We start from the raw sequence: 72,089 nt of genomic DNA, 5'->3' as shown, positions 1-72,089 counted from the left end.
ACTCAAAGATTTTTGCCCTACACCAACTCTACTAGCAATTTGTCGTTGTGTATATCTTCCTTCCGCCAGAAGCGTTTTGATAATTTCCACTTTACGTGGAGAAAGATCTCTGGTTTTCACATTATGCAGCGATTACAGGACTTCACAGACTAAAATTTTAATACACAAAACACGTCACGATCACTTTAAACTGGCCCATTCGAACTGTTGAACGCTTTGAATGTTGTGACTGCTTACGACTGCAACCACAACACTTCAGACTGTAACTTGTTGATAGAAACCACAATCGCTGTATTAGAGACCTGCACGGGCCGGGCTCGGACTCTGTTATTTCTTTGGGCCGGGCCGGGCTGGGGCCGATTATTGCATTTCTTTAATAGTTATTGACTTTCGTTAAACAATAATTAGAATAAAGGCAAACGCTGAAGAAGTGTGCCCGTGAAAAATGTTACAAAAATAAAACTTTTAAAATTTATCGGGCCCGGGCCGAAAAATTCGGTTCGTGCAGGTCTCTGCGCTGTATACAACTGAAACACCACTTTCAGAACTTTCTCCTCCACTAATGTCATCTGCTGTTCAACGGTGATATCATCACTTCAACTGTACAGTAAACAAATGAAGGATCCTCTATTGGTGGTTTAACCCTTAACTCACATGTTTTAGAACTCCTAAATTAGGGCTGCTACATCAGCTTTGCATTTTACGGGCGTGAGTCTAATAATTTGAACACGTCTGTACACATTTGATTGATTAATGACAGTAGGAAATTACTTTTGCAGTAGTGGTTGATACTATTTGTTAAATAATTATCTACCATTAATATAAATAATGGAAAATATATTAAACTCTTTATTGTAACTTCTTGCGTTTATATATTTTTCAAAATTTTTGGGTGGGTCCGTGCCTACCCGGCCTACCCGCTAAAGCCGCCACTGATTGTAACACCCTGTACATGTAAATATACTGTAGATTTATGAAACGAAATGTGGAGAAAGATAGGAACACTTGAAATGTATTAATATTGTATTGCATAATGAAAGTTTCCTGTATATGAATTTCAAGAGTATATATATATTGTGTGTGTGTGTTCCCGTGTATGTGTTTATTTCATTGTTCACGTACTAATTCAGGTGTTTTTATTATTGTAGTAGAATAGCATATTTTGCGGTTTGTTAGAATTGTCTCCTTTCTAAGTGATTTGTTCTTAGGAAGTTATAATTTGTAATAATACGTGCTACAAGACCTATGCGACAATTTTCGGAAGATTATTCCGGACACGAAAGAAAGACTTTTTGAACATTAGTGCAACTAGTTTCGGAGCTGCAAGATGCCGAATGCGTAGGAAATTGAATTTCAAGGGAATATAATTTTAAAACTACTCAATGTAGAGAGTGCGGCTTCCTAAATTACTGTCGAAGTCATATCTTTTCTATTTACAAATGTTTGTTTCAAAATTATGTATTGTGTCCGGAATAACCTCCCGAAGTTTGTCGCATACGTTTTGGAACACCCTGTACATGTACATATAGCTTTATTAAGTTTTTAAAAGTATTATGGAGCTTACAAAACGAAATGTGAGGAAAGATAGGAACACTTTAAACTTATTAATATTGTATTACATAGTGAACGTTTCCTACGAATTTTAAAAACGTATGTTTTTTTTCCCTTTTTCACCTAATGATTCAAATGTTTTTGTTGTTTAGTGTAATATATTTTGCCTCTTGGAACTCGCATTTCTATTGCATTTGTACTTGACGTAAGCTAAATTAGTAATAATACACAGAGTGTTACAAGATCTATACGGCAAATTTTGGGAGGTTATTCCTCTCTCACACACAAAAAGTTCTTTTGAACTTTTGTTTAGTCACATTGACACCCATTTAGTTACACGTTGAAAGGATTGTCACTCCGTTTGACATTTCAGTTTTGTAAATTTGACATTCCAGAAGGGTGAAATTTGACGTCATTCTGGAGTTTTCTGCAATCTGTTATTTTTTTGGTAGCTAAGCATACCTTTCCTTTTCTTTCCTCCCCCCTCTTTTTTTTTTTTTTTTTTTTTTTTTTTTTGAATTTTCTGTCATTTGTACTTCAAGGAAACCAAATTAATAATAACACTATTATGTACTGTATATATGGAACTATTACTTACACAAGTAAAATAAATCAGTATATTCTGTACCCCGAATTATTATTAAATATTTAAAATTTGACGAATGCTGTTATTACTTTTATTCCAGATATGGAGATAACTGGTTAAAATCTTGTACCTAGAATAGTACCTTAGGTACTTTGATTAGTCGGTACCTGTACAGTACCTATCTTGGGTAGTACTTTGGCTATCTATTACCTGATACCTGTTACCGATACAAATTTGAGTCAGTGCCTTGTACCTGTACTAAGTTATAAGAAATCGTGCCTAACCCAATAGTGATTATCTTCTGCAGATATTTCTGCGTCTGGGTTCTTCGGCGATTACACAACCCGCGAAAGTGGAGGTGGAAAGAATATAAAAGAAGAGAGCCCTCTCGTGGCTAAGCGGTTAGGGTACGCGCCTTTGGCGTGGGAGATCCGGGTTCGATTCCCGGCGGGAGCTTATGTGGTTCGGATTCCACGTTAATCAGTAGGCCCACGTCTCATATAGCCTCGGAACTGAACGCGACGCTAAATTAAAATCAAATCAAAAATATAAAAGAAGAGATCCGTGTCCCCCAAATGATTTCCTGGATCCAACAAATGACCGACTTCTAAAACACTATCCTAAGATTACTTCGCTTCAGTTATTTAAAAATAACAAAGTGTACATATAATTAATAATTTACGGAAGTTGCAGCTTCTTTAACCCAAATGAAAAAAAAAACTTGTGCTTCAGTTATATCCAAATTTAAAGGAAAAGGTTTAGATAATGGAACTATATTATTGCATACCATTTATAATTTTTCGAGTGTGTAATTCTTCTTTAGATTTGTGTCAACATAAACTGCATAATAAACATATGGACTTTGAAAAATACTTTTTTTGACAGCAGATTACACAATTTATTTGACTTATTGACAGTTTGAAGACAAACGTTTTAACAAGGTACTATAAATACTGCCATAAAACAATGGTACTAAACTGCTTTATAAGTACTTTATATTTTTATATGCTATAACTAGTGTTTTAAAAAACATATTTTTTGTTGGATGGAAAATTTGATGAAAAACGCTTTTATTCTGTTTTGCAGTTTTTTTTTTTTTTTTTTTTTTTTTTGCTACTTGGTGTAAAACAGGAAGTGAGATATAGCTGTTAATAAAAAAAATATGGTGTTTTTAAATCACGAATAATAAATAAATATTTTTGTCAGTAAATCTTAGTCTTATGTAGATAGGTTCTGTGTACAAGGGCTTAAATTGAAATAGTTATACACAAATTTATGTTTTTCCGGGGTAGTAGTTCTTGGTTAAGCATAATAAAAAATTACCTGGTACATAATATTTATGGAGAAAAAAAAAGAAAAAAGCTAAAAAATATAGATTTTTTCGGCCGGAAACTAAAATTTTCCGTTTTTTCAGGCCTCAAATTTTTTAACCTTTGTATATTGTAGCTGCCTCTCCTAGATAAACCTGCTGGCTACACCCCTGTTCTAGGGTAATGTAATCCGATCTACATTCATCCCCCACCCATGGGCATAACTACTATGGCACAAAACTAAAGGGACCCATAGACGATCCATGGTTTGTACAAACATTAAGTTTGTGCAAACACTATGTTTGCGCAAACTCTCTGCCATACACGATTCTACTGTTTGTACAAACTTCAGTTCAATTTTGAGTTTGATCGCGTAAATATGTCCACTGAAGCAGTTTGTTTAGCTATAATAATGGCTTGTGCATGGAAGGGGAAAAACCCGCGAAACCAAAAAGGAAGAACAGGTTGTGGATGAGAGAGTGGTTCAAGAAACGGTCTAGTTTAGTCATCAAAATTTAATTGCCGACAGGCACGTAGCCAGGATTTCGTAATGGGGGAGGGCCATGATATGAAATACGGTGGTCGATCATTCTAAACTTTTTTACTGGAACATATATTGGTTTGTTTAGCAAGGATTTCGTAACGGGGGCGTGACTTGAAGGCCCAGGAGCCCGATCAATCTAAAGTACTTTACTATCAACATATATCGGTTTGTTAGGACAATAAAATGAGGATATGTTGTCAAGTATTTAATAACAAACTATGAAGAAATCTCGAGTAAAATAATAATAATAATAATAATAATAATAATAATAATAATAATAATAATAATAATAATAATAATAATAAAACGTATTGAAGATTTTACAATATTTACGTCCTTCCTCAGTTTATTCAAATATAACAATTTTCCTTTCATTATGACCTCAACTATTATAAGAAGTACATATTCACTATTATAAACAGTACATACTCAATAATGTCTTGTAAAGTATTTTACAATATTTGCGTTCCTTCGTTTCCCGGCGGGAGCTCATGTGGTTCGGATTCCACGTTAATCAGTAGGTCCACGTCTCATATAGCCTTGCTGCTGAAAGGGACGATAAACTAAACTCAACTCAACTATATTTGCGTTCCTTTCTCTGTTGAATCAAATGTTAACAGAACTTTCTTTCCACATAAATTTTGGTTTTTATTGTTCCGTCAACTACTGTCTGTTCCAAATAACATGTCAAAAGAGCAGTAGAAAATTGTTTTTGAAATAACATGTTTGATACTGTAAGGATGCGATGAAAAATTATGATTAAAAAAAATGTCTACGCAATTACACAACGGCACTATGCTTTCGGAAGCTTGAAATCTCCCTGACTAGTAGCAGAAATTCTGACAATTCCGTAACTTTTATAGAAATTGCAAATTCCCTGTCTCTTCCAGGATATCTCGCTCACCTCGCCACCATGTATTGCAAGTAATACAAATTTCCTCATGAGAAAGAGTAACCAAAAGCTTCCTGTAGTTTATTTTTAACGCTGATCCTTTTTTTTTCTCATTTCATTTTGTTTAATCTTCCCTTTTTTTTCATTTCTGGACTCAAAGGAGGGATCCTGACCCCCCTAAACTCCCCTTGGCTACATGGTTGTTGCCGAGCTTGAGATAAGTTCGACTGTGGTCTTATTTACGAATGGATTCAACTACATGTGGTGAAATACTGGAAAATTGATTGTATTCCTCACTGACTATCTATCCGCCTTCTAATCTATTTTCTTCATTTTAGCCACCAATTCCTCATACGCCACATTTTTCAGATTCCTGTTTTTATAATCTTCATTCTTTACCTTCCACAGTTCAGGTAAATTTCGATAAAGTTCAATAAATTCTTGCCAGAATTCTTGAATCTTATTCATTAACGCCACAGCGCGAGAAATAATCGTTTCTACATAAGGTCTCCTACCTATAGGGCCCATACACGGTCCACGGTTTGTGCAAACAAGGCTGTTTGTGCAAACAATTTGACCGTGTATGGTGCTGTATGAACTGTTTGCTCAAACATTTGTGCAAACTTTTTCCACATCGAACTCGTTCAAAAATTGTTTACACAAACATGATGTTTGCGCAAACACGTGGACCGTGTATGGGCATGTTTGTGCAAACACGAGCTTTATTTCCGAGTAAGAGGCCTAGTGTACAGACACTTATTTCTTGCGTTATAGCGTCAATGAATAGGAATCAACAATTCTGGAGAGAATTTATTGAACTTTATCGAAATTTACCTGAACTGTGGAAGGTAAAGAGTGAAGATTATAAAAACAGGAATCTGAAAAATGCGGCGTATGAGGAATTGGTGGCTAAAATGAAGAAAATAGATTAGAAGGCGGATAGATAGTCAGTGAGGAATACAATCAATTTTCCAGTATTTCACCACATGTAGTTGAATCCATTCGTAAATAATTTTTATAGTCCACAGTCGAACTTATCTCAAGTTCGGATATTACCTAAGTAAATTTTGATGATTAAACTTAGACCGTTTCTTGAACCACTCTTTCATCCCAATCTCTTCTTCTGTTTTGGTTTCGCAGGTCTTTCCGCTTCCAAAGCACAAGCAATTACTATCGCTAAACGAGCTGCTTCAGTGGACATGTTTACGCGATCAAACTCAAAATTGAACTGAAGTTTGTGCAAACAGTTGAACCGTGTATGGCCGAATGTTTGCGCAAACACAGTGTTTGCACAAACATGATGTTTGCACAAACCGTGGATCATCTATGGGCCTCTTTAGAAATAAACCTCGTGTTTGCACAAACATGCCCATACACAGTCCACGTGATTGCGCAAATATCATGTTCGTGTAAACAGTTTTCGAACGAGTTCGATGTGGAAAATGTTTGCACAAACGTTTGCGCAAACAGTTCATACAGCTCCATACACGGTTAAACTGTTTGCACAAACCGTGGACCGTGTATGAATCCTATAAGAGATGAATCCTAAGTTTTCGGAAGCGCAACCATTGCAGGTACTGAATAAAGTGTGTAACACAGTGGTTTCCATTTCATGAATTTTTGGTGATTGTATGCATTTACACATTATTCACAGATATAGCAGTCTTTTTTGTAATTAGAGCTCAGATATTTGCTATAATTACGACTCGCTCTTTAAGAAATACGATAAACTAAAAACTGTAAAAAAATGCTTGTCATAAACGTGGAAAATGCACTGAAAGAGCCTTAAAATATATTATGACGTCAAATATTATTCTAAAATATGCTATTTTCACTGTACCTTAGCTGAGATTTACTACAAATATTTGAATTAAAGTACGTCAAAATAAGTTTGAATTAAAGTACGTCTCCTTGCAACGTAAAATTATACCTACGCAATACTTTTATGATATGTTTGATACAGCGAAACAAAATTATAGGTTCACACGAGAGGTCGTTGTTGAACTGTAGTGCAGTTTTTATATAGTGCGAATGTTATATCGACTTGTGGAAAAACAATAGGGAAACTGTAGTCGCGTTCTTCTTCTTCTTCTTAATAATAATAATAATAATAATAATAATAGAAAAGTTCTAAAAAGGCAAACAGCAAGAATGCCAAAAATACTTTTACGATGAAAGTCAAGAGCGTTATTTTTCTCATTATATGGACAGCTAATGTATTTTGTTTTGTTCCCGACATATATATATATATATATATATATATACAGGGGCGGATCCAGAATATGATCAAGGGAGGGGCTAAACCACATTTTGCCGTTTTATCCAGTGTAAAGCAGGATTGAAGCCCATTTTATCCAGTGTATACCTGAGCGTCAAGGGGGGGGGGGCTATAGCCCCTATAGCTCCTCCCTTAGATCCGCCACTGTATATATATATATATATATATATATATATATATATATATATATATACACTTGCCCTAGTTATAATTAAATTATCTACCATTCTGCTACGGGGAATGTTGATTATGAGTCGTCAGAAAGTCTTCGGTATTATCTTGCAGAAGGCTGCCCTCACCCTTCTTTTCTCTTCGCATACTTTGAACAATTCGAACTGGCTCTTCTATGCGCCACGGCAATCGTGTCGTATGGATGGATTTGTTGGCTGATGGGCACTTGATGCTTCTATGTTCGAGCCAAACAGGTTTTCAGCATTACCCCCTGCAAGCAAGTGTCAACTTCTCCCTCCCCTGCCCGTTGCATTTCGAAGCAGATATATGCGAGCACACAGGACAAAAGAGGTCTTCGCCGGGATTTCACGGATTCTCGTCCACACCACTCCGCAGCACTCGCCCTACACAGAATAGTTTGTTTCACCCCCAAGTCCAAGACTTTCGCGTCAGCTGAGCCGTTGGCTTCAACGTGTAGAATGTACGGACTATTTCCTGACTCGGATTCTGACCATTGCGGCGGTGCAAGGGATTTTGGCTTGAGAGAATCTGTCAATCTCGTGACGTATGTGCTACGTCAGTGGTAAAAGCCACGCAAATAACATCTCAAAAATCACGCCCTTTTTACCCCTGTTCCTCGGTTTTAAGTTTTCTCGCTTGTATGACGGAGCCTTAAGACACTGGTATGGAGCGTGGCGCTGTGGACACTGAGAAAAGCCGAAATATCCAAGCTGGAAGCATTTGAAATGTGGTGTTGGCGCAGAATACTGCGCATATCATGGACCGAAAGGAAAAGGAATGAAGACGTACTAAAGGAAGCAAATGAAGGACGACAGATCATGAAGATAATAGGAAAAAGAAGAAACAACATGCTTGGCCATCTTATTCGACACTCCGATTGGATCACTGTGTTGATAGAGGGAAAGGCAGAAACAAATCAGGAAAAGGAAGACCAACGATAGAATACCTAGATGCAGTTAAGAGTCTTCATCCCGGCGAAATTAAAATGACGCTAATTTTACAGTAATTATGTGATATCTTCAAATAGATAAAAGATAATCGAAATGTGGAACAAGAGCGCCCTAGACAATATTATTTTACATGAGAAACGGTTATCACAACTCACTTATCTGCTTTCGATTTCGAGCCATTTTGAAAATCGGCATTTATTTTCGCGTTTCTAAACAGCTGAAAACGGAAAGCTACTAGGTGACTTGTGATAACGGTACCTCACGCAAAATAATATTGTCTAGGGTGCTCTTGTTCCATATTTCAATTATCTTTTATCTATTTGAAGATATCACATAATTACTATAAAATTAGCGGTATTTTAATTTCGCCGGGATGAAGACTCTTAAGAAGAGAAGGCCTTATCAAAGTATAAACAGCTCTTCCAAGCGAGAGAAAAGTTTTAAAATTTCCATGTTGTCCACCAACCTATGGTTTAGATGAACAAGAAGATACGGTATATATATATATATATATATATATATATATATATATATATATATATATATATATATATATATATATATATATATATATATATATGTGTGTGTGTGTGTGTGTGTGTGTGTGTGTGTGTGTGTGTGTGTGTCTTCATAGTCCCGGAACGAACAAATATCTGTCGAAATATACAGATCAGGAAAACAGAAACACGTGTTAAATAGTTTTAAAAGGCTATCCAATGATATCAAACGCAATCCCTATCCCTACCTCCTTCGGGGGTAACTTTAAAATTTTAAATGTGAACCCACATTTCTTATTGCACATTTGGATTCTCCAGAAAAAATGATCAATGATTTGGCCCAGAATTGAAGACAGACACTTCACGGTTGGCGCTTGAATCGACACACAAATAACGGCGCAAGAAAACATGAAAATATCTGTTATCAGTTCTGTTGTCTGTGGTCAGATGGTTAGCGTATTAGAGTTCGGGCTCAGAGGTCTTGAGTTCGATTCACGCGAAAGGCAACCTCTTTTTTTTCAAATAATAATTTTATATACGAGGGCTATCCAGAAAGTAGATTACGTTTTCGTCTGTGTCCGCTAGGGGCGGGGCTAGCGCGGCCATCTTGGGGTCAGAGCGTTGCGCAGCTCAGTCGGCACCTAGCCGTGCTAGTGAGAGGTCCGTGCTGTGCTCCGTTAAGATACTGTGACGGTTTGAAATGTCTGCGTTAATTGAAAATCCCGCGAGCTGCGAGGTGCGTGCAGTAATAAGGTTTCTGACAGCAAAAAACTGTAAACCGATAGAAATCTATCGGCAGCTGTGTGAAGTGTATGGGGACAACATTATCACTGAAGGTGGAGTGCGACAGTGGGTCATAAGATTTAAAAATGGCCGAACCAATGTTCACGACGAAGATCGAAGTGGGAGACCCAGCAAAGTGACTGCCGAACTTGTCGAAAAAGTCGATGTTAAAGTCCGTGAAAATCGAAAGTTCACAATAACGGAACTTTCTTTGAGTTTTCCACAAATTTCGCGAAGTTTGTTGCACGAAATCATCAGCGAAAAGCTTGGTTACCACAAGTTTTGTGCAAGATGGATTCCAAAAATCTTGACAGAGGACCACAAAAATCAGCGAATGGCTGCAGCGTTGCACTTTTTGGACGCCTACAATAAGGATGGTGACTCTTTACTCGATCGCATCGTTACTGGTGACGAAACATGGGTGAAACACGTGAACTGTGAAACGAAATTGCAATCAATGCAGTGGGGGCACACAGGTTCTCCCCAAAAACCCAAGAAATGCATGCAAACAATGTCGGCAAGGAAGATGATGGCGACTGTTTTTTGGGACAGAAAAGGTGTGATTTTGGTGGACTTCCTGGAAAGAGGCACTACAATAAACGCTCAAAGGTATTGCCAAACTCTGCAAAACCTCAGAAGAGCAATTCAAAACAAGCGCAGAGGACTGTTGAGCTCGCAAAAAACAAAGATCTTGTTGATTCACGACAACGCCCGGCCCCACACGGCAAATGTCACGCGTGAAGTTCTTGAATCTTTTCAGTGGGAGTTGTTTCCTCATCCGCCGTACAGTCCCGACCTGGCACCGAGCGACTTCCACCTATTCCCAGCAATGAAGAAGTGGCTGGCTATGCAGCGTTTTGATGACGACGAACAGCTGCAAGAAGAGGTAACGAAGTGGTTGAAGTCGCAGGCGGCCGAATTTTTCGACGAAGGAATTTCCAAGCTCGTACATCGCTACGATAAATGCCTTAATTTGAATGGTGACTATGTCGAAAAGTAGTATTTGTGTGTGGCTTTCATCTGTATATAATAAAATTTGTTTCCTATACTTTGTTGATTTTTTATTCCAAAACGTAATCTACTTTCTGGATAGCCCTCGTATTTTAGCTTCAATTAGTACTTTACTCAAGTTACACATAATACAAATTTCGATAATTGTTTTGCAAACTAGCTTTATGAAGTGGTACTTACTAATATGGTTATTATGATTAGAGGTCATAGGGTTATTTACAACAAAAATAAACCATTTTTGTTGCAATTTGTATTTTCTTGCAAATTAATAAATCACATTATTTTTATCGAAGTTACAATGTATGAACTTATTATTTGTGTACAAAAAAGTACACATAAAATTGTTACTTTGCGCGCAAATTGAAACTAGGATCAATGATTTCGATGACCACACAGCACGGGCCTGCCACCCCACATTTTCATAACGGTTTGGTTCCCCTCCTTTGCTTATGTAAGTGCTTATTCACGTGTTGTGCATAGCCCCTCCCCGAAACAAAATCCTAAATACGCCACTGTATATTGATATCACTAGATATTTATGGTTGGAATCGCGTCATTTGCTCAAGTATGTTTTGCTCAACTATTAAAATGTTGGACATTTCCTCAAGTATCTTATCTTGCTATTGATCATGAACTGGAAATCCATGACAGACACGTAAATCTTGGCTAATGGCCAGAACCGCGGGTTGCGATTTTCATATATGATAAAATATATGTAGGGTTGCCAGAAGTTAGATAAAAATTTTACTATGATTTTTTTTATTAATATTGTTTTGCATGAATCATTTATGTCAAAGAAGGTCTGAATATTCCTAAAGTATGTGCATGCGCTTGCAATTTAGGATTCGATCCTAGCAGTTATCACATTCTCAGTATCGTATGTTCCATATTACGAAGGTAAAACACTGTATCTGAGGAAAGGTACAAACTGGATTTCTTTCATTGCTTAAAAGATTTATGAAGAAGAGAATAATTAATTACAGACGATATTTAGTTAAAACAAACTGTCCTTTTACACCGTATGTACGAATTCATCAATAAATCACATTAATTTCTTAGGTTTTGTCAGTATAACTCAAATGAGCTGTATTGAAGGAAATTATATTAAATTTTCCATTGTTTGAAACAAAATGTTTTATGCATAGAGTATAACAAAGATTAAAAAAAGTGTTAGACAAGAGACGAGATATAAGGTGTTTCATCTTTAAAAGGAGGCGTGAAAGAGTTGTCTTTAAAAACGTTTTTATTGGAAGAATTCGGTGTCATCTCGAAAATTCTCCGTCGACATTATATTGGGTAACACTAATACCATATCTATATAAATAATTGGAAGTGATTTGCTCATCATCGCCTAGATCAAATTTGGACAGAATATTCCTTGGATGTACTCGACTAGCTTACAGAGAAACGAAATAAAGTGCTTATGGTATCGCGAGCACATAATATTTGATGTTGCGTTGTCATGTTTGGATTTGTTTTACAAATTATATAAGAGATTGTTTCTGTTACATAGAGAGGCAAATATCAAGACATATAATAGGCGTTTATTATAACAGGATTAATTGCCACATTTTGATTTTTGAAAAATACGGGAAGATGTTTTTGCATGAAACGGTAAATAGCAAGAAGTATAACATATACGTGCGTGTTATTATATAGTAAATTCTATATCCATGACATTTACCAATTTTAATTGACATTTACCAATTTTTAGTTTGCACCTATAAAAAAGAAAAGTGAGCACCACGGGCTACCACCACAATATAAGTGTCGCTAAATGTGTAACTTTCGTGAAGGGGAAGATTTAACTTTGTTTGTGTACCAGTTTTAGAAAATTTAAAATAGGATTCTTGAATTTCATTTATGCATAATTATCCTTGCTGTTTACTTTGAAAACGATTACCTTGTGTTAATAGAGAATAGCAGTTTACTCTTTTAAGTATATGCTGACAATATAAAAGTATAAAGGTATGAAACGCAATATGTTGACCTAATTATCTCCAAATTCTGTTTTCTTCTCCAGCACTAAATAAATTAACTAATCTTGTGCCTAGTGATAATGCAATATTAGATTCGAGGGCGGAGGATGGTGATTTTGAAAAAAAAAAATCACTATTGCCAAAAACTGATTGACACAATGGAGTATCATCCCATAATATTTTGTGTACTTGAGGTTTGTTATTTATGTCATGATCGCACATAGACCCTTGTTTGTGCGCTCCCGGCCTAGGCCTATTCCTTTTATCACGGAGGTAAGAAATAAGAAAAGATTTTTTGGAGCATTATTCCAAGGGAAATAAAGAGATTTTTAAAGTTTTTTTTTTTTTTTTTTTAAAGAATCTAATATCTCACACATTCAAGAAATTAGAGAGATGAAACTCAGCATATAAACTATTCTTTAAAATAAGGTAATACGTATTTCCGCGCTTTCAAAAATCCCGTTTCTAACGGAGGCATTTCTATAATATTCAAAGTTCTCTTCCTTTCTTCAGAGACAGTCGAATGTCAAGATTCGCTTAGGTTGGAGGTGTGGAATTCGATACAGCGCGGTGGCTCAGTGGTAGAGCGTTCACCTCTGGTGCTAGGGGTCTCGGGTTCAAACCCTGCTCCCGCCAAGTGAACTTTGTGGTGCACAAACACCGTGTGCGTGGGTTTTCTTGGGGTTCTCCCGTTTCCTCCCACTTTCTTCATTCCACCATTTTATTCATTACTCATTATCACCGTCTCCTTTAGCCTAACCGGCATAATCGTGGGACGTAAAACTCAAAATTTCATTTCATTTTTTCTGATTCTATTGTAATTTTAATTCATATGAAATTTGTAAATATTTCGAGCTATTTCTGACAAAATAATTTTGCTCATAACTTATTAATTGACAAGTGTGATTGAAATGAGTGATTTATGACAAATCACTCCGCTGGCAAATTGCTCTTTGGATAATTCCACAATCCAATTATCTCAACGTGTTACTAACAAAGAAAGAAGAAAAATATATTTCAATACTTATTTTTACTTTTTAAATTACAACTTTTGAGTTGAATTTCCACTCGTTTCACATACTACTAGGAACGTCCATGGCATAAGTCTCTGATCAAATCATCCCATTGATGTATCCTCGTCGCCAAAAGTGCCTTTACATCGCCGTGACGGGTATGTGACCGCGCAGTACTCCAAGGAAGGGATGGTTGCATAAGAAATTGGGATTAATTTTGAACCGTTTTTATTTTGACTAGGGAAATAACGTAGGTATAGGGAGTAAAGGCATAGATTTGAAGCATCAGTACACTTTCATCTCTGAAAAGATTCGTATTCTCAGTTTTTCATTTTATTCTCTTATATATTAAGTTAATAACTGCTGACAACTGCTACTAGCGCTTTTCAGTCTTCAGGACACTTTCGCAGGACACTTTTTTAAGTCCTAAATGTATGCATGAATTATTCCATTCGTCTCACTGTCCTTATTTCAGGATGGAAACTGAATATGCTGAACGTGTATATGTTTCGCTGTCGTCAAGCAAGGGTCGTAATACATGTAAGTAAGGTTCTTATTATTAAATAAAACACAGAAGTATCTATTCCATGTATAGCACAATATAATACAGTAATTAACCAACATGATAATCACTAACGCCCGCAGGATTTTTTTCGAACGGAGGGGGGGCAAAGGCCGTTATAGAGTTTTTCGATTTATTGCTATATATATATATATATATATATATATATATATATATATATATATATATATATTAAAAGTCATAGTTTATCATTGATAGTGTATATCCTCTTACTTTTTAAAAGAGCCACTGTAACCCATTAGTCAGAACATACATCTCCAGATATAATGTAGAGGGAAGAGAAGGAAGGAGATATGAAAAGTGGCGTAACTAATTTTACTGCGCCCTGGATAATCCATTACTCATACCCACCCCCTGTCCCCCGCATTGCAACTGCTTCGTTATATATATATGGTTCCATGTCAGAAGGGCCCGAAAAAGGGCGAGGATAGAAAGGCCCGAGTCAAAATGGAACTCGGTTTTAAAAGGCCCCGCGTCAAAAGAGCAAGGTCAAAAGTGGCCCCGCGACAAAAGTGTCCGAGTCGAAAATGCACCGCGTGAAAATGTTCCCCTCGTCAAAAGGGCCCGGGTCAAAAGATCATCGCGGGAAGAGGATCCGAGTCAAAAGGGCCCTATGTCAAAAAAAAACGGGACAATGTGGACACCGCCTCAAAAAGACACGGGTCAAAAGATCCTCGCGAGTAAAGAAGCCGAGTCAAAAGGGCCTTATGACAAAAAAGCCAGGTCAAAAAGGACCCCGCTTCAAAGGAGCACAAGTCAAGACGGTCCCGCACCAAAAGGATCAAGTCAAAAGAGCCCCGCGTCAAAGGGGTCGGCAAATACAATTCCACGGCTAAAAAACCTGAGATCAGGAGTGAAAAACAGGAGAAAGATATATATATGACCAGTGGCGTAACTAATTTTATTGTGCCCTGATCGTTCAACATCTATTTACTCATACCTTTCCCCTGCCGCCCGCATTTCAGCTGGTGAATATATATATATATATATATATATATATATATATATATATATATATATATATATATATATATATTTCTATGTCAGAAGGGCACAGACAAAAAGGCGAAGACAGAAATGCCCTAGTCAAAAGGTCGTCGCGACAAAAGGGCCCGAGACAAAAGGGCCCTATCTAAAAATGCCCGGGTGAAAAAGGAACCGCCTCAAAAGGGCAGGGGCCAAGACGGGCCCGTGTCAAAAGTTCCCGAGTCGAAAGGGCCGCGCTACAAAATGCCCAGATTCAAAAGAGGCCCCGCGTTAAAAGAGGCCGTGTGATAGAAGCCCCGCGTCAAATAGGCCCGTGTCAAAAAGGCACCGCGATAAAAGGCCCGGTAAATACAATTCCACGGCTAAAAAGCCTGAGATCAGAAGTGGAAATCAGGAGAAAGAAAGATATATATGACCAGTTGCGTAAGTAATTTTACTGCGCCCTGGATCGTTGATCATCTATTTACTCATAACTTCCCCTTGCCCAACGCATTTCAGCTGGTGAATATATATTCTATGTCAGAAGGGCGAGGACCGAAATGCCCGAGTCAAAAGGGCCCCGGTCGAAAGGGCTCATGAGAAAACTGCCCTAGTCAAAAACGGTCCCTCGTTTAAAAGGCTCTTGGCAAAAGGGCTCGGCGACGAAAGAGCCCAAGTCAAAAGAGTCCAAGTCAAAACGGCCCCGGGCAGAAAGAGCCCGGGTAAGGAGTTGGCGACAAATGAGCCCGCGTCAAAAGGGCGCTGTTTCAAAAGTGCCCTGGTCAAAGGGGCCGGAGTCGAAACCGCCCCGCGCCAATAGGTTCGAGTCAAAAGTGCCACGCGTAAAATAGTCCCGAGTAAAAAAAGCCCGGTTCCACGGCTAAAAACCTGAGATCAAAGCACGAGTGGAAATCAGGCATACACAAGTGTATATTGTCCCTTTGGTAAGTTGAATTGTTTGTGCAAAAGAAGGAAAAATATCTGTAGTTATTAGTAACAAAAAGGAAATTTGAATGGTGATATGTTTTGTTTGGTTGTTGATTGTTCTACAACAAATGCTATTGCTTAAGTCATTCACCATTAAAGTACGGTTGCACTCCCGTCTTTGGGAGTTTGTATACTCGTTACATAGCCTAATCAAACTTTATATATTATGCACTTTCCCCTTAGTTCTAAAATTCGATTTCTAGCCCTGGATCAAAGTATAGTATGAAAAATATTCTGTGAAAAAGATTAGTTTAATTTTGCAGTGAGAAGACACATCTGGAGCTGTATACAGGGTTAGTCAAACAGAACAATAATAACGACGTGCGTGGATGGAGGCAAAAAATGGTACAATTGGCACTATTGCATTGATCTGGAGTGGGGTCACCTTCGAACCCATCCTGAATTCCGCTATATTCCATATTACACAATATTATTAAATATAAAAGGTTATGATTTTAGACTCACTTAGACATTAATATTCCTACAAATGACAATGTGAACTCATTTGTGACACATCATCTGTTTGAGACAGAGTATGTTCTGTTTTACAGAGTGTCCTATGTTTAAAAGTAAATTACAGATAAAAAGTAAATTAAGCGACTTCAGCATCATCACTATTTATCGTATGATCATGCTTCATACCTCGTTTTATCACAATAGAGCAGCTTTTCAAATGGTAAACTCCGGATCAAAAAATTGCGACAGCTAACGCCGTGCACTTAGGCCACCAAATATACATCTTCTTATCCCATGATCGTGTCAGGTAAAGAGACCCCTCTCTCATCCTTAATTCACTCCCATACTAAAATTAGCTAACAGCATGAGCGCAATTTTTATTTCAAATTACACATGTATTAGTTTGGATAAAATGAAATAAAACCGAGACGAAACAAGATTCATAGGTTGATATAGGGAGAAACTGAAACATCTACAATGAAAAATTGAAACCAATGAATGTCTATTACACAGAGATTCAGAAATGAGGTAGAGAGAGAGAGAGAGAGAGAAGAGGAAAGGAGAGGAGAAGAAGAAAAAGTAACGGGAGAACAGATAAAACTGTGGAATTCAAACATAGTAAGAAAATAACCTAACATTATAAAGTTCCATTCCAGAAATCCAATAGTAATATAGAAATAATGTTTGCTTTTACATAGTTTTTCAGAACTATTCGAATATATAGACGATCCTTTAAATATTTATTATGTTACTTTCATAATGGATAGCATACTCAATTTCAAGTAGAACTGTAGATCTTCGAGACACATCTAGGATAATGTCAAAGGTTTAACACACACGCTTTGTTTCCACGTGGATTGATTGCAAATTCGGTAGTGTTCGTTGGACGTAATGATCCAAAATACATTCTAATATACCCAGTAGATAGCGTTGGTCATATCCTCCATTTCAGACTACTAATGCAAACTGAACGAAAAAAACGAAACGAAAAGATAAGAGAAAGAAAGAAAAGAAGAGAAAATTGAAGAGTGCTATTTTATTGCTAAATATCTATCAGATATAACCTATATTAAAAGTCCAAACTGTATCGTAATGGAAAGCTACAAATGTTGGAAAGGGAAGTTTGTTTCTCATAGATGTAGCATTTTTTAAATTTCAACGTGAATAAAACACATTGAATTATAGGATGGGAACAAATATTGTGTTTAACTAGTATAAATAAAATTTTGTTTTCAAATAACCAAAGAGGTACCATTTTCTAGTCTTTTCCGAACATCCAGCATTGATTTAATCTCTTCCGAATATAACGTAATTTGCACAGAGAGAAAGAACACGCTAACCGCTCATACGCATCATCGTGTCAGTCGTATGATGTTGGTTAGTGATAGACCACCACTGGATCGAGGAATTTAAATTCGTAGTGACCCGGTAATTCGACTGAGACTCGGTAACCCAGAGGATAAAAAAGATATTTTACTTATTTCCTTGCATTTAAACAGTATTTCTGTCAGACATGACTAGGACCGTTGATGTTATCCCCAGAGCACGAGAAACATGACGCCGAAGTTAATTGGAATTTATGCGAAAAATCATACTACCTGATGGGAAATCGAACCAAAATTTTTCATTTGGAAGTCTGACACGTTACCACTACACCACCGATTGCTTTAGCCAAACTTTGTTTAACAAATGGTGTAGTGTTTCTTTCTGAGAATGAAAACACGAAAAGTGCACACTGCAAATCAATGATGTCTTTAGAATGTCCTGGTAATTCCTTTGCTCTTTCCCATCCAACAATCGTAAATCGTCTCTATCATGATACAGGTGTTTGCTTTCACATTCTTATGCATTGCTTGCCCAGTATAATTAGTCGATTCTTCACAATCACATTATAAAAATATTAACTTTGACGTGAATATGATTTGAACCTATGTTAGATAGCTGTATTATTCATAAGGTCACTGCGTTACCCCAACACTATCATGCCACCTGAAATTAGAAGCCAAATATTACTTACTTTAGTTGTGATCTTTGGAACGACTCAAAGTTCACAACGAAATTGATTTATTCCACGGCCTAGAGAGAAATTAGTGCCCACTAATAAAAGAAATGCATACAATCCAGGAAAAATTACAGAAATAAAACATATTTTTCAGTAATTTCATCATACAAGTTCAAAGTACGTGAATAATAACAATAATAATAATAATAATAATAATAATAATAATAATAATAATAATAATAATAATAAATGTATACATTCACAGTATAGTAGCCTATTATTATTATTATTATTATTATTATTATTATTATTATTATTATTATTATTATTATTATTATTAGCATCAGTAACCCGCTTTATTGGGTTAAATTGAGAAAAGATAGTAATATCGTCCGTTACTGAGTCACTGTTTAGTATTGCTAAAGCCCTCTTTGATATCGGTCATTTTCGATGAGTTTTATATATCCCCTCCCCACCCTATGTTTTGGGGCACGGCATCTGCAGTGTCATTGTTGATCTCAGCGAGCCGGAAAACTGTGAATTCGACACTGATATTGGTTATTTCGATCATTTTTAGAAGTCTCCCCCTTCTCCCAGTAGAGGGACTGAATTTGGATTTAAACAGCATCAGATGTGTCACTGTTAATTTCAGCGACTCCAAAAATTACAGATTCGCAACTTATACCAGTAATTTTTCGTTCTTTGTTAAATGTCGCTCCCCTCTCCATCTCTTAAGTTCTAGCGTTCAAGTGATATGACAGAAACCATCTGAGGTTCGAACTTCCTCTAGGTTGAAAATTTGATCAAGATTGATTTGGTGGTTTAAGAGTCATTAAGTTTTATTAATTTAATTAATTTATTTATTTATATATCTCCCACTCCCACTTCTCTCTCCAAGTTCTCCCGAGAAAGTGAAATGAAAAAAAAATCATCTCAGGCCCGCACCTCACCTATGTTACAATTTGATCATGATGGATCCTTTGTTTCGCGAGTTATCAACTTTTATTTATACTTTTTAACTTCTCCCTCTCTTCAATTCTAAGCTATATCGTCAAAGTAAATAGATGAATGCCATTTTAGGCCCGAACCTGGCCTGTGTTGAAAATTTAATTGAGATCGGTCTGGTGGTTCAAGAGTGATGAAGTCACAAAGACAGGCACTTTCATTTTCAGTTTTTTTTACATGTATCTCCCTCTCACTGGCCCCTACGTTGCACCGTCAAACTGAAATGACAAAACTAGTCACAGATCTGAACCTTATCTATGTTGAAAGCTTTATAGAGATCGGTCGGGTGATTCAAGAGATTAGGAGTCACAAACATAGTTACTTTCAATTTTATAATATAGGTTATCATTATTATTATTATTATTATTATTATTGTTATTATTATTATTATTATTATTATTATTATTATTATTATTATTATTATTATTTGCACTCTTTTCAACTTGCACGGAGAAATTACTGCAAAATATGTTTTATTTTCACATTCTTTCCTCGAATGTAAGCTTTTTTCATCAGTGGGCACTTGTTTCTCTCTAGGCTTTCGAACAAATCGATTTCGATGTGCGCTTTGTTGCAAATAACGTTACACGAAGAAGCCGATTCGTTGCAAAGATCAGGGCTAAAGAAAGTAATATTCGGCTTGAAATTTTAGATGGCTTAATAGTGTAGGGGTAACGCAATTGCCTTATGAATAATATTGCTGAGTGATTGTGAAGAATCGACTTATCATACTGGGCAAACTATGCATAAGAATGTGAAAGCAAACATCTGTATCATGATAGAGACGATTTACGATTGTTGGATGGGAAAGAGCAAAGGAATTACCAGGACATTCTAAAGACATCATTGATCTGCAGTGTGCACTTTTCGTGTTTTCATTCTCAGAAAGAAACACTACACCATTTGTTAAACAAAGTTTGGCTAAAGCAATCGGTGGTGTAGTGGTAACGTGTCAGACTTCCAAATGAAAAATCTTGGTTCGATTCCCCATCAGGTAGTATGATTTTTCGCATAAAATAATGGCTGCAAACAGAGATCCATCTTGTGATGAAGAACTTACAAGGCATCACTGGCGATAGTTCGAGTAAATAGTGTGTGCGTTCTATATCATACACTGCAATAGTAAGTATGCTTCATATTTATAGTCGTCCCCTCCCTCTCTCTCTATCTTGACGTTTCCCTATCTGTCTTTGCATCTTTCACTTCTCTCCCTCTCTCCTTCTCACACATACATGCACTTCATATTCCAAATTAAAACAGAGCAGAAGCCCGGTATATCTGCTCCGGAGAATCCAATTAACTTCGGCGTCATGTTTCTCGTGCTCTGGGGATAACATCAACGGTCCTAGTCATCTCTGACAGAAATACTGTTTAAATGCAAGGAAATAAGTAAAATATCTTTTTTATCCTCTGGGTTACCGAGTCTCAGTCGAATTACCGGTTCACTACGGATTTAATTTCCTCGATCCAGTGGTGGTCTATCACTAACCAACATCATACGACTGACATGATGATGCGTATGAGCGGTTAGCGTGTTCTTTCTCTCTGTGCAAATTACGTTATATTCGGAAGAGATTAAATCAATGCTGGATGTTCGGAAAAGACTAGAAAATGGTACCTCTTTGGTTATTTGGAAACAAAATTTTATTTATACTAGTTAAACACAATATTTGTTCCCATCCTATAATTCAATGTGTTTTATTCACGTTGAAATTTGAAAGATGCTACATCTATGAGAAACATAAACTTTTCCTTTCCAACATTTGTAGCTTTCCATTACGATACAGTTTGGACTTTTAATATAGGTTATATCTGATAGATATTTAGCAATAAAATAGCACTCTTCAATTTTCTCTCCTTTTCTTTCTTTCTCTTATCTTTTCGTTTCGTTTTTTTCGTTCAGTTTGCATTAGTAGTCTGAAATGGAGGATATGACCAACGCTATCTACTGGGTATATTAGAATGTATTTTGGATCATTACGTCCAACGAACACTACCGAATTTGCAATCAATCCACGTGGAAACAAAGCGTGTGTGTTAAACCTTTGACATTATCCTAGATGTGTCTCGAAGATCTACAGTTCTACTTGAAATTGAGTATGCTATCCATTATGAAAGTAACATAATAAATATTTAAAGGATCGTCTATATATTCGAATAGTTCTGAAAAACTATGTAAAAGCAAACATTATTTCTATATTACTATTGGATTTCTGGAATGGAACTTTATAATGTTAGGTTATTTTCTTACTATGTTTGAATTCCACAGTTTTATCTGTTCTCCCGTTACTTTTTCTTCTTCTCCTCTCCTTTCCTCTTCTCTCTCTCTCTCTCTCTACCTCATTTCTGAATCTCTGTGTAATAGACATTCATTGGTTTCAATTTTTCATTGTAGTTGTTTCAGTTTCTTCCTATATCAACCTATGAATCTTGTTTCGTCCCGGTTTTGTTATTTCCATTTTATCTACACTAATACATGTATAGTTTGAAATAAGAATTGCGCTCATGCTGTTAGCTAATTTTAGTATGGGAGTGAATTAAGGATGAGAGAGGGGTCTCTTTACCTGACACGACTATGGGATAAGAAGATATATATTTGGTGGCCTAAGTGCACGGCGTTAGCTGTCGCAATGTTTTTGAATCGGAGTGTACCATTTACATTTCCCTATTGTATTCCTGAAGTGAGAAATTTTGAGAGAAATCAGAATTTTTCTCTGATTAAAAACAAATAGTCCCTTTGGATCCCCGTGTAAGAGCAGACATCTTAAAATCAACTGAAAAATATTATATGCGTGTACAAAATTTCAAGTTTCTATTTTCAATAGTAAGGGCAGGAAAAGTATTTAATTTATCAATAATCCCCACAGTTCTCCAGACTACCGCAAAATTCCCTGATGGCAGGTAAAAATTTCCTGAGACATTCGTGTTTATTCTAGGATCATGGTTCGCCATCATTCTCTTGAGAATAGAACTACCTTTCAAACGGTACCATTCACATGTCTCTATCATGTATCTAAGGCGGGAAAATCGCGAAGAAAGAAATTTTTCGCCAAAATATCCTTTTAAAATTTTTCCCCTCTAGACACCCTTGTTTTTAAGCAGAGAGCTGAAAGAAATCTGATAAATACTATTCGGTGGAGTGAATATTTGTCCAAATTTCAATCTTCTAGGTGCAAAACTAAGCCTGCCCCAAAAAATAATATATCCATAATACCCCAGATTCCCGTATAAAACAGGATCTTGTGTAGAAATTTCCTTGAGACATCCCTATTTATCCTAGGATCGTGGGTCGTACATAATTCTCTTCAGAATAGAACTGCCTTTCAAACGATACCATTCACATGTCTCCATCGTGTATCTAAGGCGTGAAAATCGCGAAAAAAAGATTTTTGGTTAAACATTTTTTTACCTTTTTGCCCCTATGGACCCCCAGTGTTAACGCAGAGATCTGTTCGGTGGACTGAATGTTAGTGCGAAATTTCAATCTTCTTGGTGCAAAAGTAAATCCGCCAAAAAAAATAAATGTCGGCCTAATAACAAAATATTTTTTAAAGTTTTGATGTCATCACCTCCCATGTCTCGACGCAGAAAGGCGTGAAACCATACATAACGTGTTCTACAATGTCTCTAGACTTGGAAAAACAGAAAATCCAAAGTAAAAAGCTTTATTTGTTCTTTTTAAATCGAATAATGAAGACACTACTTTTGTAGCTAAAAAAATATTAACAATCCACAAGAACTGTCACATGCTGAAACCCTAATATCGAATAATGAATGGTTTTCAGGTGCTGTACTCAAAAACGAAAGTCAAGCCTGATGTGTATAAACACAACTGACACGTAGACTACAACTTTCGTGCAATACCATGTCCTCTGGTAGTGGTTGTCCTTATTCATCAAAGTAAAGCCCGGAATGTAAGTGTTGCAGGCCGAGTATACCTTTTAAATGTTTTTATATTCAGTCGCCTTTGGTTCCTTACAAAACTATTTTCCTGCCAAAGAAATATCTCAGTATCATACGGAAACACACAATGCAACTGCTGTGGCATACTCACTCCCTAAGGGTGAGTCACGCGATAGTGTACTTATCAAAATGTGTCGGTGGCCTTGGCCTTGAAAACATTCAACTTCAGAGCTGCTCGCTGTTAGCACATAGCTTGTGCTAAAAGGACTAGCTCAGGAGAGTAATGCTCCCGGAAGTAGGAACGAAAAACAGTTCTGATTAGTTGGCGTTATCCATTTCTTGCCACGTTGCATTTAAATAGCAGAAATCAAATGATTATTATCGTCGGTCTTCGTGGCCGAGTGGGCTAGTGCTATATGCTGGTAATAAAAATATCTTTTGGCGTGAGTTCAAACCCCGCTCGAGGAAAGTTTCTTTTAAATTTTTTAAATATTTTATAACTAACTAACTAACTCTATGGCCTATGGAACCCGGAGGTTCAATGCCGCGTTCACAAAAGCTCTCCACTGACTTCTATTCTTAGCTAACTCCATCCAGTTTCTACTTTGTATTCCAATCTCTGCGAGGTCCATTTTAATATTGTCCTCCCATCTGCGTCTGGGTCTTCCTAATGGTCGTTTTCCGATTTGTCTTCCAGTCAAGACTTTGAAAGCGTTTCTACTTTCTTCCATTCTAGCTACATGACCCGCCCACCTAAGCCTCCTAGACTTGACGACCCTAAGTGTGTTGGGTAAACCATATAAATTATGTAGTTCCTCGGTATGAAGTTTCCGCCATTCCCCATTCCCGTTCCCCTTGGGTCCGAATATTCGTCTCAGGATCTTGTTCTCAAATACTTTCAGTCTATGTTCTTCCCTCAGAGTAAGTGACCATGTTCCGCAGCCATACAAAACAACAGGAATGATTATCGTTTTGTATATTTTAAGCTTCAAATTCCTCGACAGAATTCGCGACGGCAAGATATTTTGAACGGAATAGTAACACGAATTCCCTGCTTTTAGTCGACATTTAATTTCTTCGTGAATATGATTTTCCTCTGTTAATATTGATCCTAGATATTTGAAACTATCCACTTTATCAAAAGTATTATTTAATATTTTAACGCATCCATAATTTGCTGTATTACGGTCCCGACGCACTTCCATGTATTTAGTTTTCTCTGCATTTACTTGTAAACCCATGTCCCTGCAAGCATTTAACAAGATCTCTGCATTTCCTTCTATTGTTCTCCTATCATTCCCTATTAAATTTACATCATCAGCATATGCCATAACCTTGTGAATACCGTTCAACTGTAGGCCCTGGTTGCTATCTTTGATTTTCCTTATAGCGTATTCCAGAACAAAGTTAAATAATAATGGCGACAACGCATCTCCTTGTTTCAAGCCATTTTCGATGTGAAAGCTTGTGGACAAAAATTTTCCTACCCGGACTTTACTTTGGGATTCATTTAAACATATCTTAATTAATCTAATTAGCTTTCTCGGTATTCCAAGTTCTGTAAGAACGTTGTATAATGTTTCTCTCCTAACCGAGTCGTACGCCTTTCTAAAATCAATAAACAGTTGATGTACCGGGGTATTGTATTCCCACTTTTTTTCGAGTATTTGACGAATGGTAAATATTTGGTCGATAGTTGATCGATTTCGTCTAAATCCGCACTGATAATCTCCAATAATTTCATCTGCGTACTGGGTCAGTCTTGCCAATAGAATATTTGAAAGGATTTTATAGGATGTTGACAGAAGAGAAATGCCTCGATAATTATTACAGTCAGTTTTGTCGTTTTGTGAATTGGAACAATGATTGATTCTTTCCACTCTTGTGGCAATTCTTCCTTGTTCCAGATAAGGAGAATGAGTTTGTGTATCTTGTTCCACAATTTTTCGCCTCCAGCTAAAATTAACTCAGCCGGAATTTCATCTACACCCGGAGATTTGTGTTCCTTTAATTTCTTTATAGCAGTTTCTACTTCTATTCGGTTGGGTTCTGGAATATACGGTTCTGCGGTGTGTATCTCCTTTTCTCCACGCACACTGGTTTTCGATTGCGTGTCAAGCAAATCGTCAAAGAAATCTTTCTATCTATTTAAGATGTGATCCGTATCAGTGAGAACTGTGCCGTCAGATTTCTTTAATATATAAGCACGAGGTTGATAGCCTTTCTTAAATTCGTTGATTCCCTTATACATGTCCCGGAATTTTTTTATTTTTACTATTATCTTCAAGTTCCTTAGTTTTAGCTTTCAGAAAATCGCGTTTCTTTGTTCTAAAAGTTTTGGATGTTTCCCGCTTGATATCTGCGAAATTTTGTGTAGTTATTTCATTCGGAGTTTGTAGGCAGCGTAATTTTGCCTGTTTTCTCTTCTCTGCTTGTTTTATGCATTCCTGGTCGAACCATAGTTTGTTCCTACGTATTTCCGCGTATTCCAATTTTTCTTTTGCTGAAATTTTAATGCTATCTCTAATTTCAAACCAGGTATCCTCAACGCTAGTGCACTCCGAATCTTCTAAAGCCGAGAATCTATTCAAAACTTCAATCTGGTATTTCTCTCTTACCTGGCTTTCTTCTAATTTCTTTAAATTGAATCTCTCCGTTTTCGGACAATGAATATTACCTTTATTCAACGATAACCTCTCTCGTATTATCGCTGCTACCAGGTAGTGGTCAGTGTCACAATCAGCCCCTCTAAACGACCGGACATCAATTATGCTAGATTGCCTTCTTCTATCTACCAAAACGTGATCAATTTGATTATGTATTTTCCCGTCTGGTGATGTCCAAGTGTATTTATGAACGTCGCGATGTGGAAATTTTGTACTCTTCACGATTAGGTTTTTGGATGTTGCAAAATTCACGAGTCTAACACCGTTGTCATTACTTTCCTTATGCAGACTTTCGTTCCCTATAATCGGTTTGAAAATATCCTCTCGTCCTACCTTCGCATTGAAATCCCCTAGTAGAATTTTCATATGGTATCGCGGGAGTTGGTCAAATATCCGTTCCACTTCTTCGTAAAAACTGTCTTTTACATCGTCATCCTTGTCTTCAGTTGGGGCATGTACATTTAAAACAATAATATCACACCACCGTCTCTTAAGAGTAATAAAAGAAAGTCTGTCAGTGACAAATTCAACCCGTTTAATTCCTGGTAATATACGTTTATGAACGAAAACCCTGTTCCTAACTGGTGACTTTTATTTCCTTCCCCGTAAAAGAACGTAAAATTTCCGGAATTCTCAGATCCATTTCCTTCCCACCTAACTTCCTGAACTCCTACTACGTCCATCCTGTATTTCTCTAACTCACTCGTTACGGATTTTAACGCGGCTGCCCTATAAAGACTCCTAATATTCCATGTTCCAAATCTCATGTCCATTTTCTTTTGCTGAGGTCGTGCGAAGTTATCAGTCCTTTTCGAGGCTTTTGTGAATATTTCTGAGCAAGTGCTTTTTTTACAGGATGAGTTGTTAGCCCTACCCAAACCCCCAAGCTGGAGGACCAGTCCTATTCGGCTGTCCGCGACTGCTTAATCAGTATATTCGCAGCTAACCTCTATATCTAGAGGCCTTCTCCTCGATCCGCAACCTGAGGACGCGCCATGCCGTGGTGAGAGAAACCCTCAGAAATATCTCAGTATCATACGGAAACACACAATGCAACTGCTGTGGCATACTCACTCCCTAAGGGTGAGTCACGCGATAGTGTACTTATCAAAATGTGTCGGTGGCCTTGGCCTTGAAAACATTCAACTTCAGAGCTGCTCGCTGTTCGCACATACCTTGTGCTAAAGGGACTAGCTCAAGAGAATAATGCTCCCGGAAGTAGGAACGAAAAACTGTTCTGATTAGTTGGCGTTACCCATTTCTTGCCACGTTGCATTTAAATAGCAGAAATCAAATGATTATTACCGTCGGTCTTCGTGGCCTAGTGGGCTAGTGCTATATGCTGGTAATGAAAATATCTTTTGGCGTGAGTTCAAACCCGGCTCGAGGAAAGTTTTTTTTACATTTTTTAAATATTTTATAACACTTTTTTAAATTAAAATAATATGAAAATAATACTCAAAAAAGTGATTTCCTTAGTTTTGTGCAGATAAGTAATAGTAGCAGTAGGAACGGGTTAGAAGCTAGGATAGCGCGTAAAACAGCTGGCTAGAGTAGCGCGCGAAGAAACGTACTTCCGGGAGCATTACTCTCCCGAGCGGGTCGTGTGCCAAACACTGCTCATGGAGTCCCTTTCCAGGACAGTAAAAGGGCGAAAAAAGAAAAGAAAGGAAAAAGAAAGAATACGGAAAACTGTTCCTTATTCAAAGAGCGTTTGAAAACATTTCAAAAGGTACGCTATGACTATTATCAGTTAATTGGCAACAACCGATATCGCGGACAGATCCAGGAATTTTTGAGGGGGCCAGGTCTGAGAAATAAATTTGAGACATTTCTTGATATGTGGTTGGCTAACCAAAAATGTGAACTGGAGTGCTTCATAATACGTATTTATCGCCCTTCTGGAGGCAACATTGAGGAAAGACATGTTGTTCAACACGAGAGAATCCAGGATTACCATAAAAAACTTTTTATTACCATCTTTTTATTATTGCATTATTTTATTTTATTATTATCATTATTTTTCTTAAATTAGATTATGTAGAGTAAACTATTTTTAATTTAATTTCCTATTAACATAATTCATATTATGGTAACTCTTTACTAATATCGTTATTTTTATACTGCATAAGTACTATCGTGGAGTCAGATTTAACCCCATTATTTGGTTTGAAATTAAAATATGTTAATACGTATTACCATTGGCAGTTGATTGTGGACCGTTTACTAGTGCTATACTAATGGATTTAACTAGTTTTGGGGACAAAAGATATTTTCAAAATTTTTTTTGACCAATGGTCTTTTGGTAATAGATTATTACAAAGCGAAACAACATACTTAAATGAAATAAAGTTTTTGTTGTCCGAAAATAACAAAGTATGAAAATAAACTTATTTTCATATAAAGAAAGCATTCAATTATTAGTGCTGAGAAAATGTAACTTGTCATTCAAAAAACTGACAATTGATGCTTGTGTGTTGGATTAGTTGCTTGGCTACAGGCCCGTATCCACAGGCGAACTAGGGGGCCGGGCCCTTCTTAAAGTTTTACTGTTCCCCCTAACAGGGACGTACCCAGGAATTTATTTCGGGAGGGGTCTAAAGCGTTTTGGAGGGGTCCAAATACAATTTGAGGCTAAATTATATGAAAATTTCTAAAATTACCCCTAAAAGTAGATTACATTTCTAAAAAGTCGGGATTTCGGGGGGCGGACCCCCAGGACCCACCCCTGCGTACGCTCCCAAAAATATTCACGGTAGGCTTGCAAATTAACTGCTATAATATAATGATTAACTATAATATGGTTGGATCGGCCCCCTAACTTGTACCGCCCCCTCATATTTTTGGACTGGCTACGGCTACCTGCTTGGCTACCTACCAATACACACATAGATTATTCTTAAGGGGCCGTCCACATATTACGTAACGCTATTTTTGACCAATTTTTATCCTCTCCCTCCCCCTTATGACACTTCGTAGTGCAAGGCTGAACTCCTCCCCCGTTCGTTACGTACCACTTTTGGATTTTTGTTTTTTCACCAATTTAGCTTATTTTGGGAGTTTTTATAATAAAAACTATTTTTAATAGCAGAACTTTTATTACAAAATGTTTTTATTCTGAATATATTTTTAGTGTTTTTCGCCAATAAATCAAAGTACCGGTACGTATTATAAAATGGTAGGATGGTAAGAATATTTTAACCCCATAAGATTGCTTAATTAACAGTCCTAATTCTTCAAAACTGCATACTGTCGTTTCTCATGGAGATCACACATATCCTTTTCGGTCAGATGATGACAATGAGAAAATACTGACAAGGAAGATGAAGATGGAACAGGATCTAAGGAACTAACATCGATCTCTTTTTCAGGGATTCAGGATGCTTCGTGCATTTGAAGTTCGCCAGTTTCGATGCAAAGTTCCCTTCCTCGTCGACCACAGATTCAAAATGGCTGCGCATGTGAAGAAGCAGGGACATCTCGTTTGTGAACAAGCTTTCCAGCATCCCTTTTGGACTTCGGACTTCAGCTTACCTCTTTTCATATTCTTCTTGTCCTAAATCAGTGCGAGAATGCGGATAAACTCAATTTCTTCAGAAATATTCAAACTCAAAAATCAAAAAAATTAGTACGAGATAATATTCGACGAATTAGGTTTTTTAATATCTTATTTTGATCTACAAATCCTGGATCGTTCCATCGCGGAAAATATAATTTCACGAAAAAGAATTTCTTCTGTTTTCCATGCAAAACCCCTTAGAAGAATAGAGTGAGTAATGATTCAAATCAAAGGTTTTAGATAACATTCTCAGAAATAGCAATACGAGTGGGAACATGAGGGCACTTTCAGACGGTGTTTACGATCACTAACAACTAACTCCGGAAAAGCGTGTTCCCTAAATCCAATGCTGCGATAGCCGCAAAATGGAGTTTTATTGTATTGTAATACATGCAGGATTCGCCACAATTTACGCTGGTCTAGTGCGTCTTCGAATCTCTTCTGTATGATTCAATTTATATAGGCTATAGTTCGCAATTTTCCAAAACAATAGAAATATTTATTTATCTATATCGATATATATATATATATATATATATATATATATATATATATATATATATATATAGAGAGAGAGAGAGAGAGAGAGAGAGAGAGAGAGAGAGATAGATAGATAGATAGATAGATAGATAGATAGATAGATAGATAGATAGATAGATAGATAGATAGATAGATAGATAGATGAAAGTGACTATGTTTGTAACTTAATAACTCTGAACCACTCGACCGGTCTCGTTCAAATTTTCAACATAGATGAAGTTCTGACCTGACCTGGGATGTTTTTATCACTTCACTTTGAAGGTGCAACTTGGGGGAGGGGGGATATATTTAAAATGATTGAAAATGAACGATGTTAGTGTCGAATCCAAAGTTTTTGGAGTCCGTAAGTTGATGGTAACAGTTTTGGTGCCCTTTATATCCAAAATGAAACGTATTCTCCCCGTATGAAAAACGGGTATTCTAGCTGATTTATAAAAAAGAAAAAAACAATAAAATTATTTGTTTAAAAGATTGCATATAAATCTGAGAATAAAAATAAAAAATACAGCAGAAACAACTGTTACGTAACGAAGACCTAAAGGCCCTCCTCCCCCTTGTCACGCTTCGTAAAGCAAGGCCGAACCCCCTTCCCTCCTTGCCGCGTTACATAATATGTGGACGACCCCTAAATGTGTCTTAATCACATATCCATTAGACACAGAACAAATATAGACACTTACTGACAATCAGTACATATAGTGATTTTTCTTGATTGACTCTTGTCCACATTTCGGTTGCACATATAACAAATCCAAGAACGTTTTTTGTCATCAATTCGAGGACAAATAGCACATCTCCTCCTTTTAGCTGGAGAATCGTTTTGCGGAAGGTCTTCATTGATGTTCCCATCAGTTAGTCGTAACAATGACTGCCGAAGCCTACGAGAAAGTGTCCCGCATTCGCCCCCTACTTTTAGGTGATCTTGAATGAGAGTCATCCCAATACTCTTCATGAAGTCTCGCCTCTGAAGCCTTCTTGGTTCTTTAGAAAGATGGTAAAAAACAAGAATATTTAAGCATGCAACGTCCAATATTCTGTAGAAAATTGCAAGAAACCACCTTCTGCACGATCTGTTAGTTCGGAGTTCTGCACACATCTGCGTAACACTCCCCAAGAAAAAAACATAAAAAATGTAATGCAGAAAACAGGTAGCGCAAGTTCTATCCTGGAGAAAATTTCGACCCCAGAGGTCCGAAAACATCGAAACAACAAAGCGCATGAACACGAACACCTAGTCGCTACGAGATCTCAAGATCAACTGAAAATTGCCACCATTAAGTTTTACGTCCCACGTTTATGTCGGCTAGGCTAAAGGAGACGGCGATTATGAGCATTGAATGAAATGGTGGAATGAAGAAAGTGGGAGGAATCGGGAGAACCCCGAGAAGAGGGAAGCACACGGTATTTCTCCATCACAAAGTCCGCTTGGCGTGTGCTGGGATGGAAAAGATAATACAGGTAACATACTGTATATAATAAAGTTAGAAGTTCATATTATAGTAAGTTCAATAATGAAATACAAAGTGTGGGTTTTGAATATACGAGGGCAAGTCAAGAAAGACTTGGACTGATTTTTTTTCCCGGCAGTTCTGTTAACGCTGGAGCTTCATAGTTTGGCATACAAGTAGGGTGGGTCTTGCTGTGCATATATATAAAATGTTGTTAAGGAATCATTGCATGTTTGGTAACCACGACTTTTTATTGCAGGTGATGTTCTGCGCCGCCTCTAGAAGTCGCCTGTAGAAGAAATGGAGTCATTACGAGATGAACAATTTGCAGCTATACGGTTCTGCTATCGCCTGGGGAAAAGTGCAACAGAAACTCTAGGAATGTTGATAGCAGCCTACAAAGATGGCGCTCTGCCACGAAGTACCGTGTTCTGGTGGTTCAAAGAGTTTAAAGAGGGCCGAATGACAATCACGAAAGCTGGTGGACCAGGTGTATCAGCGTCAGCAGTTACTGAGGTGAACATTAACACGGCAGCAGTCATTGTTAGAGAAGATCGCCGCATCAGTATCGACGATCTGGCAGCCGCACTACGCATATCTCATGCAAGTGCCTTCAAAATTTTGCATGACCACCTCCACATGAGTCGAGTGGTGCGCGATGGATTCCGCGACTCCTGACACCAGAGCAGAAGGCCGTTCGAGTGGAGACTTGCAGGGAGCTGTTGCAAAGGTTTGAGGATGGTGGAGACTCCTACCAAACCGTGCGACTTTTTTCTATTCCCTGCCCTAAAATCTAGACTGCGTGGACGCCGCTTCTCCGATAATTCCGAGGTTCTGAAGGCATCGGAGGCGGTTTTGAAGGACCTCTCAAAGAATGGCCTGCGACACGTGTTTGAGGACTGGAAGACTCGAATGAAAAAGTGCATTCAAATGGGCGGGGACTACTTTGAAAAGGATCATGTGCCTGTTGCTGAGTAATAATAAATTGCCTAGAAAAAAAATCAGTCCAAGTCTTTCTTGACTAGCCCTCGTATATCCTAACATAATACGTATTTATTTTTACATAATATCTTACGAGAAGTTAAATCCCAAAACTTCCCTTGCATACTCCGCAGTGTAAAAACAAAAAAATTGAGATTATAATGTGACAACTTTCTATATATAATTCCTTATTATGTAATAATTACGAACATCCAAATATGTGGATTCTGTCAAAGTATTCCAATGAGAATGTTTTTTTCTTTCTTTTCAATTCTACACTCAATTCCATTAAGATGATTTGGCGCTGTTCGCGCTAATTGTTAAGAGTGTTGGTTATATCATGTAATTTTTATTGACTTAAGCCACAATCTTACTAAAGTCCACGATAATCACTGATTCTTGTATATATATATATATATATATATATATATATATATATATATATATATATATATATATATATATATATATATATATATATATATATATATATATATATATATATATACTCTAATCACTAGCGCATGAGCCTTTTCTGTATGAGAGCTCGAGTTTGAGTTCCACTTTAAACTGTAGATATACCATCTACGTCTCATATAATCTCGGTTCTCAAGAATAAAGCTAAAATTCACGTTTTGTTTGCTTTGGTTTCGTCTCTCTTCCAATTACATAGGGCTGATCTCAAAACAGATTTGTAGACTCTCTTCAATTGCCATCAAGCAACATAAAAATTAGCAGAGTATTTCTTCTGAATCGAGATCAGAAACTAGTTTAGGAGACAAGAGGAGACGGGAAAAACTTTTTAGATTATCGAGACGAAAGAAAAATAATCGTCTTCGATAATCGAGACGAGACGAGAATTCTATAAAAATTGACGAGACGAGAAAATCTTATTTCTCGTCTTTCTCGTGAGGAACATACTATATCTGGGATTGAATTATAGTCCTCACATCAAATTTAAAGGTTGTACTACTGAGCCATCAATCTTCTCCCTCCGTAGTGACACGGAAGACTTGATTTGATTACCGGTACGTTTGCGTAATGTTGCTCACGAGACGAGATGAGAAATAAAGTTTTCTCCTGTCGTCTCTTAAATTAAGTGTTGGATCTCGTCTCTTTTTGATTCTCAAAGAATTATTTATCTTCTCGTTTTATAAATTTATGCCTTGGCTTTCTTCTTAATTTTATCTAGAAATTATGAAAATGCTTCCGAGTTACGAGAGTTCCACTAAGAATGTAATATATCAACATTTAAATCATATTTATTATTGAAGTAATTATATTATGTAATAACTTACATATCTTACAATGTTGATAAATACTCATAATTTTCCGTGCTCTTGGGTTTTCTCGGGGTTCTCCCGTTTCCCCCTTTCTTCATTCCAGCATTGCATTCATTTCACATCATCACCGTCTCCTCTAGCATAAGTGGCATAATCATGGGAAGTAAAACTGAAAGATTTCATTTTACTCTTCATTGTGTTCATACAATCACTGTTATAATTTATCAACTTTTACTATGAATGATGTAATACTAAAACAGTGGTATCTAAGACTTCAGTGAATTGTTGTCCATGAGACTTGATAAATATCTTGTCTCGAAAATGAGACAAGAATTGTCGTTTCTCGTCTCGTCTCTAACTTGGACATACACTTCTTGTCTTAACTCTTATTAGAACATACACTTCTCGTCTCGTTTCCGAGACAACGATAGAAATTTCTGTATTTTGCACATTACTTTTTTGCTTCTCCAAATACTAAATTTCTCAATTACCTTTCAAGCCACTTGTTTTCATTTGCTTGATTCATCAAGTATTAAAAGTTAAACTGAATTTAAATATTTATCTTTGAAGTATAATCTCTTTCTAATCAGGTGTGATTTATTTAAACGAAAAATTCTCTATGCGATCTAGCATGATGCAAAGATTTTAGAAGAATCCGTAGTTATAAATCCTACTAACCTATTATTCTCTTGAAATTTTTGTCAGAATATAATTTCTGAGAATTGTTTTTATGTAATAAGTATGTTTTCTATTACCATTATTCTCCGGACAATAACAATTTTAATGTGATAGGATTTAAGTTCTATCTCCTTCTCTCTCTCTTCTTAGCACTCAGTGCGTATCATTCAAAATTACTATATACATAGTGTTTCAAAACAACACCGACTACGTTCGGGAGCTGATCCCTGACACCAAGATAAGACTAAAAGTATAGACCAACTTGTGTGACAAATGATTCCTATGAGTTATAGGTTGCCGAAAACGCGAAAAAATGAACTTTAAAGGTCCACAGCTCCAAAACTATGGAACCTACCGTAGTCGGGTCAAGACTTAACTTAGGATCTAATATGTGCACCATCCAAATATCCATGTTTAAGAATCCTGCGGTACTTCCGCGACAATTTATATAGAGGTACTTGGTGAGTGTTTCAAATTATATGCCCGTTGCCAAATTCCTTCTATAAAATTTGTTGCGGAAGTACCGTACGATTCTGAAATATGTATTTTTGGATAGAGTACACGCTAGTTCCTAAGTGAAGTCTTGACCCGACTACTGTAGGTCCCATAGGTTTGGGGCTATGAACCATTAAAGTTCAGTTTTTCATGTTTTCGACAGCCTATAACTCCGAAAGGAAGCATTTGTGCACCTAGGTTGATCTATAGTTTTTTTTTATCTTGGTGTCAGGAATCACCTTCGAAACGTTGTCGGTGTTGTTTTGAAACACCCTGTATGTATATATATATATATATATATATATATATATATATATATATATATATCATGATTTACAAAAATGTATGGAAAACGGCTTGTTTCTTTTAAAAAACTCTCGTGTTGAGCTGCCTAAGTCCACTCAGCACATTCTGCGCCTGACTGTCACTACTTTACTACTTTGTGTGACGTCACTCGCTACGGTGAAGGGCTTCTCTTGAGATTGTCGTGCCTTACCCCGATAAATATCAAACAATATTTTCGCAAACACATCCACAGCTGGGGGCATACAAGGAGTGGCACAGAACGAACACAGCTCGCTGTATAGCTGCAAATACTTAGAACTATGAGACGTGAGACTCATGGACAACTATAGTTGCTCTCTTGTTACAAGGCGTTCAGTCAGGGAGACAACTTTGGTCTTGGTTGCCTCGCACCTACCAAGGTCAGTTCCTGCAACGGAAGGAAACAACAGCAACATAAAACTACTCCCTTCTGTTTACTTTTCACGAATATTTGTCACCTTCGTGGGTACAGGTCACGTACTGCATAGATTTAAATATGTTGTGTCAAGAATATATTCCCTATAAAAATATGATTACTGAGAAGGAAAAAAACTTGTAGCTATTTTTGTTCTCTTTTTTCTATTAGCCAGTGGAAGTGTGTATGGCTGTTTCAACAACCTTCTTGTAATTTCTTAGCATTCACTTCCTCTTTTTAGTTAACCTTTGGGTATGAATAACACCGGGACAACTCGTGGTTCTTATGATAGTGGCATATTTTCGCGCCGGGAGGATTACGGAAATAATAAGTAATGTAGATTCCGATGCTTTTGAAATGGACGATGAAGGTAGATTGTAGGAAGATTCTAGCATCAATTTATGTGACACGCATCTACCTCTATCTATTTCGAAATACTGTGTAGTATACAATATACAGAAATCAAGATGGCTGCCATGATGTACACTAAATCATTTAACGCTGTTTCTACTAACTAAACTAACTAACTCTATGGCCTATGGAACCCGGAGGTTCAGTACCGCGTTCACAAAAGCTCTCCACTGACTTCTATCCTTAGCTAACTGCATCCAGTTTCTACTTTGTATTCCAAACTCTGCGAGATCCATCTTAATATTGTCCTCCCATCTGCGTCTGGGTCTTCCTAATGGTCGTTTTCTTATGCGTCTTCCAGTTAAGACTTTGAAAGCGTTTCTACTTTCTTCCATTCTAGCTACATGACCCGCTCACCTAAGCCTCCTAGATTTGACGACCCTAACAATGTTGGGTAAACCATATAAATTATGTAGTTTCTCGTTATGAAGTTTCCGCCATTCTCCATTCGCGTTCCTCTTGGATCCGAATATTCGTCTCAGGATCTTGTTCTCAAATACTTTCAGTCTATGTTCTTCCTCAGAGTAAGCGACCATGTTTCGCAACCATACAGAACAACAGGCATGATTATCGTTTTGCATATTTTAAGCTTCAGATTCCTCGACAGAATTCGCGACGACAAAAGATTTTGAACCGAATAGTAACACAAATTCCCTGCTTTTAGTCGACATTTAATTTCTTCGTGAATATGATTTTCCTCTGTTAATATTGATCCTAGATATTTGAAACTATCCACTTTATCAAAATTATTATTTATTATTTTAACGCATCCATAATTTGCTGTATTCCGGTCCCGACGCACTTCCATGTATTTAGTTTTATCTGCATTTACTTCTAAACCCATGTCCCTGCAAGCGTTTAATAAGATCTCTGCATTTCTTTCTATTGTTCTCCTATCATTCCCTATTAAATTTACATCTTCAGCATATGCCATAACCTGGTGAATACTGTTCAACTCTAGGCCCTGGTTGCTATCTTTGATTTTCCTTATAGCGTATTCCAGAACAAAGTTAAATAATAATGGCGACAACGCATCTCCTTGTTTTAGGCCATTTTCGACGTGAAAGCTTGTGGACAAAAATTATCCTACCCGGACTTTACTTTGGGATTCATTTAAACATATCTTAGTTAATCTAATTAGCTTTCTCGGTATTCCAAGTTCTGTAAGAACGTTGTATAATGTTTCTCTCCTAACTGAGTAATACGCCTTTCTAAAATCAATAAATAGTTGATGTACCGTGGTATTGTATTCCCACTTTTTTTTCGAGTATTTGGCGAATGGTAAATATTTGGTCGATAGTTGATCGATTTCGTCTAAATCCGCACTGATAATCTCCAATAATTTCATCTGCGTATGTGGTCAATCTTGCCAATAGAATATTTGAAAGGATTTTATAGGGTGTTGACAAAAGAGAGAGATGCCTCGGTAATTATTACAGTCAGTTTTGTCGCCTTTCTTGTGAATTGGAACAATGATTGATTCTTTCCACTCTTGTGGCAATTCTTCCTTGTTCCAGATAAGGAGAATGAGTTTGTGTATCTTGTTCCACAATTTTTCGCCTCCAGCTAAAATTAACTCAGCCGGAATTTCATCTACACCCGGCGATTTGTGTTTCTTTAATTTCTTTATAGCGGTTTCTACTTCTATTCGGTTGGGTTCTGGAATATACGGTTCTGCGGTGTGTATCTCCTTTTACTGCACGCACACTAGTTTCTGGTTGCGTGTTAACCCTACAACGGTCGGGCGGAAAAAAGTTTCATAAACGGTCGGGCTGGGTCTGACAGACCCAAGAAAATAAAACTGCATAATTAATTTTTAAACGATATTTTCAAAATAAAAACACACTTTTATGTAATTACAGGTATTTCTGAAACGTAAAAAGGCATTTCAGCTCAAAACTGATGTTTTCGGTTATTTTTAAAAAATGTTTGTAATTGTTTACATATATTTTAGTAAATTACATGAGTTTTCGTAAAAAATTATATAAAAAAGAGTACTTGCTTAAATGTTATTATAGATAAGTAATATTGTAAAAGACACTTACAAGTTTATTTAACATAACCTAAGGCACCACCTATGTTAATATGTACTGAATATAAAGGAGTAAAGTTTTTAAGTTTTCATAGCATTAATTACAAATCACTTTCGCGTGGCTCAAACATAGCCATGCTTTACAAACTGTGCAGTAGTGTTTAGTCTTGCTGTCTTTGCATCTGTGGCATGTTCCCCATTTTCCTGTCTCCGGAGAAGCTTGTCTGTCCACGTGGATGACAGAAAATCTTGCTGCGAGTAGCCAAATTTAACGTGAGAGATTTGATTGCGTTGCGCACTGCATAATGTAGAGCCTTGGCAGAGATTTTCCTAGCTTCTTGAGATAATTCCGTCTTGTCATTTTATTTGGTTTGCCCTGAGTGTGAGATAGCCATTCAGTGCAGCAATGTTCACGACTGCGAAAAGAAGACAGAGTGAACGACGCTTGGTTCCTTTTGCGCCTGTGTATTCACCATACATAGCATCAACAACGTCTACACCATCCTTAGTTTTGTTGTAATATGTCATTATGCTAGGTTTCTTGTTTTCACCGTTTTCTAAGTCAATTTCACCATCATTATGCAACTATCATGGTCACTAAATAATTCAAAATCAGGATTTGCATCGGAATCATCCAGTTCACTTTCATCATCATATAAAATTCTATATATTTCACTCACAGAAAGGGTTTCACGTTCCAGTATGTTCTAAAGTTGCTTGTAATACCAACTGAAATGTTGTTCGAATATACACACGCAAAAATGTCGATCACAATAAAAAACTAAACTTCTTACAAGATTCTTGACACTAGCAAGAAAAAGTTACGTGAACGGTCGGGCTGGGTCTGACAGATCTACGGGAGGTTCGTAGCTCTACTAAAAGCAACCTAACAATAATTCAAACTGGTTTGGGACACTAGAGTCTCTAATCGAGCGTTTCAAGAAGGTATACGAAGTTACAAGTTAAACCGCTAACTTTAAGTTGGAAATTTTATTTGAAATATAAGTACAGATGGGTCTCGCAGACCCAACCCGACCGTTCTAGTTTTAAGCAAATGGTCAAAGAAATCTTTCCATCTATTTAAGATGCTATCCGTATCAGTGAGAACTGTACCGTCAGATTTCTTTAATATATACAGGGGTAAGCACGAGGTTGATAGCCTTTCTTAAATTCGCTGATTCCCTTATACAGTCCCGAATGTTTTTTTTTGCTATTATCTTCAAGTTCTTAATTTTCGCTTTCAAAAAGTCGCGTTTCTTTGTTCTAAATGTTTTGGAAGTTTCCCACCTCATATCTCCGAAATTTTGTGTAGTTATTTTATTCGGATTTTGTAGCCAGCGTAATTTTGCCTGTTTTCTCTTCTCTGCTAGTTTTATGCTTTCCTGGTCGAACCATGGATTGTCCCTAAGTTTTTCCGCGTGTCCCAATTTTTCTTTTGCTGAAATTTTAATGCTATCTCTAATTTCAATCCAGGTGTCCTAAACATTAGTGCACTCCGAATCTTCTAAAGCCGAGAATCTATTCGAAACTTCAATCTGGAATTCATCTCTTAACTGGCTCTCTTCTAATTTCTTTAAATTGAATCTCTCCGTTTTCGGACAATGAATATTGCCTTTATTCAACGATAATCTCTCTCGTATTATCGCTGCTACCAGGTAGTGGTCAGTGTCACAATCAGCCCCTCTAAAAGACCGGACATCAATTATGCTAGATTGCCTTCTTCTATCTACTAAAATGTGATCAATTTGATTATGTGTTTTCCCGTCTGGTGATGTCCAAGTGTATTTATGAACGTCGCGATGTGGGAATTTTGTACTCTTCACGATTAGGTTTTTGGAAGTTGCAAAGTTCACGAGTCTAACACTGTTGTCATTACTTTCCTTATGCAGACTTTCGTTCCCTATAATCGGTTTGAAAATATCTTCTCGTCCCACCTACGCATTGAAATCCCCTAATAGAATTTTCATATGCTATCGCGGGAGTTGGTCAAATATCCGTTCCACTTCTTCGTAAAAACTGTCTTTTATATCGTCATCTTTATCTTGAGTTGGGGCATGTGCATTTAAAACAATAATATCACACCACCATCCCTTAAGAGTAATAAAAGAAAGTCTTTCAGTAACAAATTCAACCCGTTTAACCGTTTAATTGCTGGTAATATTCGTTTGTGAATGAAAAACCCTGTTCCTAACTGGTGATTTTTATTTCCTTCCCCGTAAAAGAACGTAAAATTTCCGGAATTTTCAGATCCATTTCCTTCCCACCTAACTTCCTGAACTCTTACTACGTCCATCCTGTATTTCTCTAACTCACTCGTTACGGATTTTAACGCGGCTGCCCTATAAAGACTTCTAATATTCAAAGTTCCAAATCTCATGTCCATTTTCTTTTGCTGAGGTCGTGCCAAGTTAACAGTCCTTGTCCGAGGCTTTTGTGAATATTTCTGAACAAGTGCTTTTTTTTTACAGAATGAGATTGTTAGCCTTACCCAAACCCCCAAGCTGGAGGACCAGTCCTATTCGGCTGTCCGCGACTGCTTAATCAGTATATTCGCAGCTAACCTCTATATCTAGAGGCCTTCTCCTCGATCCGCAACCTGAGGACGCGCCATGTCGTGGTGACAGGAACCCACCTTGCACGGACGCTGTTTCTACACGAATGCCAAATTGTAACATTTTCTTTTCCTCCGTTCATGCGTCTCTTTGTTACTGCCCTGTCACAATACATTTTTTCTATTAGATACATGAGGCCGCAGTGGCTCAGTGGTAGAGCGTTCACCTCTGGTGCTAGGGGTTCCGGGTACGATCCCAGGCCCCGCTAAGTGAACTTTGTGGTGGACAAACACCGTGTGCGTGGGTTTTCTCGGGGTTCTCCCGTTTCCTCTTACCTTCGTCATTCCACCATTTCATTCATTACTCATCATCACCGTCTCCTTTACCTTAATTGGCATAACCGTGGGACGTAAAACTCAAAGATTTCATTTCATTTCATTTCTATTAGATACATATGTCAAACATAGCACTCCCTGTCCCAAACAGATGATGTGTGAAAAATGAGTTCACATTCTCATTTGGGGGAATATTCAAGCCTAGGTTGAAGTGCAAAATCATAACCTTTTACATTTAAAACAATATTGTGTGATATGCAATATGGTGGAATTCACGTACTGCGTAAATTTAAATGACACTCTGTGCCAAGTATATTTTCCCCATAAAGATATGAGTACTCAGAAGGAAATATCCACTCCAAATCAATGCGTCTACGCATATCGTTATTATTGTTCTGTCCAATAACCTGTATACAGATCCACATCTGTCTTCTCACAGAATAATTCTACTAATAATACTAATCTTTTCCACAGAATATTTTTCATTCTATACTTTGATCCAGAGGTAGAAATGAAATTTTAGAACTAAGGGGAAAGTGGATAATAGATAGAGTTTTATTAAGCTATGTATCGAGAATACAAACTCAGAAAGTCGGAAGTGCAAGCAAACTTTAATAGAGAACGACTTAAGCAATAGCGATTGTTGCAGGACAATCAACAACCAAATAAAACTAATATCACCATTCAAATTTCCTATTTGTTACTAATAACTACAGATATTTTTCCTTCTTTTGCACAAACACTTCAACTTACTAAGGGGATACTATCCCTTGTGCATGCCTGATTTTCACTCTTGCTTTGATTTCAGGCTTTTTTTACGTGGAATTGTAATTACCGGGCAATTTTGACGCGAGGCCCTTTTGACTCGTGTCCTTTTGTCGCAGGACCCTTTCGCCCGGACCTTTTCCACGCTTGGCCGTTTTGACTCAGACCCTCTTGAGGTGGGGTCCTTTTGACCCTGGCTCTTTTGACGTAGGGCTCTTTTAACTCGAGCCCTTTTTGACCCGGACAATTTTGACGCGGGGCCGTTTCTGCTAAGGGCCTTTTGTCACGAGGTCTTTTTACCCGAGCCCTTTAGACCGGCGCTCTTTTAAATCGGGGCCGTCTCTACTCGGGCTCGTTTGACGCAGGACCCTTTTGACTCTTGTCTTTTTTCTCGCGGAACCCTTTTCACCCGGGACCGTTTGACGCGGGGCCGGTTTGATTCGGGCAGTCTTGTTGCGGAGACCTTTTGACCCGGACCTTTTTGCTAAGGCCTCCTGGTAGCGGGGCCCATTTTGACACGGGTCCGTTTGACATAGGGACCTTTTGAGTCAGTGTCCTTTTGACTCGGGATCTTTCGACGCAGGCCCCTTTTAACTCGAGTCCTTTTGACCCGGGTCCTTTTGATGCGGGGCCGATTAAACTCGGGCCCTTTTTTCGCGGAGACCCTTTAACCCGGGCCCTTTAGACTCGAGCCCTTTGGTCGTGGAGATCTTTTGACCCCGGGCCGTTTAGACTCAGGCACTTTTGTCGTGGAGTCCTTTTATCCGGGCCCTTTTGACCAGGGCTCTTTTCACGCAGAGCCTCTTTTACTCTGGCCCGTTGGACGCAGAACCGTTTTGACTCGGGTCCTTTTGTCGCGGGACCCTTTGACCCGAGCCTTTTTGACTCGGGCCTTTTTTGTAGCATACCCATTTTGGCATGGTCCATTTGATGTAGGGTCTTTTTGACTCGACCTCTCTTAATACGGGGCCCTTTTGCCTCTGGTCATTTTGTTGCGGAGAACTTTGGACCCAGGCCTTTTTCACGCTGGGCTGTTTTGAAACGAGACCTTTTGAGGCGGGGTCCTTTTGACCCGGGCTCTTTTGACGCTGTGCCCTTTAAACACGAGCCCTTTCGAGCCGGACCCTTTTGTAGAGGGGTTGTTTTGACTCGGGCTTTTGTCGCAGAGACATTTTGACCCAGGCCTTTTTGACGCGGAGCCGTTCTGACTCTGGCCCTTTTGAGGCGGGTCCTTTTGACCCGGCCTCTTTTGACCTAGGGCCACTTTGTCGCGGGCCCATTTGACCCGGTTCCTTTTGACGAGGGGCAATTTTGACTCGGGACTTTTCACACAGAGCCTTTTGTCGTGGAGATTTCATGACCCGGGGCCGTTTTTAGTCAGGGTCTTTTGTCGCGGATGGCCATTTACCCGGGATGTTTTGACCGGATATCTTTTGACCTGGGTACTTTTCACGCGGGCCGGTTTTACTCGGGAACGTTTGACGCAAGACCCTTTTGACTCGGATCTTTTTTGTCGCAGGACCCTTTTGAGCCGGAACGATTGGCGCGGGGCCATTTTGACTCGGGCACTTTCGTTGCGGAGACCTTTCGACCAGGTTCCTTTTGACGCCGACTCTTTTGTAGCGGTTCCCGTTTTGACACGGGTCCATTTGACGCAGGGTCCTTTTGACGTGGGTCCGTTTTGCCTTGAGCCCTTATGTCGCGGGCCCTTTTGACCGTTGCCGTTTTAACTCGGACCTTTCTGTCCTCGCCCTTTTGTCTGGCCCTTTTAACATAGAACCATATATATAACGCAGCAGCTGAAATGCCTAGGGCAAGCAGCGGGTATGAGTAAATTGATTATTAATCGATCCCTGGCGCACTAAAATTAGTTACGCTACTGGTCATATCTCTTTCTTTCTCTTATCTCTACATCATGTCTGGAGATGAATGTTCTGACTAATAGGCTACAGCGGCGATTTTAAAAAGTAAGAAGATATATGCTATCAATTATAAGTGTTACGAATTTAAACAATATACATATATAGGGCAATAAATCGAAAAACTCTATATGAGCATTTTGCCCCCCTTTGGAAAAAATTCTGCTGGTGTTAGTGATTATCATGTTCCTTAGTTACTGTATTATATTGTGCTATACACACAATAAATACTTCTGTGTTTTATTTAATAATAAGAATCTTATTTATGTTTATTATGGCCCTAGCGAAACATATTCACGCTCAGTGTAATTAGTTTCCATTCTCAAATAAGATCAACGAAGCGAATGAAATAATTCATGCACACATTTAGGACCTAGAAATGTGTCCTGCGAACATGTCGTAGTAAATTCCTGAAGAGTAAAAAGCGCTAATAGCAATTGTTAGCAGTTATTAATTTAACATATAAGACAATAAATTGAAAAACTGGGAATACGAATCTTTTTCAGAGATGACAGTGTACTGACGCTTCAAATCTTTTCCTTTATTCCCTATACCTACGTTATTTCCCTAGTCAAAATAAAAACTCTTCAAAATTAATCACAATTTCTTATGCAACCATTCCTTTCTTGGTGCAATGCGCAGTCACATACCCGTCACGGCGATGTAAAGGCACTTTTGGCGACGAGGATACAATGAGATTAAAATTCGGGATTCTGGGTGGTTATTTCAACAGGAAGAAGTGTAATGCTCCTAGCTAACTGGGATCTGTTATGAGTGTGGTTGCCCTGCTGGTACACTCCATTTCCACTCATATGAGAAATAAATAAAGATATAGTTGACTGTGGAGATATTCGTACTTCGATACAATAGGGATGCATAGTACATGTTCCAAATATCCAAAACATTGCTTACAGAAAAGCACTCCAAATCAACATTGAGTCGCCATTATCTTGTACAGTTCTAACCTGACATGCTGGATCCATGATTTCGTGGGACTGGAGCCAAACTGTAGATCACTATCAATGTGACCAGGTTGAAATCGAGATTCGTCACACCATGCTACTCGTTTTTATGGTCCTGTCACGGCATTCTGTTGCCAATGTAAGACATTAACTGCAGTGACGTGTAATGGCAAGTGATAACTTCGTGGGTTATCGGCTTCTGAAGTCGATAAGGTGAAGCAAACATTGTCTACTAAGTATCCGATTGAACCCCTTATTCAGTTGGGTGGCTATCTGGGCTAAGGTTTGCTGGTGTTCGGTGTAGTAAGCAAAGTTATGAAAATATTTATACCTTGTTCTCTTATTGTAATTGGTCTAGGAATTAATTCGTGCGGGTGGACAAGAGATGGCGCAACGAACGGAGCGTCCCACAGTTCCGTGTATCCACACATGTGTTGCAAACCCCTGTCATCGCGTATCGTTCGTAGTATAGGGCAGTGGATTAAAGCGTCAACAACACCAGTTTGTAGTTAAGTGAACATGGCGCAATTTGTGCCTGATAAAGTGTTTTTGCGGGGTGTCCTGCTGTATTACTTTAACATGCAGAAAAGTGCGACTGAAAGTCATCGTATTTTGGTGGAAGTGTATGGTGACCATGCTCTAGCTGAGCGAACGTGTCAGAAGTGGTTTGCACGGTTTAGAAGTGGTGATTTCGGCTTGGCAGACCAAGAGCGAGCTGGACAGCCAAAAAAATTTCAAGACGAAGAATTGACAGCATTGTTCGAGCAGGATTCGTGTCAAACGCAGGAACAACTTGCAGCAGCATTAGGCGTTGATCGAACAACAATCTCCAAACGCTTGAAAGACATGGGAATGATTCAAAAGATGTCACATTGGGTTCCACATGAATTGAAAGACAGAGACGTTGAAAGACGAAAAACCATTTGCGAATTGCTGCTTCAACGACAGAGCAGAAAGGGGTTTCTGCATCGAATTATTACGGGTGATGAGAAGTGGATCCATTACGAGAACCCTAAACGAAAAAAGGCCTGGGTGAAACCAGGTGAACCAGGTCCATCACAACCAAAACGAGATATTCACTGTGCAAAGGTTATGCTGTGCATATGGTGGGATATGAAAGGTGTGGTGTACTATGAGCTGCTGCAACCGGGTGAAACTATGAATGGAGAACGTTATCGACGACATTTAATGCGTTTGAAGCAAGCTCTGGCCAGAACACGACCAGAATGGGAGAACAGACATGATAAACTTATTGTTCAACATGATAACGCTCGCCCACATGTCGCAAAACCGGTCAAAACCTATTTAGAAAATGTCGGATGGGAAGTTTTACCCCACCCGCCGTATTCACCAGACGTTGCTCCTTCGGACTACTACTTGTTCGAATGCATGAACAACAATTTGATTGGACAGCGGTTTACTTCTTCAGAAGATATCGAAACATGGGTCTCTGACTGGATCGCTTCCAAGGATGAGGACTTCTTTCGCCACGGAATCCGTACATTGCCTGACAGATGGGCGAAAGTGGTGGCTAGCGATGGACAATATTTTTCTTAAGGTATTTATGTATTTTGTGTTTGTACTACAGCTTCAATGTGTGCGTACCAACCGCACGAATTAATTCCTAGACCAAATAGTTGGCACCCGAAATTCCTTCTAAACATCACTTTTCGTTTATAATGTCATACATACATGAAATTAAATAAATAAAATACAATATTTTATTTCCAACATTACAATAGACCAAATTGGAATATTGTTTTTTAAGAATTGTCGTTTCCTTAGCCATGCGTTGTATCAGTTATTCAGTTACACATTGCATAAAATGTTAATGTAAACTCCTTGCTTATACTATTACTTAGTTTTATAATCAAAATATGTGAGTTTCTCTTCACATTGTTAAACTCCTGTAGATTTTCAAATTATGCACGTTCAATATTGAAACTTGAAATATATCTATAACTTCCGGCAAAAATAGAGTGATAATGTGAGACATGCAACCTGTTTATCGGAAGCTGAATTCTCATCAAAAATCGCTATCTCCTACGATTTTTAATATTTAGGAATCAATATTGAAACCGGAAGTTGTACTACTTCTGGTTCAATAGAAGAATGAAGCGATCCATAAATCGTTCGGATCGATAGGGATCGTATCGATATATAAAATCGTTAATATAATATTAATATTAATAATGTATATTTTGCATTTCTTAATTCTTCATATACTAGGGAATTTTCTGTTATAATTTCCTTCTACTTGAATTTCCACATTTTTTCTTATTTCCCGCCATTTTAGGCGTAACGAGGATTAGGCCAAACGAGGATCCTTTTTTCGCGTGAAATGACGGACACAAATCTTATCATTTATCTGTCATAAAAGTGTCAGATAATTAATTAGGCGTAACGTGGCGACACAGAAGGAAGGTTATATTTATTATTTTGAAACTTCCTTTTATTTATATATAACGTGCCGAGTGTGACAATTTAAATTTCAGGTTTTATATTTATTACACCTTATTTTCCCGTGAGGAGAACGGAAACTTCTGCTACTGTATGTATAATCAGAATACGATAAAAAATATGTATTTAATAACTAGCCTTCGGTTATCTGGGGACTTCGCCCAGAAACCGCCGTGTTTTCTCGGGCTACGGCTTCACATCTCATACACCTGCAAGCATACCGAATTTCAGTTCAAACATCAAGTTTCATGCTTCTAACTTTCGGGATTCCCAGATATGAATGTATTATTATAATAAACTCAAAGACCGTAAAGAGGATTACGTAATATTTTATCATTTAATATGGAATATGGAAGTTGTAGTATGATTCTTTTAATTCCGGTTTGAGTAGAAAGATTAGTGTTGAGATGGAATATATTCTTGGGACACTTAATTGATTAAAGAAATCGCTTCTCGCTATCTATTACCGTTTTCAATTTATAGTGATCAACATTATAACCGGAGATGAGTAATTTCTACTTCCGGTTATACTAGAGTGTTAAGGATGAAGATGAAAGTTGTCCTTGAAACTTTTAATCGATTACGAAAACAGGTTTTCGCTATCTATTACCATTTTTGCTATATAGTGATCAATGTTAAAACAAGAAGTGGCTTATTTCTACAACTTCCGGTTATACTACAGTGTTAAGGGTGGAGATGAAAGTTTTCATTAAACGTGTAATAGATTTCGGAAAACCGTTTATCTGTCTATTACTGTTTTTCCTCTACAGTGATAAATATGTTAACTGGAAGTGGCTCGTACTACTTCCGGTGGGCGAAACACCTCCATCAACGAACTCCCTCGAGATAATCACTCTATCTATCTATGGCCAAAAAAAAAAAAAAAAAAAAAAAAAACAGAATTAAAAAATTCGCATACGTTCAAAAGTTATCGTGCCGAGTAATGGATGTACGGACGGACGTACTAACATTATAATCTTATAGGTACCACTACGTGATCCTAATAATTGTAATACTTTGACTAGCTCGGCAGTTCGCCCTCAGACTCTTGCATTTGTTCAGCTACTGCCTAGCACCTTATAAACCTACAAACATACCTAATTTCAGTTCAAATACTAACCGTCCTGAATGCCGAGATACACTGAACATTTCAAGTACCAGGGGACTTCGCCCCCAAACCCGCGTTTGATCGGCCTACGGATTCACATCCCATGAGCCTATAGAGTACCGAATTTCAGTTCAAATACCAAGTTTCATGCCTCTAATCTTCAGAGATCCGAAAATGTGAACATATTGTAATTGTGATCCTCATCTTTTTTCTTTCCTTCTAAGCCAGATATATAAAATACGAATAGGGTGACATTATTAATAATTGCAGTCCCTACCTTATTTACCATCACTTTTCTTTCTCTTTTTACTAAAATATTAGAAAACGCTTAAACACATCTCAAATTAGTTTAAATGAGAAAGACAAACACAAAATTTCAAGTCTCTAACCTGAAATTAAGAGGAAGAGAAAATATGACAAATCAGATGAGAATATTAGGAAGACGTGCGCAGAATATGAAGTTGACAGAGATATTAGGTGGTTTCTTAAAAAAAAAAAAAAAATCTTACATTCAAAAACTAGAGTAAAACCAGTGGAATTTCTTGAGGAGTGCTTCACATATGTATAATTTATCAGAAACTACAGTAAACTAGCGAAAATTTTTGAGAACTGCTTCACGTGTACATAATTTATCAGAAACTAGAGTAAACCTGTGAAATTTTTAAGAACTGCTTCACATGTACATAATTTATTTGACAAAGGAAATAGCTTGCAAATCTTGTAATTGTAGTTTTTGACAAAAGCAATTTCCTGGAACTTTTAAGTAGCCTATTTTCTGTATCTCACATAGAAAATAGCTAGTTCCAAGCCTAGATAAAGTGTGAGGGAAAGTTGCAATAGCATTGATTTGTCTAATAAATTCTGCTAGAACGTGACGAGATGTTCTATATTATGAGGAACATTTTCCTTTGCTACCTGTGAAATTTAAATCTTTAAAGTGTTAAGTTCTAATAATTTCATACCTTGGCTTCACTGAGATTCCCAGTTTACCATGGATGCAACGCCCTCGAAAAATTACAATTCTCGCCTTGCAAAAGTTAAGTTGATTTTGAGTTTATCGTCCCGTTCAGCAGCGAGGCTATATGAGACGTGGACCTACTGATTAACGTGGAATCCGAACCATATGAGTTCCCGCCGGGAACCTTGCAAAAGTAATAGATGAGACAAGAGTTGTTTTTGATTAAACGATGATAGCTTTCTATGTAGACTTTTATTCAATTTCGGGACTTTTTTCCCATTCTTAACAGTATCGTTATGGAATCGTTATGGAATAATTAAAGGTTGTGCCCTAAAACCTGCCTGTAGATTTCGAGGCAATACAGAGAGAAAAAAAAGGAAAAATCCAATAACAACATACATCTTTTCTAAATCAGATACCCCCAAAATCTTGTTTTCAAGCAGCACTTGTGGCACATACAGTAGCTCACTTCTGATGAGGGCTGTTTAATCCCGGCAAGTGCAAATTATATTTTGTGGTAAACAAACCTCGTGAGGATGGTCTCTCTTGGGAATATTGTTTATGTCATCGATTCTTGCATTATCATTAATTTCTTTCATTCATCAATGTTTCCATAGCCTTTGAGCGTAATTGAGAGAAGTTTGAATATATATACTATATAGGCTTAGACAGAAATATTCGATGGGAGGGAATATGTAATAATTATGATAATAATATCTTCCTGTTGTGTTTCGTAGAGCGCATGTTCACTTCTCTTCCTGATACTCTCCCTCTCCACATAAATATGAAGAGTACGTGGGACGAAAGATGAAAGTCATATTTTCACATTTCTGAGATTCCAGATTTTTTTAAAACTGTTTTACATGGGAAAATTGACTTTCATCGTTCTTCCCGCGCACTCTTCATATATTTCCTCCACTCCTTGATATTCAGGTTCCAAATACCAAATTCCGATATTTTCTCTCCCCGTTATTTATTTATTTAACTGAAATAAGTAAACTTGATTTTCCTTCTTTACTTACAAATAATAAAATATTTGGAATTTTATCTTACCTCTCCCTTTCATAAGTTCTTGAGGTACACTATGGAATACGATACGCCACTCTGGAAAATTTTGGAAATGTATAAAATACAATCGGTGATCTCATCCAGGCCTCCTGTCCAATGCAGTTATTGTGTAATTGCTTGAAGTAATCGTCGCTACATTTCCTTCTAGGTTCGATTAAAATAGTCCTTCATCTCGTTTCCCTGAATAAGTATATACTGTAGCCTGTTTAAAATTTTCTAAACATTTGGAAGCGATGTAATGTAATGCCTATAAATTAACCCTCCTCCACACATTAAGATTGCCACTTTTCCAAAATTTAAATCTGAAATCCACTCTATTTAACTAGTACATGAAAGTTCAATGCAATGGGTTGCAACCCCCATTAGATATGTCCCTAATATTCTGTTACTAAAGAAATTTCAACCGAGAAACAAGGAAGAAATGTAGATAACAGACATATACGAAAGGGCTTTGCAGAACATGTTGGCATATATTCTGTATAGTAATTCTTTTCTTTTCAGAAATTTCTTTTCCCACTCTATAATGTTGAGAAAGATACTGATGCACGAAGAACTTCAAAAGAATGAAGAACATGTGCCTATGTTTTCTGAAATCCTTCCAACATAGAGTTTCCGAAAATGAATGTCTGAGTTTCTTGAACATGAGTGTATATCGTTTTTTCTGAATAATACAAATACATAATGAATGTAGCGACACAGAAAACTATTGTCCTTTTGCTGGTGATAAAGTCCCGGAGAATTGAATTTTGCAGGAGACTACTTTTCCTCCTTCAGAATTCCTAGTTATGAATATTGATCTTTCCTTTTCCTTTCAATTAGTTAACAAACTAGGCATAATCAAAATATATTGTACTTATTAAGCGAAAAAAATACAATTTTTCCTTTGCTGAGAAATAAATGAATGTGCGCACTAGAACAGTTCTGAATGGGTCGTATCCGTGTATTGTTTTGGTCTATAAGTAGTATTTGAAATAAGCTTAATTACTCGAAAAATGATACTAAATTCCTTTCTTATTGTCAACCTGCACCTTTTGGTTTATGTAGGTTGAACGCTAGTGACATGCGAGCACGAAGCGTAAATATGAACATTACTGAAGTTACAAAAAAGAATGTTAGTTACAATTAATAAATTTAAATTGAAATGTAATACAAATAATACTTAACGCACGTAAAAATTATGCGAATTATTTATTATTTCATTGTTCAGATATGCTGCATGGCTAATTTAATACTGCATTGTAGAATTGAATCAGTCATTGTTAAAAGGGATTATGTGTCATTTTGGGCCAAATTGAATTATGAATCGATACGTAATGTACTGTATATTAGTAAACCTGTATGTCAGTGGGAAGATTATGTTGTTATTTCACTCATAACTCCGTTTTTAAACACTGAAACAACTATGCTTAGTTTACCATATTAAAAAAAAAAAAAAAAAGCACACACACAAACACACACACAATTTTATCTGACACTCTGCAACCCTGTCTATCAGAGATATTTCATAAAAGCCTGCAGCAGAATATCCTCCTTTTCCTTTCTGATATTTGCTAAGAATGCAGCAGGTGTCCCTTCTGTTTCGGTTGATGATCATCAGATTAAGAAAAAAGATAACCACTGTAGGAAATGACTCTAGTTTAGAGGCTCGAGGAAATAGACACTTGGGCAAATGACACTATTTCTTTATGGTTACCACAATCGCTGTGTAAAAACTGTTCTTGGAAATGAAATGAAATCTTTGAATTTTACGTCCCACGGTTATGCCGGTTAGGCTAAAGGAGACGGTGATGATGAATAATGAATGAAATGGTGGAACAAAGTAAGTGGGAGGAAACGGGAGAGCCCCGAGAAAACCCACGCACACGGTGTTTGGCCACCACAAAGTTCACTTGGCGCGGGCTGGGATCGAACCCGGGACCCCAAGCACCAGAGGTGAATGCTCTACCAAAGCCACCGCGGCCCCTTAAAAAAAATGTTCTTGGTGCTTCGTGTCTATGTCAGTGGACAGTGTGCGAATTATAAGGGGGATAAGTAGTGCGGTCCGTAAGTGCAATAATTTGTATGGATCGTGCATTTCCGGTTACCAGCACGAAATTTGGTCAGAGTGTTTAACGCGACATGTAAATGAGAAAAAAGCCGGGAGACAGCTTCTCAATATGTTTCGTGTGACTCTGGGCGCCATCTTGAAAAATGGCCTACTTTTCACAAGTTCCTCAATTTTTGTCCGATTTACACCGTCTTTGCGCTCAAATTCACAGGCAAAACGATTATAGAAGACTGTGAACTGCTAGACAATAACATCAATAGCTTTAATTTCTTGAGGGGGGCTAGTGAAAGGGCACAGGTATTCTGGGGGGGGCAGTTATTTTGTGTACACCAAAAATAAGACTATTGTGTTACTTGACCTATATATCAAGTCAACATCTCTGGGAAGGAAGCTCACGACAGGCCCGCATTCACGGGGGTCATGGGGGGCCACCCCCTAAATTTCTACTCCCTCCCTAAAGTTTTCATGGTAGGCTTGCAAGAGTAGATATTACAGTTAATATGGTTGGATCGGGCCCTCTAACTTCTACCGTCCCCCTACATTTTTGCGATGGCTACGAGCCTGGCTCACGATGCAACCAGAGGGCACTTGCCCCTTCTTCCCATCTGATGTCATCCTGGTGTATTTAAGGAATTTTCTAAGGGACATTTCACCAGTAGGAAATCTTACCGCCACTTTTCACGTATGTCAGACGACCAGCTTCACGAACAGAACAACAAACTGATAAAAGAAAGTGGTTCTCTATGGGGAGTTTCCGATAACCCATTTATTCTTTTGAAGAAAATAGTCAGTTGTCCCGAAATCGCTTGTTTACTGGCTGAGTATGAACACAGCTACTCTGCTGAGTTGCACGTATCGAGATCACACCACGAGGACACGGATGCATTTCAAAGCAAGTACAGGACACATGTGAAGAACCTAATTGATCTACTTCGTGATACTGGTAATCCTTTTGAAGAAGAGCATCTGTCTACAGTTGGGTTCACTAGACGTATAGCACCAGAAGATTCGTGCCAGTCTGTCCGCATCGCAGCTACCACAGGAACCAAAATGTATGGGGACTTCGTTTATAACCGTCTCATGGCATGCAAGCAGTCTATACACGATGTTATGAAGAAAGTTAATATGCAGCTTTTCAACTGTAGCTTGTTGAAAGTTCGTTGCAAAGATAAGATGAAACTTGCTAGTGCACACAAAGATTCTAACTTGCTCTGCAAGATGTTCATAGCATGTCAGGAAAGGGAGGGCGATATCAGAGAATTATTTTCTCATGAGAACAACTTATCCTCCATCAGTATCTGAATTTGGAGATCTCAGACTTCCTACCTCTAAATCAGATATTTTGAAATTTTTTGAAAAATTTGTTGGGTGTACAAGTACTATCAGCCCCCATTCCTCTTGTCTTGTCGTCGATGGAGCGATGCTGGTACACCAACTGCAACCAGGAGCAGCAAAAACATTTGCAGAATATGCGACAGTTGTGAATAACTGGGTTTCTTTCCCACTTCGAGACACTAAACGCTTAGACGTGGTCTTTGACCGCTACATTGAAAAGAGCTTGAAAACACAGATGCGTCAGAAGCGTGGGCAGGGTGACCGCTTTGTTGTCAAGCCAACGGGACCGCTTCCAAAAAATTTCCAGAAGTTCCTTGCAAACGATGACAACAAGGAAAGGCTATTTCATTACCTCGCCGTAACAATAACTGCAGCTGATATTTCAGAAAGAGAAATATTCTGCAGAAGAGGAAATCAAGTCTTATCCTCTTCCTCAGACTTAGATATTACTGGTATTTCTCCCTCATCCCACATAGAAGCTGACGGAAGAATCCTTCTGCACGTCCGTCACGTCGCCGAGAAGGGACACAAAAATATTACAGTTCGTACAGTTGACTCTGATGTTGTTATCGCTCTCTTTGCGTTTCTGCATCTATCACCCACTCTGAAGAAACTATGGGTTGATTTTGGTTCTGCAAAAATGCGGCGTTTCATTCCTATACACACCATGTGCACGAACTTACCTTCTGGAACGATAGATTTGCTGCCGTTTTTTCACAGTTTTACGGGCTGTGACATAGTGTCAGCCTTCCTTGGCGTTGCAAGACAAGTGCGTGGAATACGTGGATGGCGTTTAGAGAAGTGGATACAGCTTTCCGAGAACTGGCAGTCGTTCATTCTCACGATGTTGTAAGCTACCGATCTCGCATGCTAATCCAGCGATTTGTGACACTCATGTATGACAGATCAAGTACTTGCGAGGAAGTCAACGAAACCAGACGAATTCTATTCAGCAAGAAAAATCGCACAATAGACAGAATACCTCCAACCGAAGACGCATTGAATCTCCATACAAGAAGAGCAACTCTTCAGTGCAAGATCTAGAGACAGTTCCTCGAAAAGTATGTGCATGATGTCGAACCCCTGAACTGCGATTGGAAGGAAGTGGATAACGGACTTGGTCTTAACCTGTGTGGACTACGTTGAGGAGTATGTCTGATAACAGTCGACAACTAGTGACATACCGTTGCAAACTGCGCTGTACTGGGAAATGTACTTGTATTAAGAACGGCCTCGTCTGTACGTTGCTTTGCGAATGTGAAGGACAATACTCACAGTGATATCACTATGAACACAGCAGCTGAACTTTTTTTTTTTTTTTTTTTTTTTTTTTTATTGTGAAAGTGTATATGAGTTATTTAGATATGTAACATTGTAGCAAACGCATTAAAGTTGTAGAATGATAAACTGTATTAGTTTGTACTTGATATACAACACCTCTACAATAAAAACTCACAGTGAGGTCGGGTGACCGGGGAGGCCATTCATGCAGTTTACCCTTATGGGACCTTGCCTTTTTAGGTAAATTTTAGAGTTTCAGTCAAGCAGATATAGCAACGAGACTATTTATCGTAGGATCATGGTTCATACCTCGTTTTTTTGTAATGAAGCTGCGTTTCCAACTGTACTAGTCAAATGTTCCTATTTTGTACCTAAGGCGGGAAATTTCAGCCCAAAGTGGGAAAAAAGGAAATTACAAAAAAAAATGGCACCAATATCTCCCCTCGAACATACAAGTGGTACATGACACGAACATGCAAGTGGTACCAAAAAACTTCGCTTTATAGTGAGTAGAATGAGGTATGAAGAAAGGTCCCTAAAAATTAGTGTAGATGCTCTAGCCGATTTACCAATTTCCTCCAATAATACATTGTCAGTCAATTATTTTTCAATGAGGTTCAGCATAAAGACTATTCTTCGTAGGAACATGAATCATACCTTGTTGTCTTTGGAATTAATCAACCTTTCGAGTGGTACCACTCGTATGTGGGTACCATGTGCTTTAGGAGGGAAAATTACTTCCAAAGGGAAATTTTGTCAGAAAAATCACTCTTTTTCAAGTTTGGGCCCCTCTCCCCCCTGGATTAACGCTTGGATCGCGTAAAACATACTAAATTGTGTATTTAATATCTGTGGAAAATATAAATCTCATATCTTGAAAATTAAGGGCGTAAAGAAAATTCACTCACGTGGAAAGCATAACCCATACTACTTTAAGGTACTACTTTAAGGGAAAAACAAAAACATCCCTGACACGTCCCTATTTATCGGAGGATCATAATTCCCAAACGATTTTGCGTCAAATTAGGGTAGCTTTCATTGGTACCACTCACATGTCCCTATCGTGTCCTTGAGCGGAGGAAATCCCGAAAAAGGGAATTTTTTCCAGAAAAAATCTCATTTTTTCAATTTGGACTCGATTTTCTCGCTTCTGATACACAATAGGGAAATTGTAATAGTACAGTTGGAAATATTACTTCATTACAAATACAACGAGGTACGAACCATGATCCTAGAATAAATAGAAACGTGTCAAAAAATTACCAGAAAAGCTCTAAAATTTACCAAATTTTTTCTTCCTTAGTGTTCGTGACGTCACCACCCGTAGGCATCGCACGTGTGAGTGAAAAATGCCCATGAAACACGTTGTATGATGCTTCCACGCTCGAATAAATGCAAAAAACCCAGTGTGAATAGCTTAAAGCTTAACTAGAGATTTATAAGGTAACTAGAGATTTATAAGGCAAATTTCAAAGGTCGACGATATGGTACAGATCTGTTCCATCGGTCTCCAAAGGGTTAAATGACTAAAATCGGAAAATTTTTGCTACTAACTGTTTCTTTTTCTGTTTGGCAGCAGACTGGAGAAGAATAAAAGTGTTTTATAAAGCTTTCATGTAAATATTTAGATTAAGTTGCTAGAAGTTAGCCATTTTCCAATATGGCGTCCAGTGTCGACAATAATGATCCTACGAACTGTCTCCCGGTAATTTTCGAACCTTGATTGGACATGTAACAAAATGGCGAACTTTCATGCTGGTAACCGGAAATGCAGGATACTTACGCTAACATACCACACTAGTGCGGTCCGTAAGTGCAATAATTTGTATGGATCGTGCATTTCCGGTTACCAGCACGAAATTTGGTCAGAGTGTTTAACGCGACATGTAAATGAGAAAAAAGCCGGGAGACAGCTTCTCAATATGTTTCGTGTGACTCTGGGCGCCATCTTGAAAAATGGCCTACTTTTCACAAGTTCCTCAATTTTTGTCCGATTTACACCGTCTTTGCGCTCAAATTCACAGGCAAAACGATTATAGAAGACTGTGAACTGCTAGACAATAACATCAATAGCTTTAATTTCTTGAGGGGGGCTAGTGAAAGGGCACAGGTATTCTGGGGGGGGCAGTTATTTTGTGTACACCAAAAATAAGACTATTGTGTTACTTGACCTATATATCAAGTCAACATCTCTGGGAAGGAAGCTCACGACAGGCCCGCATTCACGGGGGTCATGGGGGGCCACCCCCTAAATTTCTACTCCCTCCCTAAAGTTTTCATGGTAGGCTTGCAAGAGTAGATATTACAGTTAATATGGTTGGATCGGGCCCTCTAACTTCTACCGTCCCCCTACATTTTTGCGATGGCTACGAGCCTGGCTCACGATGCAACCAGAGGGCACTTGCCCCTTCTTCCCATCTGATGTCATCCTGGTGTATTTAAGGAATTTTCTAAGGGACATTTCACCAGTAGGAAATCTTACCGCCACTTTTCACGTATGTCAGACGACCAGCTTCACGAACAGAACAACAAACTGATAAAAGAAAGTGGTTCTCTATGGGGAGTTTCCGATAACCCATTTATTCTTTTGAAGAAAATAGTCAGTTGTCCCGAAATCGCTTGTTTACTGGCTGAGTATGAACACAGCTACTCTGCTGAGTTGCACGTATCGAGATCACACCACGAGGACACGGATGCATTTCAAAGCAAGTACAGGACACATGTGAAGAACCTAATTGATCTACTTCGTGATACTGGTAATCCTTTTGAAGAAGAGCATCTGTCTACAGTTGGGTTCACTAGACGTATAGCACCAGAAGATTCGTGCCAGTCTGTCCGCATCGCAGCTACCACAGGAACCAAAATGTATGGGGACTTCGTTTATAACCGTCTCATGGCATGCAAGCAGTCTATACACGATGTTATGAAGAAAGTTAATATGCAGCTTTTCAACTGTAGCTTGTTGAAAGTTCGTTGCAAAGATAAGATGAAACTTGCTAGTGCACACAAAGATTCTAACTTGCTCTGCAAGATGTTCATAGCATGTCAGGAAAGGGAGGGCGATATCAGAGAATTATTTTCTCATGAGAACAACTTATCCTCCATCAGTATCTGAATTTGGAGATCTCAGACTTCCTACCTCTAAATCAGATATTTTGAAATTTTTTGAAAAATTTGTTGGGTGTACAAGTACTATCAGCCCCCATTCCTCTTGTCTTGTCGTCGATGGAGCGATGCTGGTACACCAACTGCAACCAGGAGCAGCAAAAACATTTGCAGAATATGCGACAGTTGTGAATAACTGGGTTTCTTTCCCACTTCGAGACACTAAACGCTTAGACGTGGTCTTTGACCGCTACATTGAAAAGAGCTTGAAAACACAGATGCGTCAGAAGCGTGGGCAGGGTGACCGCTTTGTTGTCAAGCCAACGGGACCGCTTCCAAAAAATTTCCAGAAGTTCCTTGCAAACGATGACAACAAGGAAAGGCTATTTCATTACCTCGCCGTAACAATAACTGCAGCTGATATTTCAGAAAGAGAAATATTCTGCAGAAGAGGAAATCAAGTCTTATCCTCTTCCTCAGACTTAGATATTACTGGTATTTCTCCCTCATCCCACATAGAAGCTGACGGAAGAATCCTTCTGCACGTCCGTCACGTCGCCGAGAAGGGACACAAAAATATTACAGTTCGTACAGTTGACTCTGATGTTGTTATCGCTCTCTTTGCGTTTCTGCATCTATCACCCACTCTGAAGAAACTATGGGTTGATTTTGGTTCTGCAAAAATGCGGCGTTTCATTCCTATACACACCATGTGCACGAACTTACCTTCTGGAACGATAGATTTGCTGCCGTTTTTTCACAGTTTTACGGGCTGTGACATAGTGTCAGCCTTCCTTGGCGTTGCAAGACAAGTGCGTGGAATACGTGGATGGCGTTTAGAGAAGTGGATACAGCTTTCCGAGAACTGGCAGTCGTTCATTCTCACGATGTTGTAAGCTACCGATCTCGCATGCTAATCCAGCGATTTGTGACACTCATGTATGACAGATCAAGTACTTGCGAGGAAGTCAACGAAACCAGACGAATTCTATTCAGCAAGAAAAATCGCACAATAGACAGAATACCTCCAACCGAAGACGCATTGAATCTCCATACAAGAAGAGCAACTCTTCAGTGCAAGATCTAGAGACAGTTCCTCGAAAAGTATGTGCATGATGTCGAACCCCTGAACTGCGATTGGAAGGAAGTGGATAACGGACTTGGTCTTAACCTGTGTGGACTACGTTGAGGAGTATGTCTGATAACAGTCGACAACTAGTGACATACCGTTGCAAACTGCGCTGTACTGGGAAATGTACTTGTATTAAGAACGGCCTCGTCTGTACGTTGCTTTGCGAATGTGAAGGACAATACTCACAGTGATATCACTATGAACACAGCAGCTGAACTTTTTTTTTTTTTTTTTTTTTTTTTTTATTGTGAAAGTGTATATGAGTTATTTAGATATGTAACATTGTAGCAAACGCATTAAAGTTGTAGAATGATAAACTGTATTAGTTTGTACTTGATATACAACACCTCTACAATAAAAACTCACAGTGAGGTCGGGTGACCGGGGAGGCCATTCATGCAGTTTACCCTTATGGGACCTTGCCTTTTTAGGTAAATTTTAGAGTTTCAGTCAAGCAGATATAGCAACGAGACTATTTATCGTAGGATCATGGTTCATACCTCGTTTTTTTGTAATGAAGCTGCGTTTCCAACTGTACTAGTCAAATGTTCCTATTTTGTACCTAAGGCGGGAAATTTCAGCCCAAAGTGGGAAAAAAGGAAATTACAAAAAAAAATGGCACCAATATCTCCCCTCGAACATACAAGTGGTACATGACACGAACATGCAAGTGGTACCAAAAAACTTCGCTTTATAGTGAGTAGAATGAGGTATGAAGAAAGGTCCCTAAAAATTAGTGTAGATGCTCTAGCCGATTTACCAATTTCCTCCAATAATACATTGTCAGTCAATTATTTTTCAATGAGGTTCAGCATAAAGACTATTCTTCGTAGGAACATGAATCATACCTTGTTGTCTTTGGAATTAATCAACCTTTCGAGTGGTACCACTCGTATGTGGGTACCATGTGCTTTAGGAGGGAAAATTACTTCCAAAGGGAAATTTTGTCAGAAAAATCACTCTTTTTCAAGTTTGGGCCCCTCTCCCCCCTGGATTAACGCTTGGATCGCGTAAAACATACTAAATTGTGTATTTAATATCTGTGGAAAATATAAATCTCATATCTTGAAAATTAAGGGCGTAAAGAAAATTCACTCACGTGGAAAGCATAACCCATACTACTTTAAGGTACTACTTTAAGGGAAAAACAAAAACATCCCTGACACGTCCCTATTTATCGGAGGATCATAATTCCCAAACGATTTTGCGTCAAATTAGGGTAGCTTTCATTGGTACCACTCACATGTCCCTATCGTGTCCTTGAGCGGAGGAAATCCCGAAAAAGGGAATTTTTTCCAGAAAAAATCTCATTTTTTCAATTTGGACTCGATTTTCTCGCTTCTGATACACAATAGGGAAATTGTAATAGTACAGTTGGAAATATTACTTCATTACAAATACAACGAGGTACGAACCATGATCCTAGAATAAATAGAAACGTGTCAAAAAATTACCAGAAAAGCTCTAAAATTTACCAAATTTTTTCTTCCTTAGTGTTCGTGACGTCACCACCCGTAGGCATCGCACGTGTGAGTGAAAAATGCCCATGAAACACGTTGTATGATGCTTCCACGCTCGAATAAATGCAAAAAACCCAGTGTGAATAGCTTAAAGCTTAACTAGAGATTTATAAGGTAACTAGAGATTTATAAGGCAAATTTCAAAGGTCGACGATATGGTACAGATCTGTTCCATCGGTCTCCAAAGGGTTAAATGACTAAAATCGGAAAATTTTTGCTACTAACTGTTTCTTTTTCTGTTTGGCAGCAGACTGGAGAAGAATAAAAGTGTTTTATAAAGCTTTCATGTAAATATTTAGATTAAGTTGCTAGAAGTTAGCCATTTTCCAATATGGCGTCCAGTGTCGACAATAATGATCCTACGAACTGTCTCCCGGTAATTTTCGAACCTTGATTGGACATGTAACAAAATGGCGAACTTTCATGCTGGTAACCGGAAATGCAGGATACTTACGCTAACATACCACACTAAAGGGGAAATCCCCGTTGGTAATGCTGAATGTATGCTTATAACAAAATACTTTGGATTGAGTAATAATTACCTGTACCTTGGGCAGAAAGTGCTCATACATGTGCACTATACTTAGTAGAATGTTAATATCATATTAACAGAAGAAGAATGTTTTTAAGATATGTAAAGTATTATTATGGGATAGTTGTTGCTATGTACATGTTTATGGATACCTAGTCAGCAAGTTTGTGTGCTTGACAGTTTTAAAGAAAAGATATTATAAAGTATATCAACTAATAAACCATTTTTAACACCGTTCACCGACTTTATGATTCTAATAGTAAAGGTGAGAATAATAATATATAATTATAATTATTGAAGCTAATTTTTACATGCAAAGAAATACTACCACTCGAAATTTGTATATCTTACTTAGCCGAACCAGGTTAACGACTACTCTTAGTAAGTCGTTGTAAAAATTTTGGTTTACCTCACCCGGGACCTACTGTAAATTCACGTCCCGAAGCAAAAGTAAGGGTGAATTTACTTTTATAATTAAGTTAATGAATACAAATTTGACCATACTGAGAAGTGGTAGAATAATTGTAAGAAAAATAGACAATGAAACAATGGAGCATGAATCAAATAATAGTGACAACGGTGAAACTAGTGTGACACCAGGATTGACATCGGAAGACCGAATCTTGTTAGCTTTACAGCGACAATTGATTCAGATGTCTACCGAGATAAAGCAGACCATAGAACAGAAAATAGAACAGAAGTCTGATGAATCTAACAAGCAATACGAAGAATTGAAGCAGACGATAGAACAGATGATAGAACAGAAGTTCGACGAATCTAACAAGCAATATGAAGAATTAAGTAGACGAATGGAGCAGAAGTTCGACGAATCTAACAAGCAATATGAAGAATTAAGTAGACGGATAGAACAGAAATCAGATGAAACGAAGCAGACAATTGTCCAGGTGGTGAATGACATATCCTCACAGTTCGAGGAAAGGTTAAAAAGAATATCCGAAGATTGTCAGGAGAAGCACAATCACCAAAACCAAGAAATCAGTGCTGTAAAGAAAGATTTAGAAGTAATAGAATCCTACGTTCAACAGCAAAAGATCCAGACCATCAACAATTCTAACAACATACGTGTAAATACGCAATTGTTAGCTACTATACAGGAAGAGATTAGAACGCTACAGGTTAAGGACAACACATACCGTAATAACTTGGGTAGTGATCGCTTGGAGTTTCCCCACTCACCAGTGATGAACTCACCTTCGCCGGGGTCTGATGAGGATATTATATTGGACGAAATACATCCGAAGAGTACAGATGGGCGAAACATAGATGGTGTAACAACACATCACGTAATGGATAGGAACTATCACTCAACAAGTACACGGAATGATAAAAGGAAGGTAAAATTAAGTGTTAAGATGAGTGAAATACGAGCTATGAGTAAATTCAGTGGTAAGTGTAACGAGAATGCTACTTCTTTCTTAGAGAAATTCCAGGATGAGTGCAATATTATGTGTATAGATAGATCACAATATATGAAATTAATCCCTCATGTATTACTCCCACCTTGTTCATTATGGTTTAAAGCAGTACGTGATCACATCAGTACTTATGAAGAATTCAAAGCGGCACTAATCGCAAATTATGAAAATGACTTTTTGCTGGCAAATAGAGATGCCACCATTAGAAATCAACACTTCAATCCTCGATTGCATAAATCTGTTGTAGAGTTTGTTGTAAATACATACAACGAATTAAAGGTCCTTAATCCATTGCAATCGGAATCAAGAATAATAGCATCGATTCGAAATTTGCTTCCATTTAAGTTACAACAGATCTTATTTTCCACACAGTGTATGAGTTTCAACCATTTATTAATGCTTGTCCAATGCTATGAAACTCAATACCATGCCATGAATCAACAAACAGGAATGGGTAAAAATAAGAATAATTCTGATCATTTGGTGCCTGTTCGGAATTTAGATATCCGAAGTGTGAATAATACGAAACCTAACCTAAGCCGAGTATATTCTAGCAATCAAAACGCGCAAAATAGGCAAAGTTATGTAGGGAATCCGCCTAACCTAACTAATCATGGTATTGTCTGTTCACTCTAGGATGGAAGATTGTTTACAAACAACAATTGTAGTGCGAGCGTCAAAACCTTGCTTCTCACCCCTACATGGTTAATTCATGGTTGCCAGGCACATGAATCTCCGAACCGAATGTACCTACTTCTGCACAGTCATGGACCAAGTGCTATTACTACATAAATTGCTGCTTTTGAGATGACTGAGATATTAACGTTATGAAAAATTGAGTTAGTTATTATGTAATACAATCTTACATATAATGCACACTCAATTTTGTACAAGTGTTCTTGTTCGAAAGTGTGCGAAAACCTTGTACGCCTGGCAATATTGGAAGATGGCAGTTTGTGTTGTAAACAATAAACAGAGGTAGCGAAGACCGTTAGGTTCGCTCGACAGCGTTGTTTTCATGATAAGGCGACAGAAACATATTGTACTGATTGTAAACAAGGGCTGGGAATTTCGATGCGAGTATAGGTGGAAATATTCTCCCCACATATTGCCTGTTGGTGAAGGTTTGCAATGTTGCAAACTGCTAAGTGTAGAATTTCATACTAATTGAACGAGCTTTGAGAAGGATTAGTATGATGCAATAATTATAAATACTAACAACCATAGACTTAAAGTATTAGGAAATAAACCATGCTGCTGTAAGAAGAATATAATACACATTGAATTAAGTGTTCAAAGTACAATATAAAGCGAATTTTAACATTTAAGCATTTTAAAGCTGTACACATTTGCCCTGTTTGGGTGCCCTTACCAGACACTGTGCAACACGAAAAAAGGCATTAAAATAGGTAGATCGAGCGTGGGCATGAACGCGGCTCTGGCCTGTATTCCTTATTAAAGTTTTCCTCAGTCCCACGAGGTGAATGACTAGATAGTAGCTTCTGTAAGGCAGGGGCGGATCCAGGACGGACTTCTTGAGGGCGGTGGGTTTTAATACTGCTTCTTAGAGCTATTTTTAAGAGCCCCAAACTCTGGGATTGGGTTTTATTTAAATATATAAAATGAGAAAGGTTCCTTTCCTGGGGGCAATCGCCATGATCGCCCCCCTGGATCCGCCACTGCTGCAAGGCCAGAATTGGGCCAAACACCGAGGCCCCAGAATTGGCGGGGAATATATTCCTTCAGAATATTATGTTGTCAACACTTCCACAAATATTATGGTGGTGGGTTCCGACATCCCTTTTTCGTTTATGTGTGTTTAAATTCATTATGAAGTAAATGTAGAAGTGTTTCTTTCATTCTCTTTCTTTCTTTCTTCTCATCTTTCTCATCCTTGCTCTCCTTTCCCCACCTTCTTAAAATATGAATACTATCCTCCTGTAATATTGTTTCTCTCCACGGCCCAACCGGTTTAAAGAGACCAACCTGATATAGTTAACTATTAGCAGAAGTGTACCAATAAATTCACATTAGAGACAGCGCCGTAACTTATATTTTTTTTCTGGGGGGCAAGCATTAATATGTGTATTTGGGCCTCCTAGAAAAAGTTGTTTTTCTCATTCTTGGCCCCCCTCTTTCTAACTTTTTCTTACTATTTATGCCCCCCGGAGCCTGTCGGCCCTCCCTCACGGCAAGGTCTGCGGGGCCGTTACTTACGCCCTTGGGCCCATTCCATACATGACAAATTAATTAAGGGGACAACATTGACAAATCTCAAAACCATACGAATAAATGTTATTTCTAGGGCCCCTAATAATAGACGTTTCTTACTGAAGTGGGCACAAGGCTCACTTTTGTTTTATTTACCTTTTGTGCGCTGCTTTATGTAATGTAGTGAAACTGTTTAATGCTTCATTTATAATTTCATGTTCGTATTGTATATGGATTAAGAAAATTTCGTCTCCAAATGGGCCCCTTCGAACGGCGGGGAACCTCCCTGGGGGGAAGTTGCCCCTCCCCTGTCCCACACAAGTTACGGTCCTGATTAGAGAAGAAGTAAACTCTTTCGAACGCAACTTGCAAATACCAAACCCTACTAGTGCTAAAATTGATGAGTTAGTGCCACTGTTACAACTGCTATAAGGGGAAAGTAGGGGAAGGACTGCTAAGATTCGCTGGCCAGGTTTTGTGTCAAAACACAGCGCCAAGCTACAGTGAACGGACAATAATCATGATGTCAGATCACCCAACAGCAGTAGATATAAAAACAATCGAAGTACTGAGCGAAATTACAGGAATACAACGAACTACGTGGATAGACGTAATTGGAGAACAAGAGATGGCATTTCATATCAAAATCAGAATCACGATGAAATACATGTACAACATATTGTAGAACCTAATCATGATTGTGCAGTACAATGTACTTTATTAGAATCGTATGCAAGTACGAACGTAACCTGATTACCGTTAATGAAATTAGGTTAAATTCATATCAGTTATAGATTCTTGTGAATTTTTATTTTTAAGTTTATGTGTTAATATCAATAACGAAAACGATTCTTATAAATACTTGAAATGCTTAAATAGAGTTTTAGGTAGACTGGAAAGTTAATTTTCAAATGATTTTTATTCTTTCTTGTTAATGTTAAGAATCATAATTCGATTTATAATTAATTAAAAGCAAAGGTTATTTATATTAGATTGATTTGTGTTGAAAACTTAATTGTCAAAGATTATGTTAAGAATAAGATCTATTCTATAAAACTAATTATTCAACGACTATCTTGAATGAGATTCTCCTATGTTTTGATACCTTAGGAATCCAATGTTTATTTTAAAACATCTATCTTATTTATTACATAATGCGCCCTGACTATTTGTAACTCATGTTTGTCCTTTACGATTTTTGAATTCGCACCCTTCAACGATTAATTAAATGAGCGACGATATTTTAATAAGAAAATATAATAATAATATACTGAATAATAATGAAATAAATATAATTATTGTAATAAAAGATAAGTATTGATGAAGTGTAAGATTTGTTAAAAATATATATATGTGAAATGTAATGAAGAGATATACGAGGTGAGATCAAAATGTGATGGACATATGCAATGTAAGAACACTATTGTAAACGGACCAGTGGTTCTTGAAGATAAAAGCCAAGCTTACTCATGACTTTTATATTCAGTCCAATTGTCGGGCGACATTTTATATAACAAAATACTTTGGATTGAGTAATAATTACCTGTACCTTGGGCAGAAAGTGCTCATACATGTGCACTATACTTAGTAGAATGTTAATATCATATTAACAGAAGAAGAATGTTTTTAAGATATGTAAAGTATTATTATGGGATAGTTGTTGCTATGTACATGTTTATGGATACCTAGTCAGCAAGTTTGTGTGCTTGACAGTTTTAAAGAAAAGATATTATAAAGTATATCAACTAATAAACCATTTTTAACACCATTCACCGACTTTATGATTCTAATAGTAAAGGTGAGAATAATAATATATAATTATAATTATTGAAGCTAATTTTTACATGCAAAGAAATACTACCACTCGAAATTTGTATATCTTACTTAGCCGAACCAGGTTAACGACTACTCTTAGTAAGTCGTTGTATGCTATAACCAGGGGCGTCATTTCAGACGAGAATAGCGTAGGAAACTATAACAGTTGTAGCCAAAGGCGTCATTTAGGGGAACAAGAGGGGACAATTACCCCACAAGAATTTGAGGAATACGTACACTTTAATCTATTGTCTATTGATGTACTAGTACAAAACGTGAAACTCTTATGACGGTGGTGTTCTTGCCCCCTCAAGCGAAGTCTCAAATGATGCCACTGGTTGTAGCATACATCCAGTATTACCAAAGGGGATTTCCCCTTCATATCCCTTGTAATTCGCACTGTCCACAGATATGGATACGAAGCTTCAAGAACATTTTTTGCACATCGACTATGATAACCATAATATATCTAGTGATATCAATATACAGTGGCTATTTAGGATTTTGTTTCGGGGAGGGGCTATGCACAACACATGAATAAGCACTTACATTTTTCCTTTCGGGTGGCGACAAATTTTAATGAAATTGTGCGTATACGAAATTTATTTCGGGGGAGCTTGAGCCCTATAGCCACACCCTAAATACGCCACTGTCAATATATTTACGGATACCCATAAAAGAAAAAACTTCCTTGAGGTAGATTCGAACTTCCGCCCTTCGATATTAGAATTTCAAGAGCACTACTAAACATGCTTGACCACCGAGACAACTTGTGAAGGAACACGTTGTAAAATTGCTAATATATCGCTCCAAGCGCAGGTTCACGCTTGAAGTTTTAAGGTGGATCACCGTCCGGAAGTCAGTACATATTTTAGCTCATTCCCTTAACTACTGTACAATGAAACATTACACTACATTATAAATATTGCACTATAGAGTTATGTTTCAGCTACAATATAAGACACTGATTCACTTGGTTGTCTCTCCTGATATCGAAAAAGGTAACAAATAAAAGAAAATATTTGATTCGTTTTACAATAAGCACACAAGATGGCACTTGCTGTTAGATCTTTCTAGAAGTGCTCAGTTTTTATGAAATATTTATTTGTAAGTGAAAAGTATTTTTAAGTAACAATCTTATTACGAAATAGATATATTGTTTGACCGTTTCTCGTGTTATGTTTCATATTTTATTTAAATATTAATTTACATTTAAGGAAATAGATTTTGAGAAGAAACTTGCGCAGAACACCATAATGTGTTGTTGCCAAATTTGTACGTTTACTGTGGTTGTCACAATAAGAAAATTCCTGGATTCTAGCGTTGCAGTTGAAGAAGCGGAACATAGCTATGAATTGCGGTAAGGGTCGAAAACTAATTTCTCCAGTAAGTATCCAAACAGAATTCCGTGATTACCTTCTTTATTACTGGCATTAGTAAACACTCGACACTATCTGGCAACGCCGCACTATTCAAGCAGCGTTTAGCATAGCACCGAGAACACTAGTGAACCACCTTAAATAGTCTTTTACTCCCTATTTCAGTAATTTCAACTGAAGATATTGATTGCTTTTTCATATTGGAACTGTACATGAAGTATGAATTGCAGAATTCAACGCAGAAATACGTAGTTGACTGTTCAGTACATGTTTCTAGTCAACAACTTTACATGTTAGTGATTGTTCGTAATACCTGTGCACTGTGGCGAGTCATTTTCCCTCTAATTTCCCGCGGGATATTCTTCGCGTAATCATTTGACAGACTAAGGTTTCATAACAATAATGGCTTTTTTGTTTATTATTTTCTTATTTTGCTTTATTTTTTTTTCCATACTTATAAATAATTATTCATTACTACACTGCTTTGTTAAGGAAAGCACAAAGAAGCGATAATATATTAAGAAAACTGAGTTATTAATGAAATGTGAAAGTTACAGTATATGCAAACTTTTTATTGCGAATGACAATACGTATTTTGGTCCTAAATACTCACAAAATAGAGTAAGGTAGACAAACATAGTACCAAGCATTCATCTTACTGGATTAAGAGGTGCATGCGTACCACGAGTGTGTACCTGTTCCTGTGGAAGATAATAGGATACCCATTCATAGGACCATAAATACCTATCCTAAGATGATAAATGTTGGTAATAAGATTTCTTGCAAATCTCCATTTTGACAATTTTTTACACCAATCCAAAGGAATGGGTTAAAATCCCAAATTTTCAGAGGCTCACACTTAGTCCTCAAAGGACTCTTAATGGGATGGACCAATAGACTGCAATCATGAAGACGTCATAAATTCCTATGATGCCGTAACACGTGATCAAGTCATCTGACTGACGACAAACAATCAGCACCGAGTAAGGGCGTACTACTGCAAATTATTAACTTACTCAAAATTTATCTATGGTAAACTGGTAAGCATGTATCACAACCACCGCCCGCTGGAGTCATTCCTTTCGCTCGCTCTCTATACTGCCTGTCGAATCACCAAAAATAACATAGAGATCGCCGTACGAATATTTTTCCCAATTCCGCCGCATTGGTGCAGCACTAAGCGAGGCTTGTTAGTATACATCTCATAGAGGAAAATACATTGTAGGGTTCAGTGTTTTCGCAAATTAAAATGTATTACTGTTATATGGTCTTTTCTAAGTTACGAAGAGGTATTTTAGCATACGTTGGGATATCGTTTCACGAAATACCATCGAGTATTCAAGTGCAGAAAAATGGTTAATAAATAAAATATCAAGACATGATGATACGAAGGGAAGTAACTGGATTCCTCCAGACAGATCTATTGTTTGTTGTCAACATTCTGTAAAAGAAGTTTTTAATTTTTTTTTTTAATGTAAAGTTCGGAAGCTGAAACAAGACTCTATACCCAATGTTTTCTTAATAGACGTCTAAAAGAACCACCTAGAAAGGCAAACTTTCATAATCTAAACTGTGTTACGTTCGTTGAGGCTACTATACCGGATTTCAAGAAATCGGTAGATTCATTGAGTAATATGAGCCATTGTATTTGCCAGTTCTGTGGAATGCACTTTGTAGAACTGTTATAGTGATGAAAAGTACAAATTGCTGTTATCAGAAAAAATAGTGAAAAAAATTGAGAAACCACTATTCACATATGGAGAAAGCATAAACGAAGCGTTTTGATTTTCTTGCAAATTCAAACTCATTTCCAGAAAGACAGTCGAAATTCTAAAAATGAGTATTGCAGAATTTCTACCGTTTCGTATTATTATTATTATTATTATTATTATTATTATTATTATTATTATTATTATTATTATTATTATTATTATTATTATTATTATTTATAATAACCTTGAAATTTGGAGTGAGTGGAGCGTGTCGTTTGCCAGAAAATAGCTGCAGGGTCGGTGTCAGATTTAATGTTTTTCCACCCATAGGCAAAAAAAATATTCGCCGCCTCTCATGCCGATGTACAAAATTTTAACACAATATAATATTTATATATATATTTCAGAGTAACATCTCACGATTATACCCGTTAGGCTAAGGAAGACGGATGATTAAGGCAAGTGAATGTTGATGGAAGAATTGGTGGAATGAAATGTGGAAGGAAACGAAAGTGAGAAAACCCACGGACACCATGTTGTTCATCACAAACTTACTTAACCGAGGATTGAATCAGGGACCCCACGCATCGGAGGTAAGCGCTGTACCACTGAGCCACCCTGCCCCTATATATATATTATTTTTGTTCAAATTTTAACGAATTTTCGTTTCCAATCTGCTGTAAATAAAGTCAAACTTATACAAATTTACGTCTTTTAAAATAAAGTTACAGAGAATGATCAGTTTGTGTAAGAATAAAAGAAATTATAAGAATAAAAGAATTTTTGGCCATAAAATGTTAATATTCAAATACTAAAAAGTCACTGTCATTGTCCAAAATCAGATGCGTAGGATCTATAAGCGTTTGCCCTTAAAATAAACTGCCTTCCTCCTTGTTGTGTACCGAGCGAAGGTATCTATTAACATAGGCCTAATCATACTGAACGTCATGGAGGGTGTTTACTGTCTTTAATCATTTTTCATCTTTTGCATTTTTTCGTTTCACTTATTAAATTTTGGTCCAACGGGCGATCGTATCGTTGTGCCCTTAGGCTCGAGTCTAGTGTTAAATCCAGTCTTGCGGAGGATATATACATATCAGGTACAAATTTTTGGGTGCTGGCCTAGAAAAAGATGTATGAGAATGCATCTTGGCTTGGGGAGATGGATAGTATATCCTGACTTCATTTTATATTGTGTAAATTCAACGGCATTCTTGTGTTTTCGATATGATGAGTCGTTGCTCTTTTTCTCAATAATAATAATAATAATAATAATAATAATAATAATAATAATAATAATAATAATAATAATAATAATAATAATAATAATAGCATAATGATGGTGGTGCTCAGTCAACACAAGCAATGTGATCTGCTTATGTTGAGCCTTATCAACTGAGTAGATCGTAATTTAATTGATTGGAGTGTGTTTCGTCTATTTTGGATTTATTTCTTTGAGAAAATAAGGATGATACTTTATGTATTTTCATTTAAATATTATTTATTTTTATATGTGAAGTATGTATGCAAATCACAAATTACATACCATTACTGACTGATACAGCTTACGACGAATACATGTCTATTGCGCTCTTTTTTGTGTTAACCTTTCTATTACTTCGTGATAATAGATATGTAGAATTTCTTCTTTTGTTAATTAAAAGTAAAATTCTTATTTAAAAATATATACAACTTGGCCGTATATAAGTAAATTATTGAAAAAGTTTACTAGTTAATACAAAAATTGGGGGAAAATATGCTGAATTACTGTATAGCTACATTGAAGTAGACGAGAACAAGCCTCGGCTGGCCCTGCCACCTAGCGGTCATTTTTTGTTTTTGTCGTACGCTATAAATCGTTGTTTCGACAGGCAGTATAGAGAGCGAGCGAGAAGAGTAACTCCAGCGGGCGGTGATCACAACTATTGGCTACAAATTTGTATACTTTTTTAGTTTACTAGTCTACGATTATGCATCCAAAATAAAGCAGAGTGACGATTATAATAATTATTATAATTATTAATTATTAATGAACTAGTTGAATGAATCAAGTAGAAAAAACGGAAGAATCCACTATTACTAGAAAATCCACTTGGCACAAGCTTGAATGGAATCAGAAACCTCTTTATTTATGTAA

Source organism: Thermobia domestica, chromosome 2 (assembly GCF_964235325.1).
Source record: "Thermobia domestica chromosome 2, izTheDome1.hap1.1, whole genome shotgun sequence".
Taxonomy (NCBI): Eukaryota; Metazoa; Arthropoda; class Insecta; order Zygentoma; family Lepismatidae; genus Thermobia; species Thermobia domestica.
The sequence above is the reverse complement of the archived record's forward strand: the minus strand, read 5'-3'. Positions refer to the sequence as shown.